Raw genomic sequence first — 72,089 nt, 5'->3', positions numbered from 1 at the left:
AAACTGGGTATGCTTTTCCTGCTTTTTTGAGTGCCTAGATGCTCAGAATGTTTTTTATGTTCAAGGCATTGCACTTATCCTAAATGTTAAGTGTCAAAAACCTGCTTCTGAATCAGGACATTTCTTTGAATATAACTACCCACATGCATATTTTCAAAGTACATCTAGGTAAAATGTGCAAAGGTTGACTCGTCATTTTTGTTATTGTCCATTCAACTGATGGCAATGGTATCCTTAAACTTGTAACATTATTGATCTATGTCATTGTGCTAGAACATTCCACGAGCAGCCATTGTGCTAAGAAGTCCATGAATAACCATCTCAGAAATGCCTTCTAAACCAATCTTTCATTGTTGTTTGTAATTTCTTTGTTAATCTCTCAAATTCTGCTTCCTGTGACTTTCTAGTTTCTCCATTGTAGCAACACCAGAAATTTACATTGATGGCTTCAGAACAGTCCATAGATTTTGAACATTAAGTTGACCATTGAGCAACTAGAGTTTTCCTTTCTACATGTGATCACTTTATTCTCGAGATAACTTGACACTTTGATACCACGATATCAAGAGATACCTTGTATTTTTTGGGAATTTGTTTTTTTGAGGAAGTTCACTATAATTGTATTACTGAATAATAGAGTATACCAAAAATGAGGTGACCCAGTAGGGCACTCTATACATAGCCCATAGGGTCCAAAAATGCTTTAACTTTACAATGAGAGAATTACTGATCAAAGAAGTGGGGAAAGAAAAGGGTGGCCACAAAAGCCTAAGGCCCCATCGGGAAATTAGATTAGGTCCCGTCCCTAGCCAATCGATCTATGTCAGAGTTGGCTTCTCTAAAAGCATGGTACCATGAGATTCTGAAACCACGGGATAAGTCGAATATATGGTCTAGATGCCACGGCCAAGAGGAGAGATTAGATGCACATGCAATGACGTTCTTGAAGTCCCCTTCCACCACCAGATCGAGACTCCATGTGTGGTCAAACTTGCGAAGGCCCTCCAAGAGGGCTAGGGCCTCGGGAAGAATGGAGTCTGCCATATCGATAGGGCAGGAATAGGATAACAATGTGCATCCATTACTTAATCGAAAAAGACCACCAATTCCAGATGGTCCAGGGTTGCCAAGGGAGCAACCGTCAAAGTTAAGCTTAATGGATATCGGTTCTGGTGGTCTCCAAAGCGATGCCCACAAGATCCTAAGATAGGCCAGGCGCAGCAAACCCTGCCAATTGCTATAGAAATCAGTAAAGGAGAAATCCTTCAAGAGCTTGTGGTTTGTGGTCTAGAAGGCCACTAGGTTCTTGACTTTCTCGGCCAACTCCGTGACTGTGGATCTCTCTCCCCAGAAAAATCTGTGGTTTTTTTCTATCCATAACGCCCAGATAGTGGCTGAGATAGAGGCTGTCCAAAGTACTCTCCCTGCCTTGGACCAGGGAGTGTAGAGGAAAGCCTGAAACAAATGGGGGATGGATCTAGGAGTGACCCGGGGCCACTTGAAAAGGCGCAGAAGATTGTTCCATAAGGTTCTAGCATACTTGCAGTGGAGGAAAAGATGGGCATTGGACTCTTCAGCCTCCATGCACAAAATGCATCTATTTGGGCATTACAAACCTCTCCTTTGAAGATGATCAACAGTCATCATTCACTCATGGAGCGCCATCCAGCAAAACACCTGTATCCTAGGTGGTAAGAAGTGAAATCAAGCTTTGGAGGCTAGAGTGAGAGTGGGACAAGCAAGGTTGGGATTGAAGGTGAGGGTTCGAAAAAAGGAGGACACCAAGAATAATCTGGATGTAGCTGGAGCCCAAATAACCTTATCGTCTCCAAAGAGAGGGAGCAATACAGAATGAAAAATTCAGCCAATGCCCTAAAGTTTTTGAGTTCGTGATCATTGAGGGGTCTCCTGAAGTTAGGCATCCAGGATCTGTAGGACCCGAAAAACTGAAGATCTCGGCCACAGAGGACTAAGCAGCATGGTCTAAGAGAAATAGGTTAGGGAATTGATCCCTGAGAGGTGTGTGGCCGATCCAAGTGTTAGTCCAAAACTTCATCCTATTCCCCTCCTGTGGTCAAAATCGAACGTGTTGGAGGAAAGTGTCTCAGCATCAAAGGCCAGACCTCCAGAAGCCAGAGATATGCCCACTGGTTCTGCATTCGCGAGTCCAATGGTCATTGCCATAGCAACATTTGTGCTTGATGACCTCCCTCCAAAGGTGGCATGGTTGGGTTGCATACCTCCACCACCACTTGCCCAAAAGGCTATTGTTGTGGGCTTTGAGGTTGCGAATACCCAGGCCCCCCTGAGATTTAGGTAATGGCAGTTTGGACCAAGATATGCGATGAACTTGTGTCCGTGATCCCCAGACCAGAAGAATTCCCTCATCATTCGCTCCAATCTCGCGGCCATTGAGGCAGGGATATGGAATAAAGACATCTGAAACATGGGAGTGCTGGCTAGGAGGCCTTGATAAGCGTGAGTCTTCCCACCCAGTGTTTTAAAATGCGGGATGCGGCCAAAAGCGGTGGGGGGGGGGTCGATGCGGCTCGATGCGGCCCGGATGCGGGTGCATCGCGACGATGCTGTCAATAAATGCATTTTTTTTTTAAAAATCTAAAAAAATAGGTTAATGCATAGAAAAAAATATGGAGGTGATATATGTGATAGTAGATATCTTAGTTTAATGATTAACTTCAAAATTATTAGCTGTCGGAGATTTTGTATCCAGTTATCCACTACCCCCTGATAGAAACTAGAAACTTGAAACTAGCTTCATAAAACATTCAACAATCAACATCAATAAGCACAAATTTGCACCATAAACACAACCATAAGCACAAAAGCATAACCATCAACGACCATAAGCACAAATTCACGGCCTCTGAAGCCCCCAATTTCTTATTACAAATTCACCCTAACATCCCCAAGTTAACAATCAAAAGCATCAAATCAACATCCAAGTATCAAACAACTGCCAAATCGAAGATTTGAATGAAAAATAAATTCTGCTGAAATTTTCTTTCCCTTGATTTGATGCAAAAAAAACCACAAAAGTGGCTGGAAATCATCGTTTAGGGGGTTTAATCCCCCCCCAAACAGTTTCCCCCATTTTGGATGGTCAAAAAGACCATTTTGGCCTTCCCCGAGGGGTAAAATCAAAAAAACATTTGCCGGAAGGGGATGTGGTGGGATGCGATGTGATGCGGGATGCGTCTACGATGCAGCCTGATGTGGCGCATATGCGGCCGCATAGGTCAAAAGCACATATGTGGTCAGTTCTGATTCGGAGCCCACTGCATACCGCATGATGCGGCCGCATTTTAAACATGTTCCCACCTTGGGTAGGAACCTGTCTTTCCAGCCCACAAGTCTCTGGTCGAATTTGTCGATTATATGACTCCATTGCGAGAGCCATGGCATGCCAAGGCAAAGGGAAGTCCGAGCTAAGTAGAGGGTAAGTTCTCAACAGAGCAGCCCCATCTATGGGCGAGTAATTAGACTAGAGATGCGTCGACGCAGCCCCCATCATCTTGGATTTGGCTAGGTTGGCCTTAAAGCCAGTAGCCATTTCAAAACACTTTAGAAACAGCAGCAATGTATCAACATTTTGCACCGAGGAGACACAGAAGATGAGGGTGTCACCAGTGTATTGCAGGTCGGAGATGAAAGGACCTTGATTGCTTGATTGGAATCCTCTCAAGAGGCCTGCTTGGTAGAGCCTCGAGATTGAGGTGCTGAAGACCTCAACCATAATAGCGAACAAGAAAGGCGACAAAGGATCGCCCTGGCGGAGACCTCTACCAGCCGAGAAGATATTGTTTTGGGAAATTATCAGAAATTAAATCAATGTGGGTGCAATGTTGAATAGTGCATCTCACATTGGTATTTTGTTAATCTTCCCTTATATTTATATTTCATTGTCGCAATGTTAGTGACTGCATAGCTGCATACATTAGGTCAGAACGGTTGTAGTAGTTGTCTATTTGAGAATGTGTCTAAGGCTACAGTTTTTGCCTATCATTCTCATATGACTTCTGTTCACGACTCTCCTAAGTATCACATTGATTACCCATTTCTTTTATAATTTTTATTGTGAAACTTGCTTGATTTAATTGGGATAGGTGTGGTGTTATGCTATTGGAACTTTCCATTTCTGATAGGTGTGGTGTCAGTCTGAAATTCTCTCCCTGCTGATTTGGTTTTTTTCATATCCATTAGAACCACTCGATCAAGTACACCACCATTATTGAAGTCTATGGATTCACTTTGGCTTGTTGTATCATAATATCTTTGTTACTTACTGCAGTGAATTTACGGTGGTGTTGACTGGTACATCTGAGTATACTCTGACAAAGGAAGACATTGGCGTTCGCCTGGGATTTGTTTATATACCAATTAACTTTGAAGGTGCGGCAACATCGTTAGGTAGTATTATGAATTTTGGAATGTATATACCAGGTGTGCCTCTGATGGCTGGTGGCTCTCATTTTGTTTTTCAGGGCAGGAAGGGAAACCTGTAACAGCCATGACAGATACCGTTAAGCAAGGTATTCGTTTGTGATATTTACTGTCCACTACGAAGTTAAATATTCAACTCTCTTGTAGTTGTTTTCAGAAAATGTACAGATCATAATGTTGAGGGAATTCTATGCAAGAAGCAGTAAACATCTTTATGCCATATACTAAAATCTCTTTGGCTTGTGCTTCGTGGAAATTTTGTCCTTATTCTCCATTAGTGTAAAGTTCATATTTTTCAGGATGAGATATGACCGCAACCAATGCAGGCATGCTCCATTGATGTTGGTAAATGTATTAGGGGTAGTATGAGGCAATAAGCCGATAGTAAACTACATTCTTCCATCATGTCGCCATGAAATATGTAGTGATCAGCTGGCTACCTGTTGCCAAGTTTGTGATGATTGGTATTATGACAAACTCGGTTAATACAGTCATATACTAGTAAGATCATTTGCAGTTTGCTGCTAGAGAAACTTCAGGCTGTTGTTGACATGAGGTCCATTGCATTGAGAAGCCTCCATATTAGCATAGTGACCTATGTTTAATGGGAAGTTCTAATGGAATCATCATGTATCCAGATTTTATAATTTCACTGTTGGTGGCTTTTCAAGTCCGCCGTCAAATCCCAGGGCTCAACCCTGGATAGGCGGTGGAAACTATCAAGCTGGAGTACGGTAGGGGCAGAGGGAATGTCCTAATCGAATAATCATGTATTCAGATTTTATTATTTCATTCAGTGAACATTTTTACTGTTTTAACTATCGCAAGAGTTTGTTTGTGATGTTAATGTTTTACATTTTGGCTGCACTGTTTCTCTGATGAAAATGATCAACAGAATATTGATTAAGGTGATTGGGACTAACTCTTGATAATATGACTAATGAGCTTATCCCCTTAATTTCTTCATTGGATTTACTCTTTTGATAAGTATCAGTTTTAGAGCAATGATAAGCTTGCTGATCAGTTTCATGGCCCAGGAAGCATATCTTTCCACTGCAGCTGGTGTAATAGATCTGTCATGGCTGGGCGACAAATCCAAACACACTTGAAAACATGAAGATGTGCAACTAGGCTTCTTCCCTGTTAAGCATTCTACAGAAAAGGTTTTAAACAAATTGGAGTAGGAACTGAATGAGTTGCAGTTACTATTTTGCCAAAATTCATATGGTATCTGCAGTGATTTAAGGAGAAGAGTGCTTGTGGCTTTCATAATTTCCAAGCAGCCGACGTGCTGTGCGGCATGTCTGATGCACAAGGTGTGCTAGTGCATGCTTTAGAGAACCATATGCTTGGTCATGGCATCGTATTAGTATGGCATGAGGTCACAAAACCTTTTCAGAGTGTGGGCTTTGTCTTCTGCACTGCCTCTTGTCTCTCCAAAGCCCTCACCAATTGTGTTCCATTGCTGTCCGTATACTTTTGCTGATGTAGTACACTCCTACTGGTTTTCCTTCATGTACATGCCGTCTCTAATTGTCATATCACCAACTGTGCTTCTGATTGGAAAGTTTTTTGTTAAGAGATGGGTGTGAATTTTCTTTTCGGATTTTGATACATTTTGAATGTACCTGCTGCCTTGGCTGAGCATTGACACTGAATATCCTCATATCCTCACCAGCATATCCTTGGAGTTCATAGCCTTGCCTCTAGAGGTTTTTGCATTCTTCCGTATTTATAAGGAAAGAAAGATGTCAGCAACTCATTTTACCTTTTGTCTATGATATAGTTTATTGATCGAAAGAGGACTTATCTTCCAATCTGTTGTTTACTTCTCTCTTGGTAGGAAGTTAGAAATAGATGCAGCTGGCTAATTTATATTGCATTATTGAAATTATACTGCAATAAGCAATGTCATATGTAGACTTCCTATAGTTTATTAAATATCCATGGTTTAGATTTGCCTCTCCTTATATCTTAAATGTGAACTACCATGCAAACGTTCATATCTTGTGCAGTTCATATGCTGATAATACTGTTCTCTGTTCTAACCTTCCATTTCCTATTTCTTTGTATTGTTACTAATAACTCTTTACTTCCAGCCCCTCCAAAGGTCTCCAATTTGAAAATAGTTGGAGATATAAGAGAGGGAAGTAAAGTATCAGTAAGTGCTTCGGTCACTGGAGGTACTGAAGGATCGAGCAGAGTGCAGTGGTTCAAAACAAGTTCTTCCAAGTTGGACGGGGAGAATAGCCTTGAAGCTGTGAGCACATCCAAAATTGCGAAGGTTTGCTCTAACTTTTTTGTGGTTGATGACTCTGGATTGCCATAGTTCACATGGTATACCCCTTTTTGATACAATTCTTGTCTGCCGCTCTATGATTCTTTTCCTTAGTTTTTCTTATTCACAATTTTGGAAAAATCTCCCTTCTCTTCTTGGATAGATTACATTGAACTGACTAAATATTAACCTTGTGTATAGGCTTTTCGAATCCCCCTGGGTGCGGTTGGTTATTACATTGTAGCAAAATTTATTCCAATGGCTCCTGATGGTGATTCTGGAGAACCTGCATATGTTATTTCTGACAAAGCAGTTGAAAGTAAGCATACTTGGCGTTCAATTTGTTCATGTATTTAGCTGTGAATGGAAAGTCCAGCATGATGATGTAGGACTGAGATTTTTGCACGATTACTGGACCTTAATTAAGTCCTTTTGCTTTTACCGTGGAAATCCTTGCTGCAGTTTCCCAATTAGTGAACCATATACAAGCAAAATTTGTCGAGTCTTAGTTACAATCACAAAATGTACATTCCTGTTGTGGGAGGAACTGCAAATTCCTCAAATATTCAAATCAAAATCTTGTAGTGTTTTCAAATATTAGCCCTTACAGTTTGTAACCCGATAATATTAGATCCCTGGACCTAGACATCCCCTTTGATTGATATCAAAAAAAAAAAAAAGGAAAAAAAAAGAAAAGGAAAAAGATGACCTTCCTATGTTTTTCTCGTTGAAGTATTTAATCTCTAGAAGTTCGAGAGAGATGCTTCTTTTCCAAACTAAGCAGACTACTTGAGTATTGGTTGCATCCATTCTCTTTCTATCTCCAGCTTGCTACTGTCATTCACATGTCTTTTGAGAATAATTTTCCATTTGGTTGTTGGTTTTGGGGTTTAACCATGCAGTAAGTAAGTATTTATTACGACGTCACATATATATGCTTCAGTAATCTGCCACTTTTTGACCAATTGTTACTTGAGGTTCTTCGTATAGTGCGAGTTGCAATCATTATACTTGTGGGAGGAACCTATTTTGTATCCATCTCCAAGTGACAAAGTAAACCTGTAGTGTTACGTTCATAAATTTTCACATATTTTTATTTGGATTTATTACACAAAATCAAGTCATTAAAAAATAATAAATTTTCCTCATTTTGCAGCCCTTCCACCAAGCCTGAATTTCCTCTCGGTCACTGGTGATTACTCTGAGGGTGAAATACTGACTGCATCTTATGGTTACATTGGGGGTCACGAAGGCGATAGTCAATACAATTGGTACCTTCATGAGGTATTCTGGCTGCTTGACTGATGTCTTAGATTTTGCCCAACAAAGTATATTTAAGCCTCTTTGTATGGTAGGAAACAAGAATGTTTAGTTTCTTCATGCTTACTGGCTATTCATTCACTTTTTGCAACTCATGGGCAGAGTGAAAATGATCCTGGTATTTTAATACCCGAGGCATCGGGTCTTCTTCAATATCGCATATCAAAGGAAGCCATTGGCAACTTTGTCTCATTCAGATGTACTCCTGCACGAGATGATGGCACCATTGGTGAACCAAGAACTTTAATGGGGCAGGAGCGAGTTCGTCCTGGTGAGTCTATGGAGGAATGGGTACAACTATTAATTACATATTTGGAGACACTTCTTGCACACGTGAACTTAGATATGCCTTCTTTCTTTTTCTATGCAATTCCACTGGCAGGTAGTCCAAGGCTTCTTTCTTTGCAAATATTGGGGGAATGTGTTGAAGGGTCTACTCTTCATGTTGACAAGAGATATTGGGGAGGGAGTGAGGGAGGGTCAGTTTTTCGTTGGTTCTTGGTATGCCCTCTCTAATGCTAATTTTGAGATAAACACCCTCTTGGTTTCATTTGAGATGTTACAATGATGATTTGTTTAATTTGCTTTTCCTTGTCCCAGACGAGCTCAGATGCGACACAACATGAAATAAAAGGTGCAAGTAGTTCATCATACACCATTTCAAGTGCTGATATAGGTTTCCATATCTGTGTTTCATGTGAGCCTATTCGAAGTGATTGGGCTCGAGGTCCTACGGTGCTTTCTCAAGACATTGGACCCATTTTACCTGGTGAGTTTTCTGATACACATCCATTATGTTATGCACTCAAAAGGGCTATAATCCCATGCCTATATATGCTTCAGCAATATTACATGAACGAACAATGGAGAACTTATATGGAACATGATGGTTAAAGTTGTTGTTGATGGGGAAGGTTAAGCACAAGGGATGGTTCCTTTTTTTTTTTTTTTTTGACAAGGTTACATAGGAATGGACCTTGAGACGTAGTGCTATGAAATCCCAGCTGCTACCATCTTGACCCAAGCGCGGCACCTTTGAGGACTAGGGACTGTTCCCAAGTAAATCTAATTATTCCACGTGCTCTGAAGATGTGCGCATGCATGCACAGCTTCAGATCACCATATTCTCTGTATCTCTTTCTGCAATATTTTCTATGTTAATATCTACTACTCTACTCTCTAGTAATATTTTCATTTTACTTTCTAGTTCTTGTATGTGTAATAATGCGACTGAAGTTTGTTCTATCATACAAAATCATTTCCAATGTTAGTGTTCTTAATTCTATTTATTTCCATTTCCTGGGTAAAGGATCTCCAACATGTGAGTTGCTTGAATTTCGTGGGTCGATGGTTGAAGGTCAACGTTTAAGCTTTGCTGCCACGTATTGGGGCGGGTAAGAATGTCTTGCACTTGTAGATTTGTGGTCACCCTAAACAATTTATTTTTCTTGTCTCCACTGATCATCTAAAAATCTCAAATTTCTTATGATATAGAGAGAAAGGAGATTGCATTTATGAATGGTTTAGGCTGAGAAGTAACAATTTCAAGGACAAGCTAAGCAGCAGAGGTAAGAATCTGCATCTGTTTTCAGATGACATCCTTGCTTAAACTGCTTGTGAAAGCATAATTTTATGTATTTATATTGATTGTTTCTTTAAGTTTTCCTTGCAGAGTTTCTGGAGTTGACGAATGAAGACGTGGGCAGATGTATTCAACTTGTTTTCACGCCTGTAAGAAAAGATAGGCTAAGAGGAGACCCTAAGATCATTCTCTCTGATGTCATTGCTCCTGGTAATTGATGCTTTTCCATATGATATTTCTCTGGAAGCAATTGATCACAATCTCTATTATTAATCTCCCTTTACATATCAATTACTGTTTTTCAACGTGTTGCTCTTCGTTAATCCTTTTAGCTTTCAGTTGTCCACTTGGTAATTTACAGACTTCACCCAATTCGGTTAGAAAACTCTGGTTTCTGGAGTAATCAGATCTTGAAGTCCATGGAAGTAAAAGAAAGGTGTTTCTAGTTGATTTAAAAAAACTTGAGGAGCAAATGATACTTAACGAATCAATGGAGGCAGAAAGGAAAGGAGAAAGAGGGAGGTGGGGCGGGGAGGAGGGGGGGGAGGTGAGGAGGCAGTCACATGATGGGTCCTTCTTGACACGATCAGCTGCTTTGTAATTATGCATGGGTGGATGATATGTGTGGTATATGGATTTGATGAATTGTTCTACTGTTGGATATTATATTCCAAATTGAACTTGCCTCAGATCTGTGCATATATGAAATTTCCACAAACCAAACCTGATATATAGTTTTTGTTATCTCTCCATGTAGCATAGGTTACGGAAAAGCCTTTATGTTCTCTTGAAGCCCGATATTTTGCATGTAACCTTCCTATAATTATTTGATGGTACAAAATTGAGAAGTATTATTGGGGGTAGTGCATGTTTTAGTCTAATTTACTACATCACAGAACCTTAAGAGTAATTACTTAAAACCAAGGAGCGCTTTAATCCTTTCATTGGTTCTTTGTTTTACACATGGTTGTATGTCTTCCTTCTGCTTAGATGTTTTCTTGGGATGGATAAAATCTGTTGCTTACTTCACCCTCTCACACTTCTTGGTTGACCAGCGGACCCTGTAGCACTAGAGTTGGGTATTCCTGATGGTTATGAGGATGAAGAGATGGTCCCTCGAAAATCGTATTATGGTGGACAGGAAGGTGATGGGAAATACACATGGTTTAGACTCAACCAGAAGATTCCTGAATCTGAGTTGATGAGCATAGCAGATGCATGTGCCAATGCTGGTATTCTTGGAAATAACTTGTAAGTGCCTATGTAAATTCTCTCTGAGAAACCATTTTTGACTGTATATCTTGCATCTTAATATTCCAATTCGCAACACAGGACATATTCGCCAAAGCTGGAAGATGTGGGAGCTTATCTAGCTTTACGTTGGGTGCCTGTTCGTGAGGATGGGAAATGTGGAGCACCTATAGTTGCAATTAGTGATGGTCCTGTTGCTCCAGGTAGAGGCTCTTCCAAATGCTGATTGCTTTGGGCAATATATGTCTTCGACATATTTTTTATGAGCATTGCTGCTACTTTTGGCTTATTGTTATGCTTTGTATCTCCGCAGCTCTTCCAACTGTTCGAAATGTTCAGATTAAGGAGCTTTCTAGTGGGGTCTTTTCTGGAGTAGGGGACTATTATGGAGGATTTGAGGGGTCAAGTCTTTTCAGCTGGTACAGAGAAATCATTGAAGGAACCATGAGTCTCATCAATGGAGCAAACTCTATAACCTATAAAGTTACAGATGAAGACTACAACTGCCGCTTGTTCTTTGGGTAGAATTTTTGCTCTAGTGACCCCTTTTAGTTTTTGATCCACCATCTGTGCTGGAATTTTGTGTGATATCCAATAAATATAAATATTGTCTTGTTTCATCTGTCTGAATGATATGGCGATCTACTAAATGTTTTGCAGTTACACTCCTGTTCGGTCTGATTCTGTTGTGGGTGAATTGAGATTATCTGAGCCTTCTGACATTGTTCTTCCAGGTAGTGGTTATTTACTTATTCTTTTCTCTTGCCTGATGGGTTTTTGTTTCATTCAAATTTGTAGCATTGCTTTCTCCTCTCTAATCAATGTAAACATACAGACCAACTGCCTGTGATTCTCATTTCTTTCCACTCATTTCCTGTTTGTGACTATAATATCCCTCTTGCTATTCATCCGCGGCACACACCTGGTGCTGCTTCAATCTGAAAATATTGCTAGTTTGCTTGTTCCTAGGTAGGGTGTGTATGTGTATGTGTTCGCACATGCGTATGTGTGTATTTGTGTATGTGTGCGCATGTGCATGTGTGCATGTGCCTGTGCATTTGCATGATTTTTATCTGGAACTTTTGTTTTTCCCACAGAGCATTGTTATGGTTCTAATGTTGTTCTGATTGTTCATTCATCTGAAGATCACCTTTTTGATTTGTTTTTTTTTTTAATTTCTCTTGTTGTAATTGGCTTTTAGGTTGTTTGTGACCTCTTCAATATCCAGATGCTATCTCTATTCTTCATTCTGTACGACTAAAACTTAGTCTGTTTTTCCCTCTTTGAATCTCTTCACGTGAATGCTTTAAAGCTTTTTCCCATGTTGGGTGCACTGCACATGAAGCTGCATACGGTTAGGTTGAGCCTTGAACATTGCCTTTGTTATTTATTTATTTATTTAATATTGGTTTGTGTATAACTTGTTCTAGAAATTGGTTTCTTGAGTTCTTTTTTTTCCATTTCTAGAGTTCTCTTCTCTCTAACATTTCTTTTGTTTTTGTTGGTGGATAACATGGTTCCTCTATCTTTGGACTCCTCAATTCTATGCTCCAGGCTTCATATAGCATTTCCATTTTTTTTTTTAACGATGTCTTTTATGTCTGCTATTAACGAAGTCTACATTCACTTGCAGAACTTCCGCAAATTCAAAAACTTATTTTCAATGGAAAAGCCGTAGAAGGAGAAGTGCTAACTGCCATAGAAGTCATTCCAGACAGTGAAGCTCAGCAACATGTCTGGGACAAGTACAAGAAAGAAGTAAAATATCAATGGTAGTTTTCACTTATTTTATTTGTTTGACTTAGGACCAAATTCTTTTCATCCTTTGTTTCCAATCGTATTTTATAGTGCTGACGAATAATGTCAAGGGTCATCAAATACAGGTCCTATTCCTCTGAAATGGGTGATAGCCAGTCGTTTGAGCAATTACCTTCACAGAGATCGTGCTCATATAAAGTTCGGTTAGAGGACATTAATCGCTCCCTGAGGTGTGAATGTATAGTGACAGATGTCTTTGGAAGGTCCAGTGAACCTGCATCAGCTGTCACTGGTCCTGTTACACCAGGTATCCACGTCCATATTCTTAGTTATTGTGTTTTCTTTCAAATTTTGTATGACACTGTAGAGGCTTAATAATTTAGGTTTATCTAAGTGCTCTCCTATTTTTGAACCAATGTACTTGACATAGTGGTTAAGTATAAGAGAGATTTTATCCTTAGATTATAAATGCGGGCATATAAAGATCATTTGTTTCCTCTCTTCTCTCACACACAGACACATGTGGTACAAGTTGCAAAAATGAATTTTTTTTGAGATAAGTCAAAAGTAAACAATACATTGGATATGGATTTGTATGAATTAATGTGATTTATATATGCCACCATGTATATTGGAACCTGATCCTAGGGTTGTTCAACTCGGCAGGTATTCCGAAAATAGATAAGCTCGAGATTGAAGGGAGGGGCTTCCATACGAATCTATATGCTGTTCGTGGTATTTACAGTGGGGGTAAAGAAGGGAAAAGTAGAATCCAGTGGCTGAGATCCATGGTTGGAAGTCCAGATCTTATATCTATTCCAGGTATTCTCAAAATAAGGAATGGTGATCTTTTAATGCTTGTCACTGAAGTCTTCTAACTCCAAGGCATCATTTTGAATTTTGTTCTTTGGAATTCATGGGTATGTAATTTCTTTATGGGATTTCAAGATCTTCATGGTTTTTCTGCGATGCTCTTTTCAAATTATGGTTTTTTTATCATCATCATTATCATTTGAGCTTTATCCCAACTATTTGGAGTCAACTACACGAATTGTGTTCTGCCTTCATAGGTTCAAAGATTTATGAAAAGTTGTGGCAAAGTTTTATGCTGGCTATCCTATTGAATACAACCCTCCTCTTTTATCCTGGCTTGGGACCTGCATGAGCAGCTTGGGATTGGCCATGGCATCTCAGCCTTTGTCTTATTCTCGACGAGCTTCCAAGTTCCAACTTCAGTTCTCCTCCCGGAATTCTTATGCCCATGCCTTTTATCACAGTCCATCTCTCTCTCATATTGAATAACCAGGCCCCCCTAGCTTTTTCTTCAATTTTGACAAGAGTTAAATTATGTTTCTCTCTAACGGAAATATGAAGAAAAATTTAAAATGGGAAACTTTTTCAAAACTTGTAGTGATACAAAAAAAAAGCAAAGAATTCGTTGCATTATATATACATCAAAGTTGTGATTGTTCCTAGAAGCTTACAATTTTTAGTCAATCTTTAACTCTTTTTTCTGGTAAACTCAGTTGCATTTGAGCATGTTTAATTTTCCAAAAAAATGCTGAAAAAAGAAGAAGAAGAAGAAGAAGTTGGGGGGAGTTTGTGTTCATCATCATCATGATCATCAAAGCCTTTTCCCAACTAATTGGGGTCAGCTACATGAATCCCGATCCGTCATTTTGCTCCATAAAGGGCCATACCCTTAGTGATGCCATTCTGCATTCATGATAAGTATTAATAAAGTTTTATGTTGGCTGCCTACTTAAAACAACCCATTCCTTTTACCCAGGCTTGGGAAGGGTTAAGGGAAAGTTTAAGGTTCTTACCATACTTAGAGGAAATACCGTTTCAGAAGAGTAAGGGGTATCGGAGCCTCCCTCAACTCGTACAATTCAAACTGTTCAGCTTTAGCCATCAACTATCCAATAATAGGTCTTTTCACAATAAAATCTACACATACAGTGATGACATTTAATTATGAAGTTTGACCTTGTTAGTTCACTTTTGCAATGGTTAAGAGCATGATCTTTCTGCTTGTTTGAATATTAGTTCCCCCGCTTTATTGATAACCGTTTGCTATCGATAAGGAATTGCTTTTCTTCTCACATCGAGCTGATTGGATTTGCACCAATTGAAACCATAAAATCCATATGCAATAAGGGTATATGATAGATCTTTTTAGATAGTGAATGAAATTCTTCCGTTCTATTCATTGCGACTAGAAAAATCATCTAGTTTGTTCTAGCTCATGATCTGAACAAGTTGCACATACACCCTAGTACATGATCCTCTACGCTGAGGGCATCCTTGAAGAGCTGGGTTTTTTTGTTCGCTTATGTCTGGAATGTACCAATATATTCTTTTTTAATCCGATGTTCTTTCATTTGGGATACCTTTTGTTTTTTTTTTTATGTAGAGCTTATTGGGATTGTGCTCTTTCTGCTTCATGTTTCTTATATAAGTGAAATTCTTGGATGATTGTTAAGTAAAATTGGAAAACAATTCATTTATGGAATTTTGCTTCGTACAGGTGAAGTGAGCAGGATGTATGAGGCTAATGTGGATGACGTTGGGTATAGGCTTGTTGCTGTTTATACTCCTGTAAGAGAGGATGGAGTTGAAGGCCAGCCGGTTTCAGCCTCAACTGAGCCCATTACAGTTGGTAAAGTTTTATATTATGCATTGAGTCATCGAGTTTTTATGTTACTTTATTTGTTTATGGAATGGATGGTGAAGATGGAGGGACCCTGCAGAATATCAATGGTTGGATCGCACTCTCTATCATTGTGGACATGATGGTCCCGTGGACCCTTGCATTTTGATAGTTCAGTGGTTTAAATTATTTCCCTTTGTCTGAAGTTTTTGAACATAAATTGACCTGCATCTGCATCAAATAATTTTTATAGGCGAATTTGGGTTTTGTGACCACCAGTGTCAGAGAACTTGGCCAAGTCCACTTGGACTTGCCCAAGTCATGGGTGCCAAGCCCGGAACCTTGCACATGGTAACTGGCAGAGTTTGTCCAGTTCCCATTATTTTATAATTTCTTTGGCTATACTTTGGCCAAGCCTTTGACAGAGCCTGCTGAGTCTGTCAAGGATGACTCAGGATTGGGACCTTTTCGAGTTCTGACCAGAGTCCATGTTTTCGTACACTGGTCACAAGAATTTTGTATAGAACAAAAGATGAACTCTTTGTTGCCTTGAGTTTTTCTTTTCTAGCCTCAATGGGGCATTGCACATGTCAGCCCAAATCTGTTTTTTATTTTTGTTTGTTGTTATTTTCATATTTGGCTTTGGAGAACGACTAAAATCTCAATGGGGGGAATGGAGGGAAAAGGGTGTTTGACAAGCTTCACACATGGAAATATTTTTAAGTATTCTCTATTTTTTTTTTTCATTGCTTGAGTTGGGAACATGTGCTTTTGCAGAGCCTGATGTCTTCAAAGAAGTGAAGCAAAAGCTGGAGCTTGGAGCAGTGAAGTTTGAGGTGATCACCAAAACATTTACCTAGATCTTTGAAACCTACTGTGTTCTTTTTTGTCTCCATTCCATTTATTTTCTTTATTCATTTTATTGTTTTTTCCCTTTACGTTTGAGTTTTACTGTGTAACCTAATGTGTGTTTTTGAAAGCAGGCTTTGCGCGATAGGGATCGTTCTCCAAAGGTAAAAGCTTCTCCTTTGTCTAGAAATGTGATCTGAGCGCTTGGCTTCTTACTCTAAAATTTGGCCTTCTGCCTTTACCCGGGTTTAGAATGTAGTAAAACTTCTGAAGGGAAAGCATACCATGCACCTGTGGTATATGGTATCACCACATCCTGATGGACAGTTGTAATCAACTGTACCCAGAGTCATTATCTTCACCATCCATCACTGGAAAAGATAGTGGATACAACTATGGTGTAACACATATAGCCCCCAGGTGTATGTTAATTATCCCTAGTCGAGGAAGAGTAATGTTCCATAACTGCTGCTTTGTCTTTGGGTTTGGTTATACTTAGATTCTATGCTTTGACAGACTCAAGTTCAACAAGGAGTCATCGGGGGTCTTGAAAGGAGACTCTTAGAAGTTAATAGGAAGCGTGTCAAGGTTGTCAAGCCTGGTTCGAAGACATCCTTTCCGGCAACAGAGATTCGTGGAACATATGCACCTCCCTTTCATGTGAGCCCCTCTCTCTCTTTCTCTCTCTCTCTCTCTCTCTCTCCTTATATATATATCTCTTTATATATATATGGGTGCGGTTTGTATAAATTAGAGCCTACCTTCAAATAGTGTCGAGGAATGTAGTTTCAATACTGAATTTTTGTTATAGCCTTAAAATATATTTTCATAGTTATTTATAAAGTTTAAAGCTTCCAAAATAGTGTAGATTGAGATATCTATGAAAACTTGAAAAATCTTTAAAATTGATGGTCCAAAAATGCGTTACAAAATACACTATTTTCAAAACTTGAAATCCATTTTTTTCTCATGTCCATGCATCTTGATGTCTAGATGATGAATTTGAGGATATTTGGGCATCAAAACAACCTCTTCTAGTGAAAGTTTTGAGGTAGGCTCGAATTTGATTGTTTAGAGCCTCTGCTTTATATAGATTTTTCCCTATATATATATGATATGAAATTTGGAGTGTGTATTTATCAAAAATAGGAGAATCTACTACAAATATCAAAAAAATAATTTGTAAAATATAAATTGACCAAAATACCCTTGAAAATTTATGGGGGTATTTTGGTTAATTTATATTTTTTTTCATATTTTTATTAGGTGCACTTTACTAAGATGTACACACGTTTCAATTTTTATATCATTCTGATTCATTGAAAAAAAAAAATGAAAATTGAAACTCTACTGGGCAATCATGACTATGCGATGAACTTTGAATGGTGATGAGCATAGGCGAAATCACTGCTCATTTTTGCCTATTGGGACGACTTTTCCTATATATATATATATATATGCACACATACGGTGAGTTTTATATAAGGTGCCCACCTTATACTATAGAAGTAAGGTGCACCTCTAAATTTTGCTGGAAGATGTAGTTTTAGTATCAAGAACTTTATGATAACTTGAAAATCTATTTTCACCCCCTGATTATTTACATATATATTGTGCGGTCTATCTAAGGTGCTCACCTTATATTATAAAAGCGAGGTGCACCTCTAAATTGCTCTGGAAGATGTAGTTTCGGTGTCGAAACTTTATGATAGCTTGAAAATCCATTTTCACCCTTGATTATAAAATTTGAAATTTTAAAAATGGTGCATATCGCGCAGATCCATAAATAATTGAAATCTTGAAAATAGACTGTCCATATGACTTGTTACGAGATGTATTATTTTTAGAACTTAAAATCTTTTTCCTTCCCTTATAATCCATATATATTGTGATTGAGATGACCAATATTAGCATTTTCCAACTTCGGGGCACTTTTTTTTTATAGATTTTAAATGGGCGCCTTACTTCAATACCTTATATGTAAACGGTACAAGATCAACGCCTTATATATATATATGCAAAAGATTCTATGTTCCAATAGGAGAATCCTGTCCATTTACTCCCTCAGTTGAAACTCAAGCTAGGAGTATTTCTCAGGGATCCATTTCGGGGACGTAACCTCTTCAACCTAATGACTAACCTCAAAAGAAAAAAATTTGAAATTGCACTCTTTATGTGCTTGAAAAAAAGTAACTTCCCAAGATTGAATGGTGGGATCGTCCAATTCTTGGAGGGTGAGATCCAAGTGTAGTACTCAACTTTATTTTTTTTTTTTAAAATAATCATCTAGTGATTTACTTTAGTGGACCTCAAAACTTTGGATCGAGAAAAAACTCCCAAGTAGCTCTTTCACTTTAAGGTGTGCAGTGTATGCTCCCCCGAGAGATTATTATGCATACACACACGCCATAATATATATATCATCGAAGCTTTATTCCAATTAATTCTATGAAAACCTCTATTTGGACAGAGATAGGAAATATAAACTGGTATGATGAACTTGTAGGATAATAGAAGTGTATATATATTACATTATGAAAAATATGAGGGTGGGCAGGTGGAGGTATTTCGTAATGATCAACATCGATTGAAGATTGTGGTGGATAGTGAGAACGAGGTGGATCTCATGGTTCAGACACGACACATGCGTGATGTCATTGTCCTCGTGATCAGGGGCCTTGCTCAGAGGTTTAACAGTACCTCCCTCAATTCCCTTCTGAAAATTGAACCCTAGAGAGCGAGAGAGAGAGAGAGAGAGAGAGATGTGTATGATTGTGTGTGATTTTGCAGTTTGTAAGTATTGTTCTGTTTGTTTTATATTGTTGAGGGATTTGAGTGGGGTGGTTGTAATATCAAGCATTGTGCTTTTCATCTTATTTTCTAGTTTTTCTTTTTGTATTTGTAAATTATTACATCAATGGAATATTTACTAGTTGAATTTTAGTGGTAGTTTATGTCTTTCCAAGTCCTCTGTGATCATCTTAGGTATGATTTGAGGACAGGATCTGGGTAGATCATTTTGTGTGAGCATATATGGTGTGGTCCAGTGGGTCCAACGTGTACATATGCACCGTGAAGTCTTTTTCTTTTTAAAGAACGTGTACCTTTTTTTTGTTTTGTTTTTGTTTTAAAGAACATGTGTCAATTTTTATGCATTTGAAATGGATCTAAAATAATGATTTCCTTGTTTAGACTTTCCCAGTTTTTTGTTTTTTTTTGTCTTTTATTCAATAATGTGTCGTTAATAGGGTAGAATGACAGACCAAGATTTGTGTAGCCGATTCCGATTAATTGGAAAAAAGTAATGATAATAATGTTTCACTATGTCTTGGATTAAATTTTGGAGCCTTGGAATAGTAATTGTGTTATATTGTCTTTTGAAATGATAAGGCCCGCTCCAAAAATATAAATTTAGAAATTTAACTGTAGATGATTGAAGTCCAATTTTGTTGTGATCAAACTCGGGAAGGGGCTCATTGGGGTCTTGATGTTCAGTCATAGGCCCGTAGTCGGGTTAGTCAGAGTCAGATAGAGGCACTTTAAACAATGAAATTGAAAAAAAAAAGAAAAATTACATACATATTTGCTACAGTTTTTGTTATTACGGTTCTATAGAATAGTTTTTGTTATTATCATTGTGTTTGTTTTTCATGTCAAAATAGAAATTAAAAAAAAAGATTATTTTATCTTTTTTCGGTTGTTGAACAACTAAATTTGAAGTATTGAATAATCGGGTGAATTTCGGTTTGTTTTGAATAACCGAAAATTTAAAATTTTCGGCTATTCAATAATTGAAATTTTTTCTTTTGTGGGTTTGGGTATCCTCTTCTACCTCTCTCTCTACATTACATGGGTAAAAAAAGTTTTTTTTTTAAAACTCTTCTTCTTATTGAGCTTTTTTTTTTTTTTTCTTGGGTAAATTCATAATCTCTGAGATTTCTCTTAAATTTCGGGACAACTAGTTGTTCCCCTTGATTTTATCGAATAGTTATGACTTCATACGCCATAAGATTTTTTCTAATTTCATAATCCCTAAGATTTCTCTTAAATTTAGGGATTCAAACTAGTTGTTCCCTTTTGATTTTATTGGATAACTATGACTTCAGAGAGGTACAGAAAATACGCCACAAGTGCGAGAAAATATTTTTCGGTTATTGAAGAATGGGTTCTTCAACAATAAAAAATTTTAAAGTTTTTGTTATTCAAGAAGGGACATTGGTCTATTTTCAGTTGTTGAACAATTGAAAATACTTTGAATTCGGTTGTTGAACCACTAAAAAAGGGTAAAGTGGTTTTTTTTTTAATTTCTATTTTTACATGAAAAAATGGACACGATGGTAATAACAGAAACTATTCGATAGAGTCGTAATAACAGAAACTATAAAGGATATACATGTAATTTTTCCAAAAAAATATTTGCAGAGATTGTATATAATATGGCCGTACAAAGAGTTTACAATCTCTATAGGCCATTGGTTGTGAGATTCGATATATTGAAGTGTGTTCGAACCGTCGAGGAATTTCATTTTGTACTTAGGATTCAATCAATGTCACATCTCCATCTGATTTCATGTGTAACAGTCAATAATAATTGTGACTTTTTTATATCGGAAGTAAATGATCTTATTGTATATATTTTTTAACATGCAAACAGTTTTTATGCGGCAAGCCTGCATATTGTAGAAATGCGGGCTCGGCAATAAATATATTTTTTAAATATACGTTGATCCTAACGATTAGAGAGCATATAATCTTTAACATGGAGATCTTGAATATGAAAAAATAAAATTGAAAACTAAAAATAATAATTATAGTAAGAAAATATTTGGACTGTTAGTTACAATTATTTTTAGATGGACCATGCATCCATCTTTAAGATGGATGCTTTATACCTTTGGACAACATATTGTAAAAATGCAGTCTAGCTCGCATAAAACAAGTTTCCTTTTAATATTTCTATATTTTGGGCTAGCATATTTTGTTCTCTAGAATTGCCTAGTCTTCCAATTTGGGATGACTCAGGTGGTGCTGGGATTGAGTTGTGTCGGATTTTGGTCAACTTGGATTTTGATAGATCCGACTAGGTATTGGTTAAACACAGATCCAACCCATACCTGTGTTGGGTCTAGACCCAACTCATCGGGCCGGGTTGGTTCCTAGTCTAGAAATAAAAGAAATATAAAAAACATTATCTGTTGTATGATACATAGTTATTGTATATTTTATATGTACCCAAAAACACATAAATTCTGGTTTGGGTGGGGTAGGGTTGACCTCGATCTGATAGGATTCAAGCTGGATCTGAACCTAGAACTGACCCGACTTGGTCTCGGTCGAGTGGACCCGGACCCAATCCATTGGGTCCGTTTTGTGGATCCAAACTTGGACCTAGACTTGGTTGGATTGACTGGTCTAAGAGTGACCCAACCCGTTTCCCACCCCTAAGCTCGGGCTAGGATTGAGTTAGATCGGCGATTTTCCAATCATTATAACCATTAGAATGCCGTAGTTGAGTAACATAAGGTAATGAGGAAACATTACCTCTATGATTCCGGATCCTTTGTAGTTCGATTCACTCACCGCTACTTCATATCGCTTTTAAGGTAGGAAGCAGCACATCAGATGCACGGTCATATATTGATGCACGGTTATGTACAGATTGATAGTGTTTTTCATTTATGGAATTACTGCATTTGTAAGGAAAAGGTTAGAATATGGTCTTGGCCTTGTGAAAAAAAGTAAAATCACATCTCAAACCTCATGAAAAATTGCAGTTCCAAATATTGTCAAATTGATCATCTCGACCTTTGACCATTGAATATGAAAAAAAAAAAGATTTCAAGCGGTAAAAATGGTATATCTATATAAAGTTTTAAGCTACAAAATTTAGAATTGGTGGTGAAAATAGATTTTCGAATTTGTTGATGGGATTTTTGAGTTTACTCTTTTTTGATGGTGTCTAGGCCTTAAAGAAACTGCACCCTAGTTGGGGTAATTTGAAAAGAAATACGACATACGAACTTTCCAAACCAGCTACTAATATTGACTGGCTTTTGCTCCGCCTCCTATGGATTTGACAAACTTTTATATCATTTATTTCTTAACCTTTGGATTTTACAAACTTTTATATCATTTATTTCTTCACCTTTGGATTTTACAAACTTTTATATCCTTTATTTCTTGTTAAGAAATATATGAAAATGGAGTTGATGGAAGGATGATGGGAAAGAAATAAATAATCACGACATAAAAGATAAAAATACAAAAGATGAGAAGTTTGTGAGGGAATTCACCTCAAATATCTCTTCACGATACTTAAAAACAAATTCTTTTTTCTCAAGATAATTAAATTCCTAGGAAGCTCTTAAAAAATCTTGGTCATGCATGCTATTTAATCCTAGCCACTCAGTATTAACTTAAAAATAAATGACTTACTTTTGCCTTTAATATAATAAGAAATAAAAATTGAAATAAAAAGAATAATAAAACATAATAAAAACTTTATCATATTAACCTAAAGTAGCATACTACAAAAAAAAAACTTTTAAATCTCCATAATATATCCTTAATTCTCTTAATTAAAATCCAATAAAACCCCAAATTTATCCACCTCTTGCTTGCGTTAATCTCCTCAGGTTGAGAAACTCATCATCGATTTTTTAATAGGGCTAAACTGAAATCGCATCAAATCCATATCATTCTTTTGCTTTCTTCTCTTTCGCCTCTAAAAGTAGGAATGATTGTGAAGATACCTAAAAAAATGGATCAAAATATGGAGACGGAGAATTGATACAAATATTTTATACTCAATCATCCTTTCGTCATATATGATTTGTCCTTGACATTGTCGTCTTCAAAATCCAAGGTCTTGCCTGAAACAGGATTTTCCACATGATGGTGAGGAAGCTGGATCTCAAGAATATCGTTTGTTTTGTGAATGTTTTATTAAAGGGTTTTATCCTTGGACCCTTCACTACAGGTTCGCTAGAATGATATGAAATTCAATTCCTTAACTATTGTTGCCTTGATTTCCAGCGACATGCTGAAGCTCCAATCAATCCACTAAAGCTCAAGTTGCTTGAGTTAATTGAGCAACACCTTCGTGGATTGTCGCTTTTAGAGACATCCGAAACTTGCTCTCATATTGATGCATGCATGATGGAAAGAAATAAATAATAAAAAAGTACAAAAATAAAAGATGGCAAATTATACAGGATCGGCAAGGGAGTCCATTCCCAAGACCAAAAACAATTTTTTTTCTTCTCAAGATAACCATGGTCATAGACAGAGATAGAGACCTCCTCCCCCTTAAATATAAGAATTTAGGTAACTCAAAACCCTAGATTGCGTTTACGGAATCCCTTCCATTCATTCTATTGAATTCTAGCCACCTGTTATTAACTTAAAAAATACCAATAAAATAAGAAATAACAACTAAAATAAATAATTAAAACATGATAATAAGTTATTTAACCCTAGTAACATGAAGTAGAGGAGTGCAAAATTAATCCTGAAAATCCCCCAAATTTATCCTTTAATAATCTTAATTAAAATCCATGAAAAAATCCAAATTTGTCCATCCCGTGCCTAGTCAGGAATCCTTGGCGTCATGTTATGGTTCTGCCACTTTATCTCCTGCGGTTCGAGAAAAGTCATCCCTAACTGGAGAAGGCTAAAATGAGATCACATGGAATCCACATCATTCTTTTACCTTCTTTTCTTTCGCCTCTAAAAGCATGAATGATTGTGAAAATACCTTAAAAAACAAATCAAATATGAAGATGGAGGAATTAATATAGATATCTTAAACTCAACCATCCTTTTGTCATTGACATTGTCCTCCTCAAAATCCATGGTCTCACCTAAAATAGGATTTTCCACATGGTGAGGAAGCTGGATCTCAAGAATATTGTTTTTTATTTCATGTTCCATTGAAGGGCCAAATCCTTGAACTCTTTACTGATCGGGGCCACTGGAGGTTTGTTAGGAAAGATATGAAAGTCACCTCCTTAACTATCGTTGCCGTGATTTCCAGTACCGGTCTCCAGATTCCTTTCATGCTGAAGCTCTCCATCTGCATACTCCAATTAATCTACTACTTTTACTAAAGCTTAAATTGTTTGATTTAGTTGAGCAACACCTTCATGGATTGTCACTTTTAGAGACATTGAAAACCTGCTCTGATTATGATGCATGAGTAATTGAAAAATAAATAACCATAAAAAAAAAAAAAAAAAAAAAAAGATGAGAAATTATACTCGCCCTCAAGGTCGGCAAGGGAGGTCATCCAAAAAATCTCTTTACAAGACAAAAAACAAATGCATTCTTCTCAAGCTAACCATGTTCCTAGAGAGGGACCTCCTCCCCCTTTATAAGTGTTCCTAGAGAGGGATCTCCTCCCGTTAAATATAAGAATTTAAGTAATTCAAAACCCTAGAGAGCTCTTACACAATCCTTCCCATCCATTCTATCTAACTCTAGCCACCCATTATTAACTTAAAAATAAGTAACTTATTTTACCCCTAATAAAATAAGAAATAACAACTAAAAATAAAAAAATAATAAAATAATAATAATTAGTTACCAAACTCTAACAACACGAGGTAGAGGAGTACAAAAATAAGCCTTAAAATCCTCAAAACATATCCTTTAATAATCTTAATTCAAATCCATGAAAAAAATCCAAATTTGTCTATCCCATGCCTACGTTTGGAACCCTTGGTGTCATGTTGTGGTTCTGCGAGCTACCCAAGAGTCCAATTATGAGAACTATGATTCATCTTCACCATTCATCCTTGGGAACTGACATGGATATCCTTGAGATGTATGATGTACATACGTAGGCGCATACAGTATAATTTTCCTATTGGATATTCTCTCAAATTTTGAGCTCACTGAGTTGGTGGCAACTCATCAGAATTCCAAGAAAAGTCATGACTATCTGCATTTTAGTTTCTCAAATGATCAGTTATCAAGGAGTGACGTGCCTCAGTTTGGTTTAGGGGTTGAAGCTGAAAACTTCTTGCGAAAACCGGAAAAATATGAATATATCATATTATTATTAGCGTTAAGTATATGATACACCACATGGAGATTAGTCATCTATTCTATTGCTCGATTTAAAGGGACATATGTTTCCACTAACTATGATCTTCTGGGCCTGGGTGGTCCGGGTGGCAGGGTGCTAAGACTTCTGAAATTAACATTCATAAAAAATCAACAAAAAAGTTATTACTTTCTAAAGTGGATACAAGGTGGAGGTCAGTTTTATCAAAGTTTTGTACAAGAAAGTTTCTCAAACAAATACGCTCTTAACATGGTTTTCTCTTAGCTGGTTTTTGTGCTTGTCTACGTAGTATTGTCAAATATTTGAATAAATTTTTTTATCACTATTAAAGCCAATATTTTCAAAATATAAATGCATAAAATATAAAATAAAGCCAAGGATAAGGATGGGGAGCCCAAAATAGGCTGATTCTTGGCATCAGAGGGCATGCAAATGAATGAAATAAGGGAATGATTCTTATCTGTTAAATTTCAAAATGGGTGTTTGTAAGAATGTTATTAAAGAGACATAAAGTTTTAAATTTTTTTTCTCGGACTTCATGAGTCATCCCAAATCATCCAATTTAATATCTAACGAGTGAGAATGATTATAATCTTCATGTACAAAAAGATAAACGCATTAAAATGTAAGATAGGTCCAAGGATACGGATGGGTTTCCCAAAATAAGGCTGATTCTTGGCATAAGAGGGCATGCAAATGAATGAAATAAATGCATTAAAATGTAAGATACGCTAAGGATAAGGATTGGGTTCCCAAAATAGGGCTGATTCTTGGCATTAGAAGGATGCAAAATGAATGGAAATTAATGCACAAATTGCAATAGAGGGCAAAGGATAAGGATGGGGCTCCCAAATAGGGTTGATTCTTTTCATTTAAGCCAAAATTTTGCCTCTCAACTTGCTAATTTTCTTTATTGCTTTGCTCTGTTCTCTCTTTACACTTACTCCTTGACATGTTTGCCAAATGTTCTCTCTCTACCCCTCTTTTCCTCTGTTACCATGGAGAGATAGAACCTAACTGGCTATGAATAGGAAAAAAGGAGCTTATGGAGATTGTTTATATAGAATTCCCACCATATCAACTCACACACCCCACAGCTCCCAAACACAGTTCTCTCTCTTCGCTTTGTAGCTTCTCTCTTTGCCACCTTGTTTAGTTTCCTTCCCTATTACTGGTTTTGCATGTGTATTCCTTTTTTCTCTCTTTTATTGAGCCTAGAGTCTCTCTCTCCTTTGTAGTTTCTCTCTCTGTAACCCTGTTTAGTTTCCCTCTCTACCTACTTGTTTTCTATATGTTTTCCTTTTTCTTCTTATTATTGAGCCTGAGACCCTAACCATACATTATAACCAAATTAGCATTAGAGCCTTCCTTGTTAATAAGCTCTGCAAGAACAATGGCCTCTTCTTGTCATGAACCAGTTTTTCTTTTTATTTTCCCCTTTTTTTATATTATTAACTTGATATTTTATAGAAGAAACCATTTTTTTCTTCTTCTTTCTTAATGTTAACTTGAGACTTTATTACGACTAAAACTTTAGGCATCATGTTGTGGCACCCCACCTTTGACCACCCAGGTCTAGGAGCCATTTTTCCTCTTCTTGTACTATGGTAGTGACTCTCAACACTTTGGCCTTACCTCTAACAACCTTGCGAATCCCATTCGCCCCCACTACCTCCACAATCAATCAAACCTGGAAGTGGGCATGGAATCAAAAGCTTGTCATGTGCATACTGTGGGAAAGAGGCTTTCCATATCTGTACTAAGAATGTGAGTTCAGGACTTTCCATGTCTTGGTGGCCACCTAAAGTGCCACAGAAGAGCAAACTTCAACTTGGAAAAATCTCAAAGAGATTTGACCTCTCCATTCAGTACGATGTCAAGACTGCCTTAATGAAAGCCACCAACATCCGTCCTGAATCAAACCAACAATAACAACCTTTAAGTGATTTATTCGTGCTGCGGAAACCAACTGCAAAATGAATGGATCGAGCCTCGCAATGCACTACCATTGTGTTCTTTTTTTATTTTTTGGGTGGCTCAGCGGTAGGAATCGAACTTGAGATGGAACGTTGCTAGCATCAACTGCTAAGCCAAACCAGATTCCTGCACTACCATTTTTAGGTTTGTCTGAAGAGTCATTTAGGCTCAATATCTGTAAACGTAAGAAACACACTTATATCTGTGCTATGGATACAAGTTCAGGACTTCCCATCCTTTGGTGGCCACCGAATTGCCATAGAAGAGCACACTTTGACTTTGGAAAGATCTCAAAGGGAAATTGGACCAGTTCAATGTCAACATTGCTTTTGTGAAAGCCACTGACATCGGTCCCCCATCAAACCAACAACAACAACATACTTGAAGGGATTTATTCATGCTGAGAAATCAACCGCAAAAAGAATGGACAGAGACACGCAATGCACTACCTTTGTTTTTGATAGTTCAATGGTAGGAATCGAACTTGAGATGCAGCATTTCTAGTGTTATCTGCGAACCACTTAAGCCAAACCCGATTCCTGCACTACCATTTTTTAGCTTTGTCTGGAGAGTCATTTAGGCTCAATTTTTGTAAATGTAAGAAACACATTTATATTAGTACATCAGTTCTATGACCAGTGAATGAAAGTTTACTATTAATAATAAAAAAGAAACCAAAAAGAAGTTCAACTGAGGCATGTGCCTCTCTCTCACCCTCCTCACATCACCCTCATCCTCTTCCCCTGTATTATCCCTCACAAAGGCCTTTTGCTCTCTCTAATGGATTTAGACCAATTCTCTCTAATTCCTCCAAACTCAATCTCACTCAAATTTTACCAAAGAGCATCCTCTGTCTTTTGGAGAGCAGAGATTTAACTGTGTGAGAGGTCATCAAAGAATTAGTAGTCTTTTTTATTTATTTGAATGCTCTGTGCCACCATTTTTCTCGTGTATTTGCCCTCTTTTCCTTTGTTTTTAACAGTGTAATTGCCTTTTTTCCCTTCTATTAAGTTTAGAGAACCAGTAATACACTTCTGCAAAATCATTATTAAAGCCAGCCCTGCTACTAGAATCAGCAAATGTAATGGCATCTTCTTCTTCTCATGAATCCTTGTCTTCAAAGTTCCTGAACCATAAAAACAGCTATAAAGTATGAAAAAAAGGAGGGGAAAATCTATATATAAAAATAAGTAATGTATGTCTATATCACTATTTGCTTTGAAGTTTCATTTATTATTATTGTTTTGGAGCATAGTTACCGCAAGCACCACAATAGGGGGTCGTTCTGGCTCCGGAATCCACATCCCGTGATCCGAAACCGACCTGGGACCCATACACATAGCTCACTAGCTCATATGAACATATGGGCCCAATGGCTCAGATTGAATCTGGGCCGATCTAACGGTTACGACCTTATTTCGTATTTAAATTTTAATATTTTTTATACAAATCCAAATAATTTAAAATTTTAGGTGTGTATTCTTCTCTTCAATTCGAACCTAATAAAAATATTTTAAAAATAATTCGAAAAAAAATAAAATTGACTAAAATACCTCAGGGGTATTTTGGTCAATTTATTTTTTGCAAATATTTTTTTTGATATTTTTATTAGATGATAATATTTTTGAAAAATATATGCTTAAAATTTCAAGTTATTTAGATTTGTAGAAAAAAATTAAAATAAAAATATGAAATAAGGTCGTGACCGTCAGATCGGTCCAGATTCAATCTGGGCTGTTGAGCTCATATGAACACATATCTTCATATGAGCTATTGGTTAATCACACACATACGCGCACACACACACACACACACACACACACACATATATATATATATATATATATATATATATATATATATACATCATTCATTATTTTTTAGAATTCTGATGGAGCATTTTTTAGGCCAAATGGCATTACATTCCATTCGTATTGTCCAAAAGGTACATTAAATGTTGTTTTATATTTATCTTTTTCTTAAATTTGTATTTGCCAATATCCTGATTTCATGTCAAATTTGGAAAAGATACAAGCATTATCTACTCTATCTAATAAATCATTTTTTATTAGGAATAGGATATCTAATCCATTGATGATGAAACCAAAAATAGAATCCTCACCAATACAAAACAATGGACCGCCAGAAATGAATAAAATCAAGAAATAATTTATACTGAAAGTGACATATATATATATATATATATATATATATATATATATATATATATATATATATATATATACCCACTAGCTCATATGAACATATGAACCCAACAGCCCAGATTGATTCTGGGCTGATCTGACGATCACGGATGTCAGGTAGTGTTTGAATTTTTTTTTACAAATCCAAATCACTTGAAATTTTAGGTGTGTGTTCTTCTCATCAAGGCGCACCTAATAAAAATATATAAAAAATTATTCGTCAAAAATAAAATGATTAAAATACCCCCTAAAACTTTTCAGGGGTATTTTTATCAATTTATTTCATGTAAAATATTTTTTTTGATATTTTTTGAAGATTCACCTATTTGTGATGAACACACGCTTAAAATTTCAAGTGATTTAAATTTGTAGAAAGAAAACTAAAATTCAAATGCTAGCAGACATCCGTGATCGTCAGATCGGCCTAGAATCAATCTAGGCCGTTGGGCTCATATGCTCATATGAGCTAGTGGGCTAACCCCAGCTTTTTCCATATATTGAAATTTTAGGCATGTGTTCTTCTCAGCACCTAATAAAATTATAAAAAGAAAGTATTTGTGAAACAAAACCAAAATACCCCCAAAACTTTTCAAGGGTATTTTGATCAATTTATTTATTGTAAAATATTTTTTGGATATTTTTTGAAGATTCACCTATTTTTGATGAACATACGCCTAAAATTTCAAGTGATTTTGATTTGTATAAAATAAAATAAAATTCAAGTACTATCCGACTAGCTTATATATATATATATATATTTATGGGATCTCGCTCCCTTTTCTTGGACTCTTGATCAAATGAGCACATGGCACATGGATCTCAATCCCCACTTATCACGGTGCTTGTTCATTAAATTTGTGGAATATGTTCCCTAAATCATAAGGTCTTCAAATCTAGAAATTTGGGAGTGTGATCCACAAATGAAAAATTTATCGAAATTTTTTTCCATTAAATTTGGGGCTTTTTTTTTTTTTTTTTCCCAATGTTTTAACAGATCCGCCATTTTGCGGATTTTATCTTCGATTCACAACTATTTTGGCTCAAATTTAGTTCATTTTGAAGGAAATGAACTACTGTTATGTTGTTTTAAAACCAAATCACATGTAAATTGATCCCATTGCTAGCGTTCCTGACAAACAATACTATGTCTTTCATAACGATTGTTATTTTTTATTCTCAAGAGAAAAATGCCTCAATATATATTAAGCTGCAATTAAAAGTAGATATACATGGTATTTAACGTTTACATATATATATATATATTAAGACATAGTCTGCTGTTTGATTTTGGACTTGCTCGAGTCGATCGAATTTCGGACTTGAGTCGTCGAGTCCAGGCCGAAAGGCCGCTCAAGTCTCACTTTTTTCAGAATTTTTAGAACTTTTGTCATTATATTTTTGACGGTTTGATTTCGACTTTTGCAGATCAAACTAAGGGGATACCAAGGAGTTGAGGGCCGAGTCTGACTTTTTAAATAAAGTAAATGTTGCATCTCCGATTAGTAAGATTGCGCTAAATATGTGAAGAGGAAGGGGCACGGCAAGGAAATAATGTAACTTATTTCGTTGCTTAATTTGTGGTGTAATTTCTTTGTGGAGCTTTATACATTTTTGTTTTGCCCCTTGGGGAGAGGGAGGACATGACTCCAAACACTTGAAGTTTCTCTCAAAAACCCCAAACAAGCCAAAACTTTTCTTTTGGCTTTTTTACCAGCTGCAAAAAAGTCTTGCATAAGGGGCTTCATTGGTACCAACAGTCAATATCTTTGCTTTTGACTTGTAAGTCGTATATTATTATAGTGTGTTTTTTATTTTTATTTTATTTCTGGCATTCGATTTATAATTGTGTTTATCTATTCCGCATTTAACCGATCATATACACGCTTTTCGATAAAATCCTGATATTTGGGATTCTTAGTCTTGCAAGTTAGAGGTTAGTGCACTTTAGAGCTTTTGTTATTTAAATAATTGACTTTGTAAAAATTGGAAAATTTATTTAAATAATTGACTTTGTAAAAATTGGAAAATGAAGAAATGAAGTCACATTTAAAAAATATAATTTGTGGAATCAAGCCACTTACTTTTCGGAAAGGAAAAAGTATTTGGTAGGTCAGCCAATAAACATACTTATATGCCGGGGCCCTTCAAAATCTATCTTAAACATGGATTTTGGATCTAAATTTTTTCGACTTGTTAATCTCAACTATAAGGATGATAATCAATCTGGAATTTTTTTTTTTTTAAAAAATAAAATTAGTTTTAATTTTTTTTTTCTCCACCATAGCTTTCTAGTGGAGGAACCATTTTGAAACGTCCATTGTATATATGGGTGTTTGAGGTTTAAAGGGACACACAACCGTAGATGAGTCAGCTAACTCACTGTAACCACGTCCTATTCGAAAACACATTTTGCATAATTAATACACTTTTGAAAACATATCTTGAGGAATGAAAAACATGGTTGGTACTAAATGTTGGCAACTCTTTATTTAAAGAAGGTTGGCAATGCCAATCCTTACGTATTGGCTTCTCACAAAGAAAAATGAGGCTTAGATGAGAAATGAAAAGTGATCTTTTGAAAGCTTCTCCGCATGTGCAACACAATATAGAGCTTAGAAGGAAAAATGAGAGTCATTTCTTGATGGAATTTAGCATGGACATGGACCATACAGCCATTAAAAACTCAGCCGAGTCCACTCAGACTTAGCCGAGTTGCTCGGATTTGGCCCTTGTAGAGTCAGCCGAGTCCACTCAGACTTAGCCGAGTTACTCGGATTTGGCCCTTGCAGAGTCAGCCGAGTCCACTCAGACTTAGCCGAGTTATTCGGATTTGGCCCTTGCAGAGTCAGCCGAGTCCACTCAAACTTAGCCGAGTTACTCAAATTTGGCCCTTGCAGAGCCGAGTTGTCGAGTACAACTTGGTGTAATCACAAAGCCCATCTAAATATGGATTTGGGATATAAAAAATAATTTATACATTGATGTAAATAAAATATTTATATATTGATTTTATAAATCATTTTCACTAAATTCATGTAATATATATATATGTATGAAAAAGTCTTCCCAACACCTATAGGTGAAAATAAATAGTGATTTCGCCTACCCTCATCACCGACCAAATTTCATCACGTGGTCACGATTGTCCGATAGTGTTTTACTTTTCATTTTTTTTTTCTAAAAATTGGAATGACCTGAAATTTGGAGGTTATGTACATCCTACTGAGGCGCATCTAATGAAAATAAAAAAAAAAATATCCGCAAATTTTTTTTTAACCAAAATACCCACGAAACTTTTTGGGGGTATTTTGGTCAATTGTTTTCATGTAAAATATTTTTTTTTATATGTTTCGAAGATTCCCGTATTTTTGATGAATATATTTTCCAAATTTCAAGTCATTCCGATTCGTAAAAAAAATAAAAAATGAAAAATGAAAAAAGAAACACTATCGAACAATCGTGACCGCACGGTGATGAGGGTAGGCAAAATCATTGTTCATTTTCGTCTATAGGCGTTGCGTAGTGTTTTTTTATATATATATGTGGGAAAAATTTATATAAAACCAAGGCTCTAATAAATCAAATTTGAGCTTACCTCAAAAATTTCACTAGAGAGGTTGTTTTGATGCCGAAGTATCCTCAAATTGATCTTTTCGACATCAAGACGCATGGAGATGAGAAAAAAATGGATTTCAACCTTTGGAAATAGGATATTTTCTAATGCATTTTTAGACCGTCAAATTTTAAGATTTTCAAGTTTTCATAGATCTATTGCTCTACACTATTTTTGAAGCTTTAAACTTTATAGATAAAATGGAAATATATTTTACGGCTACCATAAAGATTTCTAGTATTGAAACCACATTTCTCGATACTATTTGAAGGTAGGCTTTAATTTGATTGTTTAGAGCCCAGGCTCTATATAAACCGCACCCTTTATATATATATATATATATATATATATATATATATATATATATATATATATATATATATATATATATATATATATATATATATATATATGGGGGCCATCGCGGTCCATGTATATTTTTTGCATCAAAATTTGCATGAAAAAAATCCCATCATGGACATGCTCTATTCGTGAAGTCTTTAATCCACGATATCCAAAAAATCGGATGGTGTTGAGCTTATAGCGAATTTGCCCATAAGCGTTTGTAATCTCTTCCATATATATATATATATATATATATATAGGAAGATACTACAAAACGCCTATAGGCGAAAATGTACAGTGATTTTGCCTACCCTTATCACCATCCAGACTTCATCGCATGGTCACAGTTGTCCGATAGTGTTTCAATTTTCATCTTTTTTTACTAACCAGAATGATTTGAAATTTGGAGCGTGTGTATATCTTCGCGAGGCGCACTTAATAAAAATATGAAAAAAATAATTCGTAAAATATAAATTGATCAAAATACCCTCTTAACTTTTTGATGGACAATTTATATTTTGTGAATTAATTTTTTTCATATTTTTATTAGGTGCGCCACACTAAGATATACACACGCTTTAAATTTCAAGTAATTTGGATTTATAGAAAAAAATGAAAAATAAAACACTACCGGACAACTGTGACTGTAGGATGAAGTCTTGATGGTGATGAGGGTAGGCGAAATCACTATTTATTTTCGTCTATATGTATTGGGAAGAGTTTTCCATATATATATATATATATATATATATATATATATATATATATATATATATATAGAAAAATAATAAAACCATGTATGTTGCTTAGATAACTATCTAAGGCCAACATCTGGGCCGATTAGACGGTCACGATCTCGTTTCGTATTTTAATTTTTTATTTTTTTAATAAATCCAAATCAGTTGAAAGTTTAGGCATGTATTCTTTAAAAATTAGATAATCTAATAAAAATATCAAAAAAATAATTTAAAAAATATAAAATGCTAAAATAACCCCAAAATTTTGCAGGGTATTTTAATCAATTATATTTTATGGATTATTTTTTTAATATTTTTATTAGTTGCGTTAGGATGAGAAGATGAATGACAAAAATTTCAAGTGATTTGACTATCAAAATTTGTTGCTTAGTCAAGTAAAATTTGAATTTGAACAACTAGTTGCTAATTTTGCATTATTTTTTTTTTCTTTTCTGCTTTCCTTCCTTCTTACAAGTCTTTTTCAACGCCCCCTTAAAAAGTAAAGAACCCCCCAAAACAACATTGACAAAGGTTTGTTTTGATGGCAGGCGGAGAAGGCAATGGTGGCGGTGTGGTCCTAATATCACTCGGGTCATTTCCATTTTCATATTTGTTCAAACCTTTTGTTGAATATATAAAAAGCACTTCATCATGACTTATGTATTGCCTTATGTATTGCCCTGGGATCCAGCATCTAATTTGTTTTGGTGATGCGGAGCTGGTATGGTTTATACCCTTTTCCAGTAATCTAGCGAAGGGATTCGGCTTGCCTCAATGCGCTCAGCTTTCACTCTACTTTCAAAGCTGTGCTAGCAAACCAAACGAGAGGCCTAAGCGAAGTTAGAAGCAGATAGTAAGCACGTCGCTCAGCAATAAGCAATTGCCGCTTTTTTGTCCTTACTTTAGCTCGATATTATAATGTAAAATGAGGTTGTGACCGTCATATTGGCCCAAATTGAATTTAGGTTATTAGCTTATATAGTTATCTAAATAGTATGGCTTGACTATATATATATATATATATATATATATATATATATATATATATATATATATATATGTGTGTGTGTGTGTGTGTATATATGTATTTTTTTCATCTTAGTTGAACTTATTTTTTGTTTAGTTTAGTTTTCACTATTTTTATGGATATAAAAAATATTTATACATTGATATAACTAAATGTTTTTTCATATATTGATTTTATAACTCAATTTTCTCTAAATTTATGCTATATATATATATATATATATATATATATATATATATATATATATATATATATATATATATATATATATATATATATATATATATATTATTAATTTTCATCTTTGTTGAGTTTTTTTATCTTATTTTTGGTTTAGCTTTGTTTTCATTATTTATGTTTTATTTTTTTAATATTTTTGTTTGGTCCTTGTACACTAGTGCGAGTCTACTTCGACTTGCTCGAGTTACTCAGCTCAAGCAGGGCTCGAGTCTCAAGGCCGAGCATAGTTTGTAAACTCTGATACCATAATAGCATGAGAATATTTTAACATCTTTATAGCATGAGAATATTTTAACATCTTTTTGTGAATTTATTTATCTGTTTTAAAGTCAGTGTTCTAAAAATCATCGATTCGATCGGTAATCGATCCGGATTGAATATCGATGATACCGGAAAAGTTGCATGACTATTTTTTTTTTTTTTAATTTATTAAAATCCGTTTTATGGTTTTCTAGCGTCATTATACAGAAAACCTTTTATTGAAATCCGTTTTCTGGCTTTCTGGCGTCATTACACATAAAACTTGACATCTTTGTTAAAATCAGTTTTCTGGCTTTCTGGCGTCATTACACGTAAAATTTTTTATTCAAATCCGTTTTCTGGCGTCAATACACATAAAAACCTGGCTCTGGCATCATTAGACGTACAACCTGGCTTTCAGTCTGCCATCATTACAGGTACAACCTGGCTTTTTGAATCACTATACTTAAAACCTGGCTTTCTGAACCATTATACTTAAGACCTCGCTGTCTGGCATCATTACACGTAAAACGTTACTTTTTCGCATGTGGCATCGTACGACCCCCGTCTTTTACGCCTGGTGGTCTTGCTCTCCTTGTGTGGCTTGTGCCATGTATTTTATACGTGCTCCCTCATCTTTTTTTATGTCGGACAAATATATATATATATATATATATATATATATATTTATTTATTTGTAGTTTTTTCGTTCTATTATATTAATGTCTATTGTTAAAATTAAATTGGATAGATTTTACATGTGTTAATGCGATAACCATTTGCCGAGAAACCGTTTGCTGTTTTATTAGATATTAGGAAAATTGGATAGATGTGTTAATGTGATAACTATGCCGTTTTATTAGATATTAGGCTTAACCATTTGCCAAAAAATCATGTGTTAATGTGATAACTACACTTAAAAGTAAATTAAATTCTTTGTTATAAAAAATAACCTTTTTATTAGATATTAAGCATTAAGTTATTGATTAAGAGAGATTAAAAAGAAAAAAATAGTATTAACTCATAAGACATTAGAACAATAAAAAATAATATTAATACTACTTCATTGATCATTAAAAAAATTACTAGTTTATGAGACATTTATAAAAAAAGAAAACACTAGCCTCATTTATAAGAGAAATTTTAAATTTATTCATACAGGGAAAGAACATCTCAATATTCGCATATTGATAAAAAAAATGAAAGTTCTTAATGTACTACTTCCATTTCTTATTGGATTCTTAAAAAGAAATATTTATAATAATTTTTAATAAATATTTTGAATTTGTTTTAAGGCTGAATTTGATCGATTCTACCGATTCTCGATTCAAAAAATTGATTCACCTATTCGAATGGGTTTTTTGGATGTCCGATCCGAAGCACCGATTCATTTTTTAAACCACTAATCAAAACAAAAAATACTCTAAAATTTGGAAATGCAAGAGTTCTTTAAGAGGTTGAGGTAAAAAAGAGTTCTTTAAGAGTGGAAATAATTGGAGCTAGCGGAGATAAACTTTAGAGGAGTACGATTGGTTCATGTGAAATTGTCCAAAGGCATTCTTTCTTTAAAAGACAGAAAACATACTTGCATAAATGGAGAATTTAGGCGCAATAGAAAGGAGTGCTGTAACCGGGGTGGGTGAACCCATAGATATTAGGTGCCCGCATATGTAGAGTGAAAAGAGATATGGAGTCCGAAGGCGATGGGAAGCAAAGGTGCGCAGCACCTTCATTCTACCATGCGCTTACAAAGTCACTTAGCTCAACGTTAGGAGAGTTAAGGGGGAAGACCCCAATCAAGTAAAGGTAGAGAGAACATACGATGAGCTTCAGACTTTCAGCTCTAGAAAAGGCTTTGTTTGACTATCGTGAGACATTTAGTCTCGAAACGACCGTCAGAAAAAGACCATACAATCAATTTTTGATATCAAACATATACTGTCTTTTTCAAAAAAATAATCTTTTGGACAGACACCAATTCCTAGGGCATGTGATCGGAAGAAGGCTATGTCCGATGGGCGAAAATCAAAGCCGAGTGGCAAGCACCTGAGCTCAGACTATAACGAGGATGTAAAAGCAGATGCATTACCTGTCATGTGATTTGTTACATCAGACTCCATAATCCAAGTTTGTAGAGCTGATGGACAAAGAAGATAAATGATCCAAGCAATAAAAAATCTTAAACCCATTTTTGAGTCGCCGCTGCCGAGCCGGACTCTAGCACCTGGCTGGCTTTCCCCATTCATCGTTAGCAAGGGCGAGATGGGAAGTTCAAAAAGCACATGATGCTAGTCAAATTTCTACGTGTTTGGCCATTTCAATTTGTTGGTCCAGCCGACACGGGTACTAAATGCGTGCTTTAGTGAAATTCATCAGAATAACTCATATGATATGACTATTTAATATATCACCTATTTGTAACGGTCATTTAAAAATTAAAAATTTGAGTGTTTTTTTCGTGGAAACCACACAAATCCATATCTTCTTTTTTCAATTTTTTTTTTCATAAAAACTTATTCATTATAGCCTTATCTCTTTATTGATTTAATATCTTTAGATTTTGGTTTAGAGATAAGCACATTAAAAGTTGGAAAAAATTAACATTTTTAATTTAAAAAATTCATAATTTTATTTTTACCAAGACGTTTCCTTAAAAGACGTGCAATATATTCTCCAAAAAATAATCCATCAAAACAACCAACTATTTCATAATAATAGTTAGAGTTAAATGAAGAGTAACCCAATAAAATATATTTGCTTTCTCTAAAAACAAACGGTCATAATAAAGAGCAAGAGATAATTTAGTGATAACTGAAGAGTTACTCAACTAGGAATTTAAGGAGAGCTTTGAATATTTGAATCTGCTTAAGTATTTTGTGACTATTTTTTTTTCATATATAAGTTTGATTAATTTTATTATTTATTTATTTATTTTTCATTGCTACATACAATATATTGTTTTGGATGGACCACTATTTTTCAATTTTGAGTTTTTGTGTTTTAGCTAAATGCAATCCTATATTGAGGGTTTTTTTATTTTATTTTTCTTCGAATAATAATCCCTTACCTTGGTTTGCCGTTCTTGTTGTAATATTATTGTTGTTGTTTTATTGTGTGCACCCAATAAATCTATCATATGTTTTGTATCGTGATAACAAAGTAAGAATTTGTGGACACCCCCTCGGAAATTTTGGCTAAAAGAACTCTTAGAAATCTCAATTTTGAGCCTAAAGGGCCACACAAATCCTAGTAGACCTTAGACAACCTAAACCCAATATGATTGCTTCAAAATTATCCGGGAGATTCCAGATTTGAGAAACGTCTTAAAGGGTTATAGTAATCTAACCACCAGGCAAAAGAAAGGTGTTGGTGCGTGAGTTCCATCGTTCAGCTAGGGCATCGAGTAAGCCCCAATTCAAATACATAGATCTGAAATTCATCAAATGGGCCAGCGCTCTCTCTACTGCACTGCTCTGTAAGAAAATGTACGTAGGCAGCAACTCAGAAAGCCAAATGTCAAACCCAGCAAGCTTTAGCTTTCAGCCTGGGAGGAGCCTGAAAGAGATGGGTAATTAAAAGAAATTGAAAAAGAAGTCCATAAGATGTCAAGTCGAAATCAAACCTCTTTCTTGCTTGTAGAGAAACTCTTACTTATGATTCGGGGGAATGCTAAAAGAAGTTGGGGCATAAAGAAAGTCTAAAGGGTCAAGACCTATCCTAACTTGAAGTAGAACCTAAGAGCTTTCCAATGATCCAAGAACCGCCCGAATCAGACATACATATAAAAAGATCTAACAAATGACAATTTAGTGTATGTGAGACCCAAGTATCGGGCCGCAGGTCGGGGTTGCAATACAGCCCGGAAGGCCCAGACACAGCTTGATGATATAGTAAATGCGTTTGATGACATAGTTAACGCGTTTTATAATGCAGTCAAGGTGTCTTCTTTAATTAGATAAGGATAAAGCTTCAAGATAAATCCAAAAATTTCCAAAAATTCCAAAAAAATAAAAAAAAATCACCAATAGAATTCTATAAATACCCCTTCCATAACCCAAAAAAAAAGTGACAAAAAAAATAAAGAAATCCCTTAGAAAATTCCTTATATTAGAAAAATTATCCAAAAAATACCTAAAAATAGAAAAAACCATTAGAAATTCTTCTCTAATCCCAAAAAATACCAAGAAAAGCTTAAGTAGACGTTGTCTAAAATCCCCAGCTTTTTCCCTGTTTTAGTAATCTTAGATCTAGGTCAAAGAACCTTAGATATACCAATTCCAACAAGCAAAGACATCCAAAAAAGAAGATGGTGGAATATATTGGAAGAGCGGCCTGATCCAAACCCGAAACTTCGTGTTTCAGGTCCCTAGAGGTGAGTATTACTTTTTTTTTGCTCAATTTAGTTTGTTTTTCTTCATTTAATTCAATGTTTTATTTTAAGAGTTGTCGCTGCCACTGGACTCAGAAAAAGATCGGATCTATTTAGATATGGGATTTTTCTGAGCCCATAATTCAAGCGACCCCACTCTCTCTATCTTTTCAAAAGTAACTCCGTTTTTGTTTTTGTTAATATTTGAGCCGATCTCATCCTAAAGATTGGCACAGATCGGAGAGTAAACAGTTTGGCACCCACCGGGGGCACCAGGTGAATGTCAAAGAGCATTGTTACGATACTTATTTAAAGTTAAACAAAAAGTTGTCAAGCAAGACTAAATGGCACTAGGCAAAGACATAAAATTATGTTCCATGATTTTAATGTATCCATACAGTAACCACAACTCATAATATTATATTTTGTTATAATTACTTATTCATTTTTTTTATTCAGACCGTTAATATTCATGATTATCTAACTTACCTAATTTTTGTTAATCCATATTTTTAACCCAATTTTTTGCTTGAGACTTCTTGAAGAAAAACACCAAACTTATTACCAATAATTTAGTTTGCGGATATATTGCTATTCCTCAACTTGTTAAGTATGGTTTGTTGGATAGGATTCGTTTATCGGTCCCTGTTGCGTCTATGTATATCATAGCAGTTTTCTCTAAGTTGCATATAAAAGGCCTGTAAAAGAGGAAACAAAAGAGCATATGGATATCGTACACGTGTCAGCCTTAACTCTGTTGATGAACACTACAACAAAGCTTTGTGTACACATAGAACTATGGCCCCATCAACTCACTCACCTCACAACGTATCTCTCTCTCTCTTTTTCTTGATATATAATGCCATCTTTTTCTCTTCTCTTCTGTAGTTTCACTCTGTATCTCCCTGTTTAGTTCCCTCTCTACCTCCAGGTTTTGTATGTGTCTCCCTTTATTGTTCTTATGAACGCTCAACTTATTTCAATGAATCACACTCTTCCCCCATCATTTGATCCCCTGCCCTTTGGCTTTACCCCACAACAACCTTGAAAATCCCATCCCTCCCCTCCCCTCCAGGTTTTGTATCTGTCTCCCTTTGTTGTTCTTATGAACCCTCTACTTCTTTCAATGAATCACACTCTTCCTCTTGCCATCCCATCATCGTGATCCCCTGCCCTGCCCTGCCCTGCCCTTTGGCTTTACCCCCCCCAGCACACACACAATCTTCTTCTATTATGGCTCAAATTTCTATTACTATTATTCCCACCATCACTTACCACTACTACCATGACTACCAATAGTGGACCAAACAATAATATCAACAGTAGTATTGCTGGTACTAGCAGTTATGGTGGCGCAGGTGATGGCCAGCAAGTTCTACAAGCTGTGCCTCCTGGAAGTGGGCTGGGAATCAAAAGCGTTTCATGTGTGTGTTGTGGCTATGAGGCTTCTCATGTGTGTAATATGGATTTAGGTTCAGGACTTTCCATGCCTTGATGGGCCCACAAATTGGAATGATTTGTTTCGAAAAGAACCCTAACGAAAAGCTGTCTCAGCATCTGAAAAGGTGTCAAAACAGCATTCATGGAGGCCGCTACCATCAATCGCTCACCAAACCAAGAAGAACAACCTTGAGGTGATTTATTCATGTAGACAAACTGATATGGATAGCCGACTCTAAATTGCTGGAAAAAGGTTATGGTGATGATGAGAAACTGATATAAATACTGATAATGCTTGCGAAAGGAGAGGACAAACATTTACGCTACACTTTTTTTAAGTTTGTTTGGACATTCTTGTGCTTCGGTTCGATTTTTGGAAATGCAACAAATGCTTGCATATTTGTGCATGGGTTTTGTACTAAGTGAAATGAAAATTTATTGCTAATGATAAAAGAAAAAGTATAAAATGAGATCATTTACTTTTGGTACAAGATGGTCATAATTAATCTTGACTTTTGGATGTGAAATTTGGTGATTACATTTATTCCATTGGTCAAGCTCAACATTCAAAAGAAATTTTTGAGAACTTTGTGATTTACCTAAGCTATCATATTTCACATTAGATGGTTATAAGTAATTGTGATTTTTTTGTATTAAAGGTAAACGGTCTCATTGTAACCGAGCATCCTTTGTTTAGCAAAGAGTGGTGCCAACACATCCCAAGCTTCTTTCGAAGTGGTGCCTTCTCGAATATAGTTTTGAACTGCTACCTTTAACACAAACATGACCTTTTTGGCCTTAATGCACCATTATCGCAATGCCTCAGCATTCTATCTCGTGGGTGTGATGGTTTTGTTGTTGTCAACAACCTCTTAGAGGTCATGTCCTTGCAAGTACGATTCTATATATGACCGTCTATCATCGTAGTTGTGATGGATCAACATCTCGACCCCTCCAGATGCATTCTCTAGGTACGCCATCATGATTGGTGTTATTGTACTTAGATTTCTTCCACCAAGAAACTCGGTCCCCGACCGATCTGCTTCATAGTATTTTACTGCTCATGTACACCATGATCGGTGTGATCGTACGTTGATCTCAACACCTAGAAGCTTAATCCCTAGCTAAACGGTTTCACAGTATCTCACTGCTCACTTAAGATGGCCTTTGATCAAATCTGCTTTGATACCATCTGCCATGAGGCTAATTCATCTCCTAGCCCGTGCAGCCCTGAAGCCCAAACGGATAATGCTTAGATGTATGGTTCAGCCTCTCTCAGTGGCACCCGCTTGCAGGGTTCGTACCTCATGCCACCACTATGTTTAGAATTCCTGGCTAGGTCCATTGAAACTACCACGACCAATGTTGTTTCCTACAAATGTCTTCCAAGTGCTCATCCTTGTTCTTGACACGAGTTTCACACCTTCACCGTATTGCAAGTAGCTTCTATAAGTTCTTGAGGTGGTTTGCACGAACCTGGGTACGTGGCTAGTTCCCTTGTTGCCACCATGCTCCATGCCTGCTCTGATACCATTGGTATGCCACCATACCCTTTTAAATAATCATTTGATGAATCTTACATAGATCCTGAATTTTCAAATAAATAAAAAATCTTACTAAGCAACTCATTGGTATGAGGGACTAAGTCTATAATATATGCCTCATTGGAGCATGAAATCGGTGTTGTCAAATTCACTTCGTTTCAGTCGAAGAGGTCGAAGTCTTCGGATTTTAGGCCTAAACCGAAGTGACGCGAAGTCTGATACTACCGTTTCGGTCAGATTTAGGCCGCTTCGGTCAAATTTGAGTCTGCTTCATGGTTATTCCGCCTTTTTGGCCTAATCAAAGAAATTCCTATATAAACGTAATTTTGTTTTTTGAAAATTTTCATTATATATATATGATTAATGATCTTATAGGACCCTCCTCCACCCATGTGTATAGGACCCCAAATGATCATCATTAAAGTTGGTATGGATCTCTAGAAAAGTTATCACATGGGTGTGGGACTTGACTTTTCTATAGATCCGTACCAAATTTAATAGTGATCATTTGGAGTCCTATACACATGAGTGGGGAGGGTCCTATATATATATATATATAATTTATTTATATTAAATTAAAAAAAACCGAAGTCTTTCTCTGAAAGTGCTGAAGCCCCAAATTGCTTCATTTTTCTCACCAAACCGAAACAGTCTTTGAAACGAATCCGTCAACATTGCATAAAATTCTTATCGAATTTTGCCCACTTCTTTTGTTTCTTTCCCCAAATTATTATAAAAGATTGAATTTTCGATGCTTGATTTTTAGAGAGAGTTGTCCTTGATCACCAGCGCACTTCTTACCAATTATACCTTGCAACCCAATCGTTTTTAAGAAGCACCCCACTAAATGGTTATTTTCTTTAATATATAGGCACGTTAACACATAAATGGATTTTAGGAATACTATGCGTCTGTTTAGATGTACCTGTTATCACTTATAATTCATTGTTTTTAGTAAAGTTAACGTTGATACCAAATTATTTGTTGTTTAATAGCATACCTCGTAAAAGTTATTGGGGATAAGCTTATTGGAAATTTTCTTTTTAAGTTTATCTTTTTTAAAATGTTTGTTTTACTTTATTCAAAGTAACTTGCTGAAAATCACATGTTTTTAGTCAGAATTAGCTAAAAATAGATGAAAATTGTAAAGAAAAGCTGAATATTGAAGTAATATTATACATAGCGGTGACAATCATCCACACTCATTAGATGTCAAATTAGATAGCTTAGGGTGAGTCATGAAGTCCAAGGATTGTTATTTTGGAACTTTGTGCCTATCCAATGAAACTTTTACAATCGTCCATTTTGAAATTTAAGGGACAAAAATGATTGTAACCTTCTTGTACAAAAGATAAATAATTTCTTTGTAGACAATCCCTAAAATATATATATATATATATATATATATATATATATATATATATATATATATATATATATATATATATATATATATATATATATGGAAAAAATAGGAGGAAAATCTGGAGTTAGCCCATTAACTCATATGAATGTATGAGCCCAACGGCTCAGATTGAATCCAAACCGATCTGACAATCACGGATATTCGGTTGTGTTTGAATTTTATTTATTTTTCTACAAATCCAAATCACTTGATATTTTATGTGTGTATTTTTCTCATCAAGGCGCACCTAATAAAAATAAAAAAACAATTATTCGTGAAAATAAAAATGACAAAAATACCCCCTTGAATCTTTTCAGGGGTATTTTGGTCAATTTATTTCATGTAAAATATTTTTTGATATTTTTCAAGAATTTACCTATTTTTGATGAACATACTCCTAAAATTTCAATTGATTTGGATTTGTAAAAAATAAAATAAAATTTAAACACTACCAGATATCCATGATCGTTAGATCGGTCCATATTTAATCTAAGCTATTGGACTCATATATTCATATGAGCTAGTTGGGTTCAATATATATATATATATATATATATATATATATATATATATATATATATATATATATATATATATATATATATATATATATATATATATATATATATATATATATATATATATATATATATATATATATATATATATATATATATATATATATATATATATATATATATATATATATATATATATATATATATATATATATATATATATATATATATATAGTGATATGTGCAAAGCTCCCAATCAAATATTAAACTTTTCCCCATAAAAATCTTAGCTTGAATAACTTTTTAGGTACTCTTTTTTTAGGGATTTTAAGTCGGACGAGATTGGATTGTTATTATAAATAATAGGGAAATTTATCAAAGGAAAAAAGTTTATATAGAGCTGAGGCTCTAAACAATCGAATAAGAGCCTACATCAAAACTTTCATTAGAAGAGGTTGTTTTGATGCCCAAATATCCTCAAATTGATCATCACGACATCAAGATGCAGAGACATGGGAAAAAAATGGATTTCAAGTTTTGAAAATAGTGAATTTTGTAATGTATTTTTAGAGTGTTAATTTTCAAGATTTTCATAGATCTGTCGATCTACACTATTTTTTAAGCTTTAAACTTTATAAATAAAGATGAAAAATATATTTTAAAGCTATCACAAAGATTTTCAGTATTGAAACCACATTTATCGATACTATTTGAAAGTAGGTGATTGTTTGGGGCCTAGGTTCCTTTATTAAATTACAATTCATCTTTTTCAACTATTTAACATTTTATGGTTTTTACATTATGAGATTGCTACAAAGAGAACATTTATTTTTTGTGCAAAGACGACATGATAATTCTTGTCTTTTAAATTTCAAAATAGAAGAGTTTTATTGAATAAATACAAACTTTGTGACTCATCCTAAGCTATCTAATTTGACATCTAATGAGTAGAAACAGTTGTGACCTTTTCTCACGACGTATCATCTTCTTGTAGACAATCCCACTTGCCCTATTCCAACTAAAATCTATACCTTGAAATCTAAATCACATTTTTAAGAGCAAATAATTAACATGTTAGTATCTTTGACAAAATTCCCTTAGTAATATCAGGGCCAATCATGCGTGTGCAAATACTATATAATGTAAAGCATTAATGTTGTACTACGGAACCTCATCTTTTTTTTCTTGGGGAATATGTGGACCACTCGTAGATGGGTTGGGGAATACATTGAATCATGTCAAAAATGTTTTACATGTTGCCATTGGAGCTCTTGGGATTCCCTCCCATCTTCTCATCAGTGTAGTTTATTAGCCCCCTTCTCTCTCTCTCTCTCTCTCTCCCTCACATTTAGCAGTTGTATGTATGATTCTCCAGTTCCATTAATGCGATCTCTCTGATCCACATTTGTATCCATAAACCCCCACCTCTCTCTCTCTCTCTCTCTCTCTCTCTCTCTCTTTCATTTATCACTCTCAACTTGGTTTTATTTCATTCTCTCCCCATCTTTTGGTTTGTAATCGAATCCATTATCCTCCACTTCCATCCATACCCTCTCTCTATGGAAGCTCCTCCAAAACATCACTTCCTTCTCTTCCCTTGGCTTGCCTTGGGCCACATAATCCCCTTCTTCCGACTCGCTAAACGTCTCGCAGATGCCGGAATCTCAGTCACATTTCTCGCTCCTCCATCTGTCTTCCCCCGCCTCCCTCCTCTCCAACTCCCCCACCACCAATCTCTCATCACTTTCCACCCTCTCTCTTTCCCTTCGATCCCTGAACTCCCTGAAGCCGCCACCACTTACGACCTCCTTCCCCACCTCCAAACCCCTTTCAAAGCCGCCTTCGATGCCCTCCAACCCCTCTTCCACACCCTCCTTCCCAAGCTCTCTCCAAACTTAATTATCCATGATTTCACCTCCTACTGGCTCCCTCAAATCGCCACCACGTTTGGCATCCCCACAGTCTTTTTTAGCATCTTCAATGCTGCCTCAATGGCCTACCTCATGGTCCCCTATCGTTTTACCGGAAAAGCCTTTCCTCCGACCGCTGCCGACCTCACTTCATCTCCGCTGGATTTTCCCCTCTCTGCTATTTACTTCCACCCTTTCGAGGCCAAACAACAGGTAGGGGCTCATACATTTCCTGAGCCTGACATCCCCTGCGCTGAACGCCTCTTTAGAAGCATTTGTAACTCCCATATGGTCATCATCCGCTCATGTTATGAGCTTGAGAAGAAGTATATTGACTATATACAAGAAAATTATCAAAGTTATTTCAAGGAATGCAGGGGTGGTGGGGATGGTGATAAGAAGTTTTTGCCCATTGGGTTCCTTCCCCCTAGGCTAGGAGAAGAGGCCCAATGGAGCAATGACAGTGGAAGCTGCCAGAAATGTATGGATTGGTTGGACAAACAACCAATCAGGTCTGTTACTTATGTGGCCTTCGGAACTGAATGCCGACTAAATCAAGCTCAAACGAATGCAGTCGCAATTGGGCTCGAGGAGTCCGGTTTCCGCTTCCTTTGGGTTAGGAGAGTCCCGATCGACGGGTTGCCTGAAAAGTTGCCAGATGATTTTCTAGAACGGGTTCAAGGGAGGGGGCTCATAGTCGAGGAATGGGTGCCTCAACCCAACATCTTATCTCACCCTTCCATTGGGGTCTTCTTCTCGCACAGTGGGACTAGCTCAGTGATTGAGGGATTGACTGCAGGCAAGCGCCTCGTGCTCTTGCCTATGATCATCGACCAAGGCCTCATTGCGAGGCTCGTGGCTGATGAGTGGAGGGCAGCCTTAGAGATTGAGAGGGCCAATCTGGAGGATGGGAGCTTCACTGCAGAGTCCGTGTGCCGGGCTGTACAAAGAGCGGTCTCAGAGGAAGACGATGCCAAGACTTGGTCCAATGCCAAGGATCTACAGGCTCGGGTTTTCGGCAACACAGAGTTGGAGAAGCATTACTTGAGCAAATTCATCGATTGCGCCACCAAACTAGATTACAGTAAGTCCTAGATATTGTGGTTTTTCAGGCCTTTTATCGGGGTATCCATGAACAAGAGTGACAAGCTCAAGGGACGATGGCAAATTGATCCTTGTGGTGGGTTATTTCAACAATGGACCCTCTAGAGCCTTGTTATTTAAATGCTTGACTCTGGAAAAAATGAAATAATGAAGAAATCAAGTCACATTTAAAAGATAGAATTTGTGGAATCAAGTCATTTTCGTAAAGGAGAATGTATTTGGTAGTGAGCCAACTAACATACTTATATGCGTGGCCCTTTCAAAATCAATCTTAAACGTGGATTTTGGATCTAATATTTTAGAGCTTTTTAATCTCAACTATGGGGAGGATCATCAATCTGGAATTTTTTTCTGAAAAATTAAAATTAAAATTAAAATTAAAATTAAAATTTTATTTATTTTTCTCCACCATCCATTTTTGGCTTTCTAGTCGAAGAACCACTATGTAACGTCCATTGTATAGATGGGTGTTGAGGATTAAAGGGACGCAGAACAATAGATGAGTCAGCTAACTCACTATAAACTCAGTCTTTTTTTTTTGGGTAGATTAGTAGGGAATCCAACCCCTATCATTTTTAGAAATAATTAGCAGTTTCGAATGCCTAATAGCGAATAAGGAATAAGGATGGAATTTAGCATGGACATGGACCATACAGCGATTGAAAACTCAGCCGAGTCCATGTTATATATATATATATATTTGGACTTTTTATCTTATTTTTGGTTTAGTCTAGTTTTCACTAATTTTATTTTATTTTTAACAATGGTTCTTTTCTTTTTTTCTTTTTTTTTAGGATTTTCGTTTGGTCCCCGTACACTACTCGTGCGAGTCTACTCATACTTGCCCAAGTTACTCAGGCGGGGCTTCAGTCTTGAGCCTGAGTTGAGTTTGTGAACTTTGGGACTACCATAGCATGAAAATATTTTAACATCTCTCTATAAATGTATTTACCTATGTCAAAACCAAAGATGGCCCTAAAATTAGAAATGCCAAGAGTTCCCTAAGAGGATTTTCCTTCATGGAAATAATTGGAGCTAGTTGAGATAAACGGTAGAGGAACTACAAGTTTTAATTATTCCAAAGAAATTCTATTTATAAAGTTAAATAATCGCTTTGTGTGGAATTTGATTTTCAATTGAAATTGAAATTATCGTAAATGCACTTTTGATTTAATAGACATGCACAATGGTAAGCACTCCATGCCATAAAAAAATCATCCGTAGGTTTTGATGTGGCAATTGTATATAAGGTCACAATTACTTACAACCATCTATGAAATTTGATAGTTTGGATGTATTATGAAGTTCAATAAAATTTTTTTTTACAAGTTAGTCAATGGAATACATGTAGCTATCCAATTTCAAGATTAATTGTGGACCAAATTAATTGCGGATCACCTTGTAAGAAAAGATAAATATTTCATTTTATACTTTTCTTTTGATGGGATTTGTCTCTCGACCGCACAATCCTTTGGTTACCTTTAATGTGATATACACGCCTTTAAAACTAAACTGACACGATTTGCTGCTCCCGCATGAACATATTGTACATTCGTTCCATTGGGGTAAAACTAATGTTAGGGATTTTGTTTTTCTTTTTTCTTTTAATCTAAACTTTGGGGATGTTAACCCCTAGAACCTAATAATCGACTTAAAAGGAAATAAAATAAATTAGATTATAAAAAACTGTGCAAAGTTGTTCAAAAACCTAATAATTGATTCTAGGTTTGATTCCATTTTGAGTCACAAAATTGTTCAAAGTTCTTATACATTTTATAAAGATGCCAGGCCAACTGTATATTTCAAAATAAAAGGAATAAGTTACAAAAGGGCTATATAATGCACTATTGAATAGATAAAAGGATGTTTCTTAATAAAATTTGATAGTTATTGCTTCATGGGGCTAAGGATATCATAATGAGTATAAAAAACTCGAACTAGCCGACACTGTCCTTCAAAATGATTGCTATTTTCTATTCTTAAAGAGAAAAATGCCTCAATATATCTTAGGCTACAATTATATATATATATATATATATATATATATATATATATATATATATATATATATATATATATATATATATATATAGTATTTAGCGTTTACATATATTAAATCATAGTCTGCTGTTTGATTTTGGACTTGCCCGAGTCGATTGGATTCTAGACTTATGTTGAGTAGGCCAAAATGCCCCAAAATTGCTCGAGTCTCATTGTTTTCATAAATTTTAAAGAGTAATGATCCTATAAGACCCTTCCTCACTCAAGTGTATAGGACCCTAAAGGATCACCATTAAAGTTGTCACGGATCTCTAGAAAAATTATCACATGGGTGAGACTTAACTTTTCTATAAATCCGTGCCAAATTTAATGGTGATCCTCTAAGTCCTACACACATGCGTGGGGGAGGGTCATATAAGATCATTACTGATTTTTAAAACTTTTTTAATTAAAATTTGATGATTTCACTTGGATTTGCCCGGGTCAAACTAAGGGGACCCAAATTCAAGATCCCAACGAGTCGTGGCCCAAATCTGACTTTTTAAGTACTGAGAGTAAAGGTTGCAGCTTCGACTAGTTGGATTGTTCTAAAATGTGAAGACGAAGAGGCATGGCAACAATGGAGCTTTCTTAGTTGTTTAATTTGTGGGGTGATTTCTTGGTTGATGTCATCACAGCTTTATACATTTTTGTTTTGTCCCTTAGGCTCAATTTGGGTGAGGGAGGATATGGCTTCAAACACTTAGTTTGTCTAACAAAAAATTAGGATTTGAAGCTCTGAAATAAGTGTATATTGTTAAAGATTATCTGGACCGTCTATTTCACCATAAAAATAAGTCGTCATAGAATCTCAAGATCTATATTATTTTTTGAGTTTCAAATTTTATTGTCATTGTTGGAAATTGATTTTTTAGAGCGATCATGAAGATTTCTGCTGTTAAAAGTGTTTTATAAACTTTTATTATATTAATAAAATATTTCATTAATTGATATTTTCCTCGAAAGGATCCCCTTATAAAAAATAAAATTCATATCTACTCCGTTTGGAAGATTTAATATAAAAAATTTCCTTGATAGGAGTCCCTTGTACAAATAAAGTTGATATCAATTCGATTTGGAAGTTTTAATAAATATTTCAGTATTTATTTATTTTAACGTGATATAAATTTTATAAATGAGGTTAGGTTTTTGAAATCAGATAATTAGAGTAATTTTCTTTTATGAGCATAACTTTAAAATGTCATAATGATAAGTATTTTTACATTTTTATAAAAAAGACAATAAGATCCTTTATAATTTTCATGAAATATGTAACTAACTTAAAATTACAAGTAACTACATGTTTATATAAAAAGACAATATGATCCTTTATAATTTTCATGATATATGTAACTAACTTAAAATTACAAGTTGTTTATTTTTTGGAAAAGGTTCATATAGAGCCGAGGCTCTAAACAATCAAATTAGAGTCCACCTCAAAAATTTCACTAGAAGCGGTTGTTTTGATGCCCAAATATCATCAAATTGATCATCTCGACGTCAAGATGCATGGACATGAGAAACAAATGGATTTCAAGTTTTGTAAATAGTGCATCTTACAACGCATTTTTAAATGCCAATTTTCAAGATTTTCAGGTTTTTGTAGATCTGATCGATCTACACTACTTTTGAAGCTTTAAATATTATAATTAAAAATAAAAATATATTTTAAGGCTATCACAAAGATTTTCAGTATTGAAATTACATTTCTCGATGCTATTTGAAAGTGCGCTGTAATTTGATTGTTTAGAGCCTTGGCTCTATACAAACCGCATCCTTTATTTTTTTGATAATTACTTTTTTAAAAAATGCATTATAATATTTCATTAATATTTCAAAAATCCTTTGCAAATGTTAAATACAACTTTCAATATTTTTGTTTTTTATACAAAATTTTAAATTTTTGAAAATATTCATATGTAAAATAATTTCGTTTTATGAGCATAATTTGAAAGGAAAAAGTTTATACAAGGGTGAGGCCCAAAAAAATCAAATTAAGACGTGCCTCAAAAATTCACTATAAGAGGTTATTTTGATGCTAAAACATCCTCCAATCGATCATCCTACCCTCAAGATGTATGACATGAGAAGGAATATATTTCAAGTGTTGGAAATACTGCATCTTGTAATACATTTTCTAGATCATCAATTTTCAATATTATCGAGTGTTCATAGATCTGCTCGATCTACTCTATTTTTGAAGTTTTCATTTTGGTAGTTACAAATGAAAATAAAATTTCAAGTCATCACAAAAATTTTTAGTACTGAAATAACATATTCCACAATATTTGGAGGTGCACTTTATTTTGATGGTTTAGGGTCTTAGCCTTATACAAACCACACCCAATTTTAAAAGTGAGGTTCTTCAAATTTGATTAATATATCTAATTCAGTTTAATGTTATAATTATAAATAAAATTTTTAACAATTATTTGTGATCCACGTTCTAAATTTGATTTAACAAGATTCATATTGTAACGACATTTATAATTTAAATTTAGCGAAGTTCATAATTAGAATTTTTAAAAATAGTGTAGATAATTTATTAAGTTAAATTTTTTTTTTATCAATTATAGTTTTGAAAATGTAAATTGCACATAATTTCTTATTAACAAAAATTATAATTCCTTTTTTAATTAAAAATAGAGCTCAAATTTATGGATTTAATTAAATTATAAAATTAATATCAAACTTCTTAAGGCCACTTTTAGTGACAAGAATTTATCTATTCAAAATATCATTTTAAAATCAACTTTGAGGTGTGATTTGAATAATATAATATATTTTACAATTATTTTTAGTTGATAGGAAATACATAAAGTCATGCGTATTTTTAATTATTTATTCATCACTTTAGCGATCATATTAGGAGGTACGCCCAAAATTTAAAATAAGAAGTGTTGTGTTAAACTATACGATAAATGATTTGATCACAAGGACTTGATTTACTTTTATTCGCAGAATGTAGAAATTCTAACAAGTCTCTTATCATATGACTCAAAACCCTCATATCATCACTAATTGCATATACTTGACTATATTGATTTTCTTTCTCCTTTCAAAATAAAGCTTTCTTTATGTATGAACTTAGTCTGATTTAATTTTATATAAATTAATAGTTTAATTAAGTTCAAACTTATAAGTAGATGCATGTGCGTGTATGCACATGTGCATCTGTGCATGCACATGCGCATATATATATATATATAAAGGAAAATATGAGTTTAAAGAGAGAAAACAAAGAGAGCTGGGACATGAGAGATGGAGAGAATGAAGTGTGTTATTTTTAAAGAGAGAGAGAGATAGATAAAAGATCTAAGATAGCAATACAAGTGAGACTTTGGGTAAGGCCTTTCCCAATTAATTTTCTTAGTATTATACTTTTCTTGGTTCTCATACCATACAACCATATTCCAGACTAGGCTACTACATCAAATTCAAGTAGGAGAAGCCACAAATTATTGTTTTTCTTTTTTTGGGTCATTGTGTAAGACCAACTTTCACGTACATTTATATAATGGTTTATTTAAATCACATTTTCTAAAACAATTGTGCCCCACAAATTCTACATTTACGTCGACTTCTTTTAAATACATTTTTCTTACAGGATGAGCGGGTAGCATAATATAGTGCTTGCTAGTTCCAATAAAAATGATAATAAATAAATAAAATTTAAATTAATAAACAACTTACTCGAATATGTCTTTAAATCACACGAGAGACCTAAGGTTCCACACTAAATCCTATAAACCAAGCTATCGGGTGATAAAATACCTTGAGAGTCCTTTGAGTGAATCCCCTTCACTTCTTTTATTTCCTTATCTATTTTCTAGAGGGGTTAACCTCCTTTTATAGAAAATACATTTATTTAATAATTCTCACATTCATGGTTTATAGGAGTTGAGATCTAAGTGTAATTCCTGCCTTAATTCCCTTAAGTGTATCTAATTAGGATTAACAAGTTTGATAACTTGTTAATCCTATGGAATGAGCTAATTCGTCATTAGTTCACATGTGCACTTGAGATAATCCTAAAAATATTTTAGAGTCTAGAATTTTATAATTATATATGAAAATAGATTTTGAGATAATCCTAAGAATATTTTTTATCAAAATTACATATATTTTTTTTTAACATAACCAAAATTACATGTTATGATAAAATTTGAAGGTGCGCCTTAATTGGATTGTTTAAAGTTGCAAAACCTTATAAAAACCACACCCTAAATTATATGTTGTGGAGCATAACGAGGACTGTAGACTTGTCTTTTTCATTGGATTGTTTAAAGTTGCAAAACCTTACAGAAACCACACCCTAAATTATAGGTTGTGGAGCATAACGAGGACTGTAGACCTGTCTTTTTCATATGAATACATTAGAATGATGGACCGGCTGTCTCCACATGGAATCTTGTCAAAATATTTTACATTGAAACAATGTTCAAAAAAATATATTTTACATTGACAGCCCATTGTTGGAAGGCAAAGGGTTGGAGAAAACTGTGATCTCCGGCTATAGCCACTGCCAGATAATGCCGTTGACGAACAGCGCCGGAAAAAACCATACCGTGCAGCAATAGAAATGCCAGACAGGTGCGGAAAAAACAACAAAATATTAGTGTGGCAACTGATTGGATTGAAAAAATGTGTATGAAAAAATTGGATATATTTAAATTTTAAATTTTGAAAAAAATCCTATTTTTATAAAAATATTGTATTATAAAATTAGAGTATATAAATATCTAAAATTTCTTGAATACAATTATAAAATATTATATAGTGTGAGTACCCTAATATAACCAATAAGTAATAATATAATTAAGTGAATCAATTTAAATATCTAATAATTATCCTCTGGTTTTTGCCCTCTCTGTCTAATTTCTGCCCCCGCTCACTCTAGTTTCTGTCATGAAAGTCTCTTATTTAAGACTATTGAAGAAGATCATTGTGACTACGAGCCGAAGGGTTTATCTCACTCTTCAAACTCTTCGCTCTACCCAACTTCCCATTTTTACAGAGAACAAGTAAAAGTACTATACACCACTAGGTTGGGCTCAGTTCCTTGGTTTTTCATCAATTGCAAGAACCTGAACCTATAAGAAACTCTATTTGTTGTACACAAGCCCTTTATCAATATACCAAATGTGTACTCATCAACACAAGTTCTAGATTTGACCATCTTTTGGGTGTGTGTGGTCATTAAAGACTTTATGAGTACTTGTAAATGAATTTATACAGTGAAACATGAATTTAGTGGGAGTGTAGCCTCGTGTAGACCATATTAAGCAGACTATGATCGTTGATACCGGACTGCGTCTGGTTGGCAAAATCCCATGTTACATGGGCATAGAAAACAAACTGATAAGGGGTATAATGTGTTGATGAGGTCGGAGTATACCTGGAAGAGTGAGCCTAGGGATTGTATGACCCTTGTGTATGATGGAGGCCTTCAGAGACAGGATCAAAACCTCAGATGCGTATCATCACACGACATGCACATTGATAGCCGTTTTCGGGAAAACGAACCACCTTTTAGGGTGAAGCGTTTGCATGTACCAAAGATAGCCCCTATACACAATCGAGTAATGGATTACATCAGGTCTAAGTGTCATTGGTTTCGTCTCTAGGGGAGAACTTGAAATCCATAGATTGAGACTACGACTCTTTGCCCATTGGCTAGACTTTGATGATCCACTAATGATCCCCTGCATGAACTATGCGTCATGGGAAAAACTGGATTGGTTTGAGAAAGCAAGCATGGACCGTGATCCACAGTAGAGGGTGGAGTGCCCCAGTGTATATTTATTTCTAGACTATATGGATCATTTTTCTATCAAAGTATTTAACTATATTTGTTTTAATGATATATGACTTTTAGAATTGTTATTTGAATTTTTCTAAATATCTGAATATTTTCTTTGTCAAATTTGGATTTGTAAAAACAAAGATATTGATTTTACATTGATTTAATTATTCAAATATGATTTTATGAATTTTTTAAAATAATAATATTTATTTAATATTGTTATATTGCTTGGGAGGCCTGATAATATAAATGGGCCCACCATGACAATTTGGGTGGGGGGCCACTACGTGCCATCTCCACTGGCTCTTACAGCAAGCAGCAATAGCTACCAGTACAACTCTGTAAGTACAACAATAGCAATCGTTCAGTCTGGAGGACCTCACTAGTTTTGTCTATCAGTACAGCTCTTAGAATCACTAGTACTAGTAAGCTAGCTACCAGTATAGAGCTACCAGTACTACTCGCTTTGTAAGTCCACTAGCTATAAGGTGGCGCGCCCCACCTTGAGGGCTTTCTAATTTTGAAGAGCTCAAGCTCTTAGCTTGAGGTTTAAGTAATTTGTATTTTGGAGAGGAACTTTTGAATCAAATTTTAGTATGTGTTAGGAGGCTTGAGCATAAAATAAAAAAGCACAATATTATCATATATTAATTTTTTATTTGAATTAGTTGATAGGAAAATGGTTTAGAAAGTGGGGGATAATGATTCTAGCACTTTCTATATGATCTTGATGGTCTATCAATAGAATTGACGACTCATATCTTTTACCTCACAAGTCACCCAAGATCAATTGTGCATATTTAATATCACATGAAGAGACAAGCCATAGAAAACTTAAAAAAATGCTAAAACCATTCAAGCACTATAAAAATGAGAGTACTCTACCCAAATCTCTACACCTATACTTTATGTCTCTCTCTCACATACCCAACTAGGGGGCACACCCCACTCTTAGAATATCTCTCTCTTGGAAATTTTCTTTCTCTCTCTGTAAACTATGGGGCATGTCCCACTCTCTTGCTCTCATGGAGTTCTCTCATTTCTCCCATCTCTCATCTTGTGTTGGGGCTAAGGTTTAGGGTGTAGTAAAAGAAACTCTATCTCTCTCAACTGTGATTGAAAAGGGGTTCATGTTCTATTAGTTTGGTTTGACCTAAACTTACTTTCTCAGTTGAGATTGAAGGCTGACCATTGATCGGGTGCCGTCGAAAGATAATAATGTGGTGTGAGTGTAAAAAACAGATTGAGTAATCTTTCGTACCCTCTTTTGTTTCTTGCATATTTATTTTATTGTATCTTTTGTTATTCCCAAACATAGTTTGTGTCTATCTTTTATATGGCATCAAGTTTTGAGATCTTAGATTTATTTCTTTTATTTTATTTGAAGTTGATTAATTGTAAAAGAACTACTTGCGAGTGATCTAAGCCGTAATATATATATATATATATATATATATAAAAGAATATATACTCTGACTAGATTACACAAGTCATTTCACTTTTGCATGTAAAAATCCTTGGCCACATGTACATTCTCCCTCACGGAGACATTGAGGATTGAGTTGTACACCCATGGATATCAATAGAAGACAGAGAGATATTTATATATTTTGATCACCTTGTAACTTCATTGATTTATAGTTAATAAAAGTATGTGTTGATGCTCAAAGACTGAGAGAGACCCATCCATTGAGCATTACTTGATTCTGTCTATAATCAATGTTAATTAAAATCATAAATAAAAGAATTACTTCTAAAAATCACAAAAAAAACGCATTGTTCAACATTTCAACAAATCCAAATCAGAAATAAAATAATGTTTAATACAAAAAATATGAATTTTACATAGTTATTTTCCACAATAGCTATTGAGTTTACGACCATATTCAATGTAAAAGTCATTCATTCTTTATTTTTATTTTAAAAAAAACCATACTTTTTGTATGAAGCCACAACTTTGAAGAAGAATACTGGGGTAAAGTTTATCTTTCACTAGATAAACCTAGCAGAGCCAGGATAAACCCAATATTTGGGGAAACAAATTCTTGGGCACGGAATGTATTTTTTTTGGAAGATAATAACACGACTTTTTAGGTTAGATAATAATAGAAATTTCAAGAAAAGGAAAAAAGGGTATAGCTTTCAAAAACAAACTTTTTTGCAAGCAATAAAAAGAAAGTTCTATTTTGAAAAAGTGAATATAACACGATACTTTATGTTCGATAAAAATACAGATTTCAAAAGAAAAAGAAAAAGTCAGATGGTTCTCGAAAAGAAACTTTTTTGCAAGCAATAAAATGAATTTTTTTTAACCGTATATTGAAAAAGTGAATATAATACGATTTTATAGGTTAGATAAAAAAGAAATTTGAAAGAAAGGAAAAAGGTATATAGCTTTCAGCAAGAAATTTTTTTACAAGCAATAAAAGGAAAGTATTTTTTATACTGAATTTTTTAAAAACGTGAATTTAACTTGTTTTAAGTGTTTTTCTCAAAATATCATTTTTTCCCCTATTTTTTAAAATACATGGTTTTTATGAATCCATGTAGAAATGAGTCACATCTTAAAAATCTATTTTTAAGATGAATTTTTATCTGGTTTTAGGGACATAAAATCTTTAATATGTTAGAGATCATGAATATGAAAAAATAAATAAATTTTGAAAATTAAAAATAATAATTTTATTAAAAAAAAATTTCAACTATTAGTTTCAATTATTTTCGACCACCTATTTACATCCATCTTTAAGATAGATGCTTTAGACCTTGGGACCGCAGACTTAGAAATGTGGTCCATGCCGCGTGAAACAAATTTCCTTTTAAAATGACACATTTTTAAGCGTATAACAAAAAAAAAAAAAAAAAAAAGGCAATTTAATAAAAAATAAAAAAAAACGAGTTTATTGTTCACTCAGAATCCTACGCATTATATTATAAGAGAGACTCAAGACCGCCACCCACTCCCCGAGGAGTTTATTGTTCACTCTGAATCCTACCAATTATATTACAAGAGAGACTCAACACACCAACTCCACGATACAAAGATTTTGTATGAAGACGACACAATTGTCAATTGTTTTATTTTAACGTGTTTTTACCGATAGAATTATTTATATCAATTGAGTATTATATTTATCTCTTCCCCATCAACCAACCATGTGCCCCTTCCCATCTTCCTCACCTCACCTCCAAAAATAAACAGGAAAGAAGAAACCTCTCTCTCACATGGAGGCTCCCCCAAAGCAGCAGTTCCTGTTGGTGCCATGGCTGGCCATGGGCCACATCCTCCCCTTCTTCCAATTAGCGAAGCGCCTCGCCGACGCCGGAATCTCCATCACCTTTCTCACTCCTCCCTCTCTCTCTTCCACCCGTCCCTGGCCTCCCCCCTGAAGCCGCCACCACTTACGACCTCCCCCTCCACCTCCACACCCACCTAAAAACCGCCTTCGACGCCCTCCAGCCCTACTTTCACACTCTTATCCCCAAACGTAGTCGTCCATGATTTCAACCTCTACTGGCTCCCCAAAACCGCCGCCGAATTCGGTGTCCCTTCAGTCTTCTTCAGCATCTTCACCGCCTCGGTGGCTGCCTACTTCCTCTCGCATACTCGCAAAGAAGGGAATCCTCACGTACCAACCGCTGCTGAGATCACAACTCCGCCACCGGGTTTCCCACCTTCTGCCCTCCACCTCTACCCCTTCGAGGCCGAGCAAATCATTCACGCTTACACCCTCCTCGAGTCGAATGCCACCATGGCCCACCGCTTCCTTCAGAATATCTCCGATTCCGATATGGTCATATTCCGATCATGCAACGAGATGGAGGGGAAGTTTGTAGAGTTCTTGGAGAAACAGTTTGGAAATGGTTACAAAGAAAATAGAGGTGAACATGAATACAACAAGTACAAAAATATATTTACCGTTGGCATCCAAGCTCCTCGGCCAGGAGATGAGCCACCACTGGTTAGTGGTGGTGAGGGAGGAGCCATGAAACCCTGGGTTGAAGCTCTAAAATGGCTGGATGGGCAGCCAGATAGATCAGTGACATATGTGGCCTTTGGCAGTGATTGTGTGCTTACACCAGCCCAGATAGAGGCAGTCGCACTCGGGCTCGAGGCGTCAGGCGGCCCCTTCCTCTGGATCAAACGGACCCCTCGACATGTGGAGATGGGGGCCGGTGCTGGGTTGCCGGACAGGTTCGAGGACCGGATCGAGGGGAGAGAGCTGGTGGTCACGGAGTGGATCCCTCAGATGAAGGTCCTGGAGCACCCTGCGGTCGGGGTGTTCTTCTCACATGGAGGAATAAGCTCGTCGATCGAGGGGCTCGCGTCGGGGCAGAGGCTCGTGGCCCTCCCGATACAGCTCGACCAAGGGATCAATACGCGGCTCGTGGCGGTGGAGGTCCGGAGGACAAACTTGGAGGACGGAAGTGTCAGCGCAGAGAACGTGTGCGAGGCGATACAGAGGGCTGTGTCGGAGGGAGATGACACAGAGACATGGCGCAATGCCAAGGATCTCCAGGAACGTGTAGTCAAGAAGTTGGAGCTTGAGGACCAATATGTGCAGGAGTTTATCGAACGTGGGGCCTTGTTGACACGTGAAATGGATCTCCCTCTACATGAGTAGTCATAACGAACCTTTTTTTTGTTTTTTATGTTTGACAATAAGTCGCAAGGACCATTCTTGGTTTGCTTGTGTTTCTCTTTTTATTATTTCCTTTCCTAGAGTTGGTCTTTACCGTGCTTTCCATTGTCTTCTTGCTAGGCTCTCTCGGGGTGGTGGCATGATTTACAAATGCATCCATTTGTTAGGAATATGATGAGAATGATATAAAAGATGGTTCGCTACAAAAAAAAAAAAACCAAAAAAAAGGAAAGAGGAAGTGATTTGTGAATTATTTAAGAGCCGATGGGGCATAACTGGGTTACGTCGATGCAGAAACAGACCTACTGGGTCAAGGTCAAGTGCAACCAAATTAAATCCGTTTGGCCGAGTTATACATGTGGTGATTTCACCTACCTTCATCACGGTTCAAAGTTCATCGTACAGTCACGAATATTCGATAATTTTTTATTTTTTATTTTTTCTATAAATCGAAATGACATGAAATTTGGAGCGTTTGTTCATCAAAAATAGGGAAATCTACAAAACAATATTTTGCATGAAAAAATTAACCAAAATACCCCCGTCATTATTCAGGGGTATTTTGGTTAAGTTTTTTTCAAGAATAATTTTTTTTTTATATTTTTATTAGGTGTGCCCCACTAAGATGTACATACGCTCTATATTTCAGATCATTATGATGTGTAAGAAAAGAAAAATGAAACATTACCAGATAATCGTGACCGCGTGATGAAATTTTGATAGTGATGAGGGTAGGCGAAATCACTGTTCATTTTTGCCAGGCGTTGGGAAGACTTTTCCATATATATATATATATATATATATATATATATATATATATATATATATATATGGAAGTGGATTCTGTATACTCACTAGCTGATCGCTATAGTAAACGCCAATGGCCCAGATTGAATCTAAGCCGATCTGACGATCATGACTTCTTTTTGTATTTTAACTTTAATTTTTTTTTATAAATCCAAATCACTTGAAATTTTAGGTGTATATTCTTTTCATCAAAATGCACCTAATAAAAATATATAAAAAATTAATCCCCAAAAACAAATTGATCAAAATACCCTGAATCTTTACAGGGGTATTTTGGTCACTTTTTTCATATAAAATATGTTTTTTATATTTTTCGAAGATTCATCTATTTTTTATGTACACATTCTCCAAATTTCAGATCAACTCGATTTATAGAAAAAAAATTAAAATTCAAATACTACCAAATATTCAGGATCATCAGATCGGCCCAGATTGAATCTGGGCTATTGGCGTTTACTGTAGCAATACACTCTTGGGTTGACAGGATCTTTTTCCTATATATATATATATATATATATATATATATATATATATAGAAAAAAGTTCTTGTACACCTATGGATGTACCGCTATATATATATATAGAAAAAAGTTCTTGTACACCTATGGATGTACCGCTACAGTAAACCCCCAACGGCCCAGATTTTATATATATATATATATATATATAGGAAAAATTTCTTGTACGCCCATGGGTGTACCGTTATAGTAAACACCCAATGATCTGGGCGATCTGACGGTCACGGTTATCCAAGAGAGTTTAAATTTTAATTGTTTTTTTATAAATTAGAATAATATTAAATTTTGAGCATGCGTATATATTAGTCAAATTATTTCATGTAAAATATTTTTTTTTATATTATTTACAAATTCGCCTATTTTTTATGAACACACACTCCAAATTTAGATTATTCCAAATTTTAGAAAAAAATAAAAAATAAAATACTACTAAACATCCGTGATCGTCATATCGGCCCAGATTCGATCTGTGCCGTTCGGTGTTTGCTATAGCGGTACACGAATCGGCATACTCTAGCATCTTATATATATATATATATAAAAGATGAGATTAGCCCACTAGCTCATATAAATATATGAGCCCAATGTCCCAGATTGAATTTGAGCCGATCCGATGATCACGGATATCTGGTAGTATTTAAATTTTAATTTTTTTTCTATAAATCCAAATGATATGGAATTTGGACAGTGTGCTTATCAAAGAATCTAATAAAAATATAAAAACAAAATTCACAAAACATAAATTGACCAAAATACACTTAAAGCATTACAGGGTTATTTTGGTTAATTTATATTTTATGAAATATTTGTTTCATATTTTTATTAGGTGCGTCTCACTAAGATGTAAACATGTTCCAAATTTCAGATCATTTCGATTTATAATAAAAAAATGAAAAATAAAACATTATCAGACAATCGTGACCGTGCGATGAATTTTGAACGGTGATGAGCATAGGAAAAATCACTGTTTATTTCCGCCTATAGGCGTTGGGAAGACTTTTCCACATATATATATATATATATATATATATATATATATATATATATATATATATATATATATATATATGTATATCGCTTTCTATGTTTCCCCTACAATATAAAACTTAGATACTTCCCCTTACCCAACCATCCATTCTGAATGGAGGGCTAATATTGCCCCAATCACAATGTCATGTCTCTACATTGTTTTATTTTTTATTTTTTTCAATAAACTATTTTGACACCAAAATTTGGGTGTCCAATCCTCTATTAAACTCAAACTTGTAAAAAATATAAAAACAAATATTCCCAATATAATAAAATGATCAAAATACACATGAAAGTTTCAAGGGGTATTTTGGTCATTATTTTTTATCAAATTTTTTTTTTAATATTTTGTAGGTGCACTGCCATGAGAAGATGGCATGAACCAAATTTTATATTCATACAATTTCTATAAAAAAATTAAAATTAAAATACTCTGAGGCGTCAGATCTAATATCATACGGTGAGTAGCTCACCTTATTAAAATTGGATGGCTAGATGGTAGGGGAAGCATAGATCTTCTATGCTATAAGGGAAGTATTGAAACCTTTCCCTATATATATATAGGGTATGGTTTGTATAGGGCTGAGGCTCCAAACAATCAAAGTAGGGCACACCTTTAAATAGTGTCAGGAATATATTTTTCGGGGGCAAGCTTTCTATGCTTCCCCTATAACATAGAAGTTCTATCCTCCCCCTTATCCAACCGTCCATTCTGAATGGAGGGTTAAGATTGCTCCAATCACAATGTCACATCTCAACACTATTTTATTTTTAATTTTTTTCTATAAATTATTTTGACACCAAATTTTGGACGTCCATTCCTTTATTAAACTCACACAAGCGAAAAATATAAAAAAAATATTTTCAATAAAATGAAATGACCAAAATACTCTTGAAAGTTTCAAGGGGTATTTTGGTCATTATATTTTATTGAAAAATTATTTTTAATATTTTTTATAAGTGCGCCTCAATGAGAAGATGGCATGTACCAAATTTTATATTCATACAATTTGTATATAAAAAAATAAAAATAAAATACTTTGAGATGTCGGATCTAAGATTAAATGGTGAGTAGCTCTCTTGATCAAAATTAGACGGCTAGATGGTAGGGGAGGATAGAACTTCTATACTGTAGGGGAAGCATAGAAACCTTTCCCATTTTTCGGTAATAGAAATCCTTGTGATGGCTTGAAACTTTATTTTTATATCTAATTATAAAATTTAAAGCTTAAAAAATAGTGTAGATCAAGCAGATCTATGAACACATAAAAATCTTGAAATTTGATGATCCATAAATACATTACAAGATGGACAATTTTCAATACTTAAAATCTATTTTTTCTCATGTTTATACATCTAGAGGTCGAGATCATTGATTTGAGGGACTTTGGGCTTGGAAATAACCGTTTCTAGTGGATTTTTAAGGTGTGCTTTAATTTAATTGTTTAGAGCCTCACCTTTATATATATATATGCATGTGTGTGTGTGTGTGCACGTGTTGTTTATCAAAATGTACCTAAAGATATGAACTATTCAATATTTTACTCATTTCATTTTATTTAATTTCAAAATTCTCATTAAAATACCCATACTCTTGAGTTGAAATATTTAAAACTAATAAATCAAATACATTTTAATACTTTTCTACACACACATATATATTTGATGGACAAGAATGACTGTGACCAGTGTAGGAAAAATCAAACTGTAATGGTTAACTAGACATGGGCCTGCAAGCAATTCAATCGGCCAGTCAACCGCTCTAACCTGGCTAATCCTGGACAGTAAAAAAAAGTATTAAAAAATACAAAAACAAATCTAAAAAAATATGAAAAGTATTTTTAAAGAATGACTAAACAAAGTAAATCAAAATAAAGTTGAAAATTAATAAAAACAATGGATTTTAAAGAAAGGTGGATGCATTCATAAGTGTAGAGGTAAGGTGCACCTTCAAATTTCATCATGGTATATAATTTTGATGTAAAATGTTCTTAGGATTATCTCAAAAAATATTTTAATATCTAATTATAAAATTTTTAATTTAAAAAATGGTTAAAATCAAGTAGATCTATAAACACATGAAAATCTTGAAAATTTTGATGTGCATCTGTAGTTCTACATTATAAGGTTGCATCATTATATAAACTTTTTCCTTTAAAGAATCAATTTGTGCTCCAGGATATTTGTGTCCAGGAATATTTTTCATTATTTTTTTACAATTCAGAATGACCTAAAATTTGGAGCGTGTATTCATCAAAAATAGGGGAATCTTTGAAAATTATAAAAAAAAATATGTTACATAAAAATAATTGACCAAAATACCCCCAAAAAGTAAAAGATACATGGTCCCATAAAAGAAAAACATGTCAAATGGCAAAGTTCGAAGACATCTATAAAAAGTAAAAGATACATGGTCCCATAAGAGAAAAACATGTCAAATGGCTCACTCTCCAAAAAACGTAGTATTAAGTTTACAAATAATTAGCCATGAATCAAGGTAAATTCATCGACTGAAGGTAGTGCAGGCATTGTTTTCTGACTTGAAAACATCAAGTGAAATGTGAAGTCTTCCATCAATCGGTGTCTGCAACTGTATGACCATTAGTAAGTAATACAACCACAGATAGTACCACAATGCTTAAATATGGTAAATTTATGAATAAACTACACGATAAGAAATATTATTTACCTGTCAACTTTTGATTCAAAAGAACAGCACCGTTGCATCCACATAAGAATAAGAAATAAGTTTTACCTACATTGTCAACAACCACACAAACATTAGAATTTCAATGCAAACAAATTTCTTACCATGCAAATTCAATGCAAAAAAAATACTATTTTACTTAATATAATGCAAATCTCTAAAGATTATTACCATTACTCAGCATGTTCCACATTCTCACATGACCCATCAGTGCATTTGATATTTACATTTAACCTAAACAAAGAAAACCCATTTCAAATATTTATATTTAAAGAATTCATATTAAAATCACATAGAGTACGAGAAATAGAGTAATAGTTCATTCATACTTTGAACGTGCGAGAGATGGACAATTCGTTTTGTCATGTCCACTCCCTTTGCAAACTGCGCAATTTCGGGTAACTTCCTTTCGGGTTACTTCCTTCAGTCTCGCTTTCGCTTTCTCTGCCTCTATCTCAGGCTGAGATACATATCTAGCATTGGTAGGTCTCCCCTTTGTTCGTGCCCAAGGGGGCTCAAGGATGTTATAGTATGCATGTCCCTCAACCTCAGCTCCGTTGGCAATCATATTCTCATTATGACTGCTGCAAGGAGTCTTAAAAGCACCATATGGTAATACCACACCCCCAATCTTGGCCTCTACCTTTGAAAGTGTACTTAATAGCTCAGACATTATAAATGCATGGAGTTCTATACTTTCTGAAGCATGCTCTGCTAGTTCTCTAGTGACTTGACAAGCCTCATTAAAACGAATTGAAAGGGGTAGATCAGAGGTGCCTTGAATTTGTTTCCCATTGGCATCAAGTACAACACCTATCATCACATCTTTTGTCCACCTCTTCATTATATAATGCGATGGGATTTCAAAAATATTATTCAAGACCCTAGTCCCATGCCTACAAATAATGCTCAGCCTCTCATACATGTGGCAAGTACAAACAAAAGTTTGGTTGTGACAATTGAACTCTATATTGCAGGCCCTTGTTCCACATTCACGTTTTGATACCGTAAATATTGCAACTATGTCATTGTCTTCAATAATTTCACTCATGTAATTGACGCCTTCTGCAACTTCTTCTCCAAACAACTTCATAACTTTGTGTGTATATATCTTCGAAGCGTGAGCCTCGATGTCACATGTAGTCCTTAGAAAAGGCTTTGATGTCATGTTCTTTACCTTATTTTCTCTCATCTTAAGAAGTTTTTTTTCATGCACTTTTATAACAGTTTCCAACAATGTGCTCAAGCTTATATTGGAAGTCACATACATTTTGAAGTGCTTATACATTTCGTCGCTTATCTGAGTCGATGACATACCTGCTATGAATGCATCTGCAATATATGCATCAATCCATTGCTTTCGACATCTGAACAATCTATTGAGCCATTCATTCTGTTGAAGTTCAAATTTCTCAATAAGAGATTTCCATTTTGACTCAAAGTCTTCCTCAATTTGGCTCATTATACAGTTTCTGAATATTTCAAGGAAAGATTTACTCCTTATCAATTTTTCTTTGACCTTTGAAAGTATGTGCCACTTACAATAATGATGTCTGCTTTTATTCAATACTTGTCTCACTGCAACTGTCATTGTAGGATTCTGATCGGTGATAGTTACTCCGGGTTGACGTCCACCCATTGCCTCTAGCCAATTTTTAAATACCCATACAAAAGACTCAACTTTCTCATCAAAGATAAGGGCAAACCCAAAAAATGTTGTGTTAAGGTGGTGATTCACTCCAAGTATAGGAGCAAAGGGTATGTCAAAAGCATTTGTCTTATATGTAGTATCAAAGGTGATCACATCCGACATGGCATCTACCCATAGTAGGCTAACAATATAATTTTCTTCATCTAATTTCACTTTATAGAAAAAAGATGGATTGGATCTCTCTTCATATCGATTAACCATTCCATTGCACGATTGTCATCTTCCCCTATAAATTTTCTTTTCTTGATTCCTAATTGGTTTTCGATGTCTTTTTGTGAGCAAGGGAGCTTATCAATCCCTTCAGCCTGCTCTAAAAAGATATCATAGATATTCCGAGATTTTGCCAAAGCAAAGCTCATGGAGTTTATCATTGTCTTTGTCGCATCCGATATTGTTTGGTGTGATTTGATGAGTCGAGCTTTATGTGGAGATACAAGTAAGTGATTGTGATCCTTAACAAGCTTTGTGACAACCCACTCATTGTTAGCATTTATGCTTATGCACATCTTCGTATCACATCCACACTTTGTACCAAGGACAATTTTTTTAGGTTGCACTTCTTTCACCCTACGGAATCCTTCTTTAGAACATTTATATTCCCTATCAATTCTCTTTCCGTCCTTATTCGTGTGAGTACTTCCCTTTCTGACACCAAACCCTTCCCCCAATGCAAAAGCCATATCGAATTCACATGCATCATTTTCATCATTGAATTTCATTCCTACATGGGGTTCCTCTATTTCAGACCCCTTGAACGACAACGCATGTTCCCCGTTTTCAAGATTTGTGAACTTATTGGGGGGAGGGGTTGAGAGCAAGGGATCTTGCTCCATAGACCCTACAGTATCCCCCATGTTGTCATTCTCTGACAATGTGGGAGATGCCACACTTGTTAAAAAGGTGAGGTCCATCTCAGGTGCTAAACTTACCAGACACAAATCACGAAATCTTTGTCAATTAATGGCTTCAACACTTCACATATGTTTTAAAAAATGATTTTACAATTTCCATTACTATTCTCTTGTAGGTTCAGTTCCACCCTGTTAGAACCATTAACAAACCAAAAATGCTTGATGATTAAAAGTAAATAAACCTAATGAAAAAAAATCAATCACTTAACTGAGCAACATCAATGGATGCCACTCGACAATTTTAAAACAAAAAATCTCCAAATTAGGACTTCACAGAGCACCATCAGTTCTACCTTGTTTGAACCATTAACAAACCAAAATGCTTGATGATTGAAAGTAAACAAACCTAATAAAAGAAAATCAATCACTTAATAGAGCAACATCAATGGATGCCATTCGACAATTTCGATAAAAAATTTCTCAAAATTAGGACTTCACAGAGAAACATGAATTCCACCCTGTTTGAATGAGTAACAAACAAAAATGCTTGATGATTGAAAGTAAACAAACCTAGTGAAAAAAAATCAATCACTTAACAGAACAACATCAATGGATGCCACTCGACAATTTTAAAACAAAAAATCTCCAAATTAGAACTTCACAGAGTAACATCAATTCCATCCTGTTTGAACCAGTAACAAACCAAAATACTTAATGATTGAAAGTAAACAAACCTAATGAAAATAAATCAATCACTTAACAGAGCAACATCAATGGATGCCATTCGACAATTTTGGTAAAATATTTCTCAAAATTATGACTTCACAGAGCAACATGAATTCCACCCTGTTTGAACCATTAACAAACCAAAATGCTTGATGATTGAAAGTAAACAAACCTAATGAAAATAAATCAATCACTTAATAGAGCAACATCAATGGATGCCACACGACAATTTTAAACCAAAAAATCTCCAAATTAGGACTTCACAGAGCAACATGAATTCCACCCTGTTTGAACCATTAACAAACCAAAACGATTGATGATTGAAAGTAAACAAACCTAATGAAAATAAATCAATCACTTATTAGAGCAACATCAATGGATGCCACTGGACAATTTTAAACCAAAAAATCTCCAAATTAGGACTTCACATAGCAACATGAATTCCACCCTTTTTGAACCATTAACAAACCAAAACGCTTGATGATTGAAAGTAAACAAACCTAATGAAAAAAAATAAATCACTTAACAGAACAACATCAATGGATGCCACTCGACAATTTTAAACCAAAAAATCTCCAAATTAGGACTTCACATTGTAACATCAATTCCACCATGTTTGAATCATTAACAAACCAAAATGCTTGATGATTGAAAGTAAACAAACCTAATGAAAAAAAATCAATCACTTAACAGAGCAACATCAATGGGCCATTCGACAATTTCGGTAAAATATTCTCAAAATTATGACTTCACAGAGCAACATGAATTCCACTCTGTTTGAATCATTAACAAACCAAAATGCTTGATGATTGAAAGTAAACAAACCTAATGAAAAAACATCAATCACTTAACAGAGCAACATCAATGGATGCCACTCGACAATTTTAAACCAAAAAATCAATCACTTAAAAAAGCAACATCAATGGATGCCATTCAACAATTTAAAAAAAAAAGAAATCTCCAAATTAGGACTTCACATAACCAAACATTAAATTATGCAGGCAGAGAAAATAAACACTTTCTCCAAATTGTCACGTAAAGGAAATAAGCACAAGATAGATAAAATGAAAATCTAAATTCATAACCATATTACTTTGGTATTTGGAGTTGTTTTTGCCACAGATTTGAGCATCTTCTGATAAAAATTTGGATTCAACAAAGATGAGAGAGATAGAGAAAACAAATCAAGATGGAGATTTTGCAGAGTGACAATGGTGATGGCAAAGCAAAGCAAATACTGGAATCGTTTGCATAGTGACAATGGTGAAGAAATATGGGTAATTCCATAGTAAATTCCCAATATTCAAATAAAAAATTACTGCATCTGTGAATGATCTCCAAACTGCCATGTCCGAGATGCAATTTTGTATGATTTGCAAAATCCATTTTGATGTAAAATCGTAAAAGTCCATAGATTTAGGGGTTGGTGGATTAATAATATGCATAGATGAAGCACATAGGTGATATACAGTGAAATAGCTCTGAAAAAATGCAGCTAAAAATATTCAAGAAGAACTCCAGGAAACCATGCCAAAAGTAAATTGAATCCGTCCCTTGCTGGGAATGGTTGATTGAAAGCACTATTTTTTAATTAGAGTTGCTGAGAATGGAGGAGGCTTCCAATGAGAGAGATTTTAGAGTCCACGAAATCTAGGGTTGTTGATTTTGGGGATTTAGGGTTGCTGACTTTGGGGATTTAGGGCTGCTGAGCGAGGAGGCTGATTGAGAGAGGCGAGGAGGCTCACCATAGAGAGAGACAATGGGAGGAGGCTCACGGGGGAGAGAGAGAGGGATGCCAGAGTTTAGGTAGAGAGAGATGGTTTCACCAAGGCGAGAGTTTAGGTACAAGGAGAGATGCCGTGTGCAGGCTAGAGAGAGAGTGTCAGTGTGCAAGTACAGGAAGAGATGCCGTGCGCAGGCTAGAGAGAGTGTCAGTGCGCACAGTTATTAGTTGTCACTCTTCATGAAACCACAGCCGTTCGATTTAAAAGACAAATAAGAGCTATTCGGCTCACTCTTTTTCTGTGGGCGAGATGGTTCACCAAATCATTTTTATATATATATATATATATATATATATGGAAAACACTACGCAACGTCTATAGGCGAAAATTAACAGTGATTTCGCCTATTCCCATCACCGTCTAAAGTTCATCGCGCGGTCACGATTGTCCGGTAATGTTTCATTTTTCATTTTTTTTCTGCAACTCAGAATGCCTGAAATTTGGAACATGAATTCATCAAAATAGAGAAATCTTCGAAAAATATAAAAAAACACTTTACATGAAAACTATTGACCAAAATACCCCTAAAAAGTTTAGGGATATTATGGTCAATTTTTTTTGCGCATAATTGTATTTATTTTTTTATTATATGCGCCTCAGTAAGATGTATATGCCTCTCTATTACCTAGCAAAAGGCGCATTTGTCGTGTCTTCCGTATCAATTAGTACTTTTTTTGGACTATTTATGGCTGGATTATTTCTATTTGATTATTTTAGTTATAGTTATCAAGAACTGACTGTATCGGTGGAACAAGTCGAACCATCAATATGCTGCAAAGTAAAAATCGGATTTGGTCAAAATCAATGTTTAACAAGTTTTGACCGGTCCAACCATGCGACCTCAACCACTTCAGCCATCCAATCAAAGTTGACAACTTTTGTCTTTAATATATTATATATTTTTAAACTATTATTATGTTATATATATATATATATATATATATATATATATATATATATATATATATATTCAAAATCTGATCACACCAATGGACTAATTTTGAATGGACTATAACCGTCACCTGTGCATGGGCTAATCCGATCCTAATAACCCTGGTTTTAATACCCAAGTCAAGCTAAACTCAAGCTAGTTCTTCAGCCCCGGAAGTTAAAGTTTATCATGTCCCGATAAAATGTTTCCATTTATTTGGACAATGACGCTTATGGTTTGGGTCATTGGCCTGGTACATGTGAGGTAAGGATAGAGGTATATATAAATCTATTGAAAGCGAAATTCACTCAAAATTTCTCTCTTTTAAATCCGTGGCGTCCAAAGCTAATTAGTGAGGATGGACTTTTCTCTTGTGACCCACACATGTTGTCACATAATATAGGCACAACATAAAGGATGAAGTTTCAGGTCTAGGCTTTATGAAAACAAAATAAAGCCTTACCTCAAATCTTTGTCCCAAAAGCATTTTGAGGCAACAGAAATATCTATGATGACTCTAAAATTAATTTCAGCATCAAAAAAAAATTTGAAACTCAAAAAATAATACAGATCTATGAATATTTATTTTTATAGTGAAATGGATGGTTTAGGTAATTTGCTATAATATACACTACTTATAGAGC

The 72,089-nt window shown here is 35.1% G+C and overlaps 3 protein-coding genes across 9 annotated transcripts in view; 2 read left to right on the top strand and 1 right to left on the bottom strand.

Annotated features, from left to right (window-relative positions):
• The window catches only part of AIR9 (Outer arm dynein light chain 1 protein), a 30,554-nt gene extending 11,453 nt beyond the window's left edge, over positions 1-19,101 (top strand). For 4 of the 5 annotated variants that reach the window (XM_011625747.3, XM_020668230.2, XM_020668231.2 and 1 more), the window contains 24 exons: positions 1-7; positions 4,310-4,410; positions 4,503-4,550; positions 6,561-6,745; positions 6,941-7,058; positions 7,896-8,023; positions 8,162-8,330; positions 8,442-8,560; positions 8,660-8,828; positions 9,369-9,453; positions 9,554-9,627; positions 9,732-9,851; positions 10,697-10,892; positions 10,974-11,095; positions 11,206-11,413; positions 11,553-11,626; positions 12,526-12,664; positions 12,776-12,957; positions 13,317-13,472; positions 15,181-15,312; positions 16,081-16,139; positions 16,287-16,316; positions 16,669-16,812; positions 18,710-19,101. The exon at positions 1-7 is cut by the window's left edge and continues 129 nt beyond it. In XM_011625747.3, coding sequence (XP_011624049.2) covers positions 1-7; positions 4,310-4,410; positions 4,503-4,550; positions 6,561-6,745; positions 6,941-7,058; positions 7,896-8,023; positions 8,162-8,330; positions 8,442-8,560; positions 8,660-8,828; positions 9,369-9,453; positions 9,554-9,627; positions 9,732-9,851; positions 10,697-10,892; positions 10,974-11,095; positions 11,206-11,413; positions 11,553-11,626; positions 12,526-12,664; positions 12,776-12,957; positions 13,317-13,472; positions 15,181-15,312; positions 16,081-16,139; positions 16,287-16,316; positions 16,669-16,812; positions 18,710-18,886 — 2,942 coding nt within the window. In that variant the 3' untranslated portion in view covers positions 18,887-19,101. Of the gene's footprint in view, positions 8-4,309; positions 4,411-4,502; positions 4,551-6,560; positions 6,746-6,940; positions 7,059-7,895; positions 8,024-8,161; positions 8,331-8,441; positions 8,561-8,659; positions 8,829-9,368; positions 9,454-9,553; positions 9,628-9,731; positions 9,852-10,696; positions 10,893-10,973; positions 11,096-11,205; positions 11,414-11,552; positions 11,627-12,525; positions 12,665-12,775; positions 12,958-13,316; positions 13,473-15,180; positions 15,313-16,080; positions 16,140-16,286; positions 16,317-16,668; positions 16,813-17,145; positions 17,270-18,709 lie in introns of those variants that run through there. The other variant, XM_088857417.1, reaches the window with a different exon arrangement.
• A 27,141-nt stretch (positions 19,102-46,242) lies between these two features.
• On the top strand, positions 46,243-60,461 carry LOC18435940 (uncharacterized). Its single transcript, XM_088857578.1, is given in 5 exon segments — positions 46,243-47,879; positions 55,560-55,696; positions 58,941-59,091; positions 59,093-59,197; positions 59,199-60,461. Coding segments are annotated over 5 exon segments (3,000 nt in total). The 5' UTR covers positions 46,243-46,437; the 3' UTR covers positions 60,364-60,461.
• Positions 60,462-64,984: 4,523 nt separating this feature from the next.
• Positions 64,985-70,674, bottom strand: LOC105420109 (protein FAR1-RELATED SEQUENCE 5-like). 3 transcript variants are annotated; one of them, XM_088859891.1, is made up of 3 exons: positions 65,772-70,005; positions 65,614-65,676; positions 64,985-65,490 (listed from the first exon to the last, which is right to left on the bottom strand). In XM_088859891.1, exons 1-2 carry the CDS (start codon positions 67,352-67,354, stop codon positions 65,616-65,618), a joined length of 1,644 nt encoding a protein of 547 aa, XP_088716017.1. In that variant the 5' UTR covers positions 67,355-70,005; the 3' UTR covers positions 64,985-65,490; positions 65,614-65,615. The 3 variants fall into 3 exon arrangements, 2 of the variants coding, with proteins under 2 accessions (XP_088716017.1, XP_088716016.1); XR_016050433.1 differs by lacking the exons at positions 65,614-65,676; positions 65,772-70,005 and adding an exon at positions 70,257-70,674; XM_088859890.1 differs by having other exon boundaries at positions 64,985-65,676.
• Between the last annotated feature and the right edge of the window lie 1,415 nt (positions 70,675-72,089).

This window comes from Amborella trichopoda, chromosome 2 (assembly GCF_054954075.1).
Source record: "Amborella trichopoda isolate Santa Cruz 75 chromosome 2, AtrichopodaSantaCruz75HAP2 v2.0, whole genome shotgun sequence".
NCBI classification, from domain to species: domain Eukaryota; kingdom Viridiplantae; phylum Streptophyta; class Magnoliopsida; order Amborellales; family Amborellaceae; genus Amborella; species Amborella trichopoda.
This window is presented reverse-complemented; position numbering and strand designations above follow the sequence as displayed.

Bases quoted from the DNA above. Each gene is read 5' to 3' on its own strand.
- LOC105420109 (XM_088859890.1), bottom strand. From the start codon at position 67,354: ATGGTTAATCGATATGAAGAGAGATCCAATCCATCTTTTTTCTATAAA. The intron at 65,677-65,771 runs GTATGAATGAAC...TTCTTTGTTTAG, and splicing joins CCATCTCTCGCACGTTCAAA to GTTAAATGTAAATATCAAAT.